Here is a 72,089-nt window from a genome sequence, read left to right on the forward strand (position 1 = left end):
GGGGGAATATTTATGGGTGAGTGACAAGAACTCGTAGTCTGACTTTGCGGACCCCTGGACAGAATTTGAACTGACGAATCCACCCTGAAAATTTGATGGATGAAAGGGTATATCTAACTTATCCAGGTTAGTGAAGCTGAAACACCTCATTTCTCCCAGCTATTTTACAGAATTTTTTTGAAATTTGATTTTTAACACACATCCCTATGGGGGAATATTTATGGGTGTGAGCCCTCTAGGCTCGCATTCCTACAACGCCATCAACGACGAAATATCGGAATGCTCTGTCCTGTAATGGAAAGCAGGCAATGTCAGAACTAGGCATATAGGCCCGAATTCACGAAGGTGGTACAAATGAAACCATGGTTTAAACCATGGACAAAAACCATGGAATGCCAAGTGTCGCATGGGATATTTCGCTACGAAATCAGTAATTTCGTCGATGAAATGATTATTTTGTAAAGAAATGACAACATTTTGTAACTAAATGAACATTTCGTCCACGAAATGATAATTTCGTTAATGAAACAGTCATTTTGTCGACGAAATGACCAATTTCGTAACGAAATATTCTGTGTGACACTTGGCGCTCCATGGTTTTTGTCCTTGGTTTAGACCATGGTTTCATTTGTACCACCTTCGTGAATTCGGGCCATAGTGTATAGCTGTGTAATTTCATAGCTGAAACATCAGACGAATCCAGGCAGTGAATTAGAAGAGAGCAGAAGTCACGTGTATCAGGTCGTGGCGTAATCTGCGAATGTATCTATTGTTAGTGGAAAGCCTAGCAAACCTGTGTACCACTGCTGAATAAAGTCAGCTGTAGTTTGTTAAAGGTAGGGGATACCTTTAACAGACCTCCCAAAATGCAGCAAAACATTAAATATGAACCTCAGGGGACTTGTTTAGGCCACTGCTGAGAAATTTGGAAGTCAACAGTTATCTACAATTTGAATAATGCACAAAACTCAACTACTCAGTAGTTCTGTGTGTCAGCCACACTTAAGCCTTTTTGTTTCAGTCTTCTGTATTTTTTATCTATAAACACAAATCTAAAAGTATAAGAGCTGATGTAATAACATATAGAGTGTGTGGCAAGAATGTATAGAAATGTTTGTAAGTTTTGATGAACTTTCTTCACAAAACATACATGATGGACACACATGCAGTGCATGGGTCTGCAAAGGTAGCCTAGTAAAGTACTGGAATTTACGGTGAGCCCCGAAAAAAAAAATCAATTCAAGATCTAACGGTCAATAAAAATGTACTAAATGTTACCTTCCACTTTCAATACTATATGGGAGTTCTAAAATGATACTCTCTTCAACATACCACTGTATTTATACAACTCTTCATTTGAGGCATTCAAATGGGATTCCCTACCTTTAACATCATAAAAGATATTGGTATCAGTGGCGTATCTATGGAAAACGGCTCCCGGGGCAAGCGCGAAAATTGCGCCCCTAATTTCTGAAAAAGTGTTCAACCCCAACCCCATCTCGGTAGGGACTTTTAAAAAAATCGACATGATATGCTTTCTCAAGCACTTAAAAGGGGTCTTTTGAGGGTGATTTAAATGTAATAATTTTTGATAAATCTTGGCGAGCGAGCGCAGCGAGCGAGCCCAAAAGTTCTGCATTTCAGCTTACAAAACATGGAATTCTTGTCATTTTTGGGGGGTTATTTAATCTTAAAATTCTAATCAAGATATAGTGACGGCCTCATGGATAACGATTTATACCAACAAACTGAGGACTTGAAAAAATACTCTAAATTAGTACGAGCAAGTTAGTCGAAATTTGTATATTTCCGCGTCATCATCACGTTTTGTTCTTATCTTTTTTATATACACTTTGGCGAGCGAGCGCAGCGAGCGAGCCGAAGATTTTTGCATTTCATCTTACAAAACATGGAATTCTTGTCAGTTTTTGGTTATCTTATCTTCTTTTTTTATATCTTATCTTCATTTTTATATAAATTTTAGCGAGCGAGAGCAGCGAGCGAGCCGAAAAGTTTTGCATTTCAGCTTACAAAACATGGAATTATTGTCATTTTTTGGTTACTAAATCTTACAATTCTAATTAAGATATAGTAACGGCCTTATAGATAACGATTTATACCAACAAACTGAGGGCTTGAAAAAATACTCTAAATTAGTACGAGCAAGTGAGCCGAAATTTAGCCGAAATTTGTATATTTCCGCGTCATCATTACATTTTGTTCTTACGTTGTTTGATTTCTTGGTGTGTTTTTTTTTTTTGCGCCCCCTCCTCTTTTGATCCAATCAAAGAAATTGCAGCCGCTGCTCCGTGTAACATTTTGCCTACTGAATATAAAATGACATGACTTTGTGTGAACACAATAGACATTGTCATTTTGTCCGCGTCATCATTACGTTTTGTTCTTGTCTTATATATATATATATATATTGGCGAGCGAGCGCAGCGAGCGAGCAGAAAATTTTTGTATTTCAGCTTACAAAACATGGTGTTCTTCTCGTCACACATATATATATATATATATATATATATATATATATCTTCCAACTGGTATATCTAAAACAAATGCATAAAATATTTTACAGGTTATTATTCTTAAAGATATAATGTTTCCTCTCCTCCCCATGGCAGAAATTGAAGAGAAAAACTTACGAAAATAATATCGCTGTCTCATAATTCTGACAAAAAAAAAAAAAAAAAAAAAAATCTGAATTTAATAATGATTAAACTCACAGGATGCTGAACCAAGACATCTATTTGCTTCTTTGCCCTCTATTTTCTTTAAACATTATTTTCTCTTTTCCATTCAAATGCTCTCAGTAAAAGAAAAGAAAAAAAAAAAACCAAGAGAGTAAGAGGCATGATGGCTAGCTGGTCTACACGAGAGGATTACAACCACAAAATTGGGTGACATTGATGTAATGCTGCACCAATTGATTTATTACAATCATAAAGACATGAACATGATATTGAAAATGCATAAAAGGAGAAACAAGACGAAAAAACAATGGTTTATCTTACATGTATGCAACTTATAAATGTTCCGAAAAAGATCATGATAATTTCATGATACAGATGATAAAATATCATAAAAATAGACAAATGAATAGGGTTTTGTTTGAATTCACAGTCAATTTAGTATTCAAAATATATTTTTTTTTCTCATTAAGCTTTGTCTCCATATCAACTTCTCTTTTCCTCTAGAAATTCGCATGAAGACTGACTTAGGTAAGGTCGCACGATCAATCTTTGTGTACTATGCTGGTACGAGTATATTTTTAAACCTTGCTTTAAAAGTTGCCGATTTTTACAAACGTCAGTAGCTTCTAAAATGCTCAAAATGTGTGAGGAACTGTTTGGTTATGAATGCTGCAGGCCTACATCATGAGAATTGCCCTTTACCATGATACATTTCATTTTGTGAGAGTTAACCCATGAGGACTGTTATATCACTCCTTTAAATCTAAATGTTTTAGTTTAGTAATATTTTATTATTTGTTTTCTTTTTGTTTTCAAAGAATTTTTGAAAATACACAACGTGACTGTAGGCCCTGGATATTACAAAGGACACATGCATACAGTCAACCTGTGTAGATAAAAGTCTGTTACAGTTGCCCCTAAGTTTTAAGGCATTTGTCGCTAGTCAATTCACGGCATGTAGGTATAATACTTTGCCAGCACAGGGGATCCATCTGCCATGTAGTATATAGCGTATTGATGCTTCTGAGGTTTGAATGTTTAAGAGTCCAAATCTCTATGTGATATTATCCTCATTTGGGATTTGTATAGGTTGATTTCTTAACCAATGATATACATAATGAAAATTGGCTCTAATATGGTCACGTGAATTCGTGATTGTAAAAATATGCAAATATTTCATCAGTCAAGTGCGCTGCAAAATAAAACAGGGGGCAGTCATGAGCAGACGGCGTGTATATATCTTTTTAATATTAAATGGGTTAGTCAAATACCAAAGAGATTTTTCTCCTCCCCACCACTAGAGGGCGGACTCTACAATGGAGTCAGTGGGGAGGAGAAAAATCTCTTTGGTGATTTCATGGGGGCCGCCATTGTTCCACTCAACAATGGCGGACTTTGCGTACTATGTATTTTCTACAGCGCGTATTACGCGAACTTCTGAACTTCTTTTGGCTGCTCCTCGGTTGCTCGTTTGCTAGCGTGTTAGCACGAGGGGTGAGCCGCGCCTACCGTTGTACCGCCTCGTTGTCATCCAATGCTCCCCTTGCGCTCACAAAACAATAGTACAGGACGAAGACTCCGCACTCTAGCAGTCACTGGGGAAAATCTCTTTGTCAAATACCGGTTAGTGATTGGCTAAACACAGTCACGTGATGGAGGTATATTCGTTATGTTCACCCATGGGCGAACATTCTTGTTATGTTCGCCCATGGGCGATTCTTGTTATGTTCTCCCATGAGAAAACATTTTCACATACAGTAACAAATACCCGCGCGCACTGGTGAATTTGGCTCTGCGCGAGCTAGCGCGATCGAGTGCGTTGTGCGCGTGCTGGACCTTTACGCTAAGCGTACAATGATATCAATACCGTAAGGTACGGTGTACGGTTTGATGCGCCACTTTCAGAGCGTGAAATCAATTGATAATGATGGTATTTAACTAACCTATATAATATAACAGATGATGACTTTTGTTGTCGGGAACATACCAAACGTTAGACCCTCGGGGTTTGAAATGCTATTTCGGGAGGCTATAAGTCCCTCGACTTCGTCTCGGGACTTATAACCTCCCTCAATAGCATTTCAAACCCTTCGGGTGGAACATTCGGTATAAGTTCCCTTCCCCGCCAGTCATCATCTATATAATGATATCAGGTGGTACATTATCAGGAGTCAAGAACGCATTTCTTTTTTTCTTTTCTTTTTTTTTTTAGTTGCGATTACAAGAAACTAAAACAAATCGTGAATTAATCGTGAATTAAATCTACCAGGTCTAAAACAACAACAACAATTATCCGCTGTAACTAACACGTTGCAAAAGAATCACCCAAGCCATTTGTGAATGTTGACAGAATGATGACCAACGTACGTGACATAATTGTTTCTTGGACACAGTTGGATGACTGCCAGTTTGTTTGTTTGTTAATTTCCATCTGCGAAGATGGCTGGATAGCCCATATTCAGCTACGTTAAGCTGGTCTTCGCATGGGGTCCAGTTGGATGTGAGGTGGGACCACTTCACCAGGTTAGACACCCTATAGACACCTAGAACATGCCCTTTGGTCTCTTCTCCAACCACGCGGCTATCTTCGGTTCCTTCTTCATGCGCGCCACGAAGTCCTTGATGAGGGGATACTTATCTAACAGCTGGGGCATCATTTCCTCAAGGAACTCAAATACGGCGAAAACGTACAGATCCGCGGCAGTCATCTATCAAAAGACAACGCACAAATGAAAGTTCGACAGTCCTTGGCCGGGAATGCGAGCAATTTAATCACAATTTTACCCATTTTGAAAACAGATTTCTACAGACATCTTAATTTCTCCAGCTTCTCTTTTGATATCAAACATTTCACTTTCCCTTTTCCGACAAAAATGCCCATTGCTGAATTACAATAAATAAATAAATAAATAGATAAATAAGAATAAATAAATAAATTAATATATATATATATATGTATATATATATATATATATATATATATATATGTATATATATATATATATATATATATATATATATATATATATATAAAACAAAGCATTGCAAAGAATACTTGTATAACCGTTGTCGTGATACATGCATGGCATAAGTAGTAACATTACCAATTAAATTTCATTTGTTATATTTGAAGAGGTTGTTGGCAAAAACCGATAAGTCCATTTTTGAAGATTTTGAAGAACGGTCTCTGTCATAAAGTACAAAATGAAACCTTTTAAATGATATATTGGTCACTACAAATAAAGGTACATTTTTGAAGTTATGGTCAACAGAAGCCAAAAAATCTTATTATTCTCTTTATTTCTCTTGACCTTTAATCGCAAATATCTCCATTTGGCAAATATGGACTTATCGGTTTTTGCGAACAAACCCTTCATTTCGTCTATCGTTAACGGCTAGAAAGATCCGTCACTACAATGTATGTACAGTGAAAGCCATTACATGAAATAAGCATATACTAGTAGTAAGTTCACGAAAGTAACTATCCATTCAGGGCCGTTCTTTATTATAATACTCCTGAATCCTCATTGCATTTGAAGAAAAACTGAAGTCTCTTAAACACTACTCCACAGGGATGATAGCATTGGTTGATATGGGCTTCAGGTTTCCATTTTTTGTGAGATTATGACAAACCTCTTATGAAACAGACAGAGCATACAATTCTATAAGAGGAATGCAAAGTTTATACTTAACGATAATTGGTTTTGAAATTGCAGAGATATCAAGCACAAAGCGATCCTAATAAAAGGCTGGAACCACCTTTTTAGGATCCATTTTGTTTCACTTTGTTTTTGGGATATCTCACCCACTTCAAAACCAAATTTCATCAAATAAACTTTGAATTCCTCGAAGAATTTGTTTCTTTATTATTTTACTTACTGGTTTCTAATCATCTGAAAATAGTTAATAGCTGAATTTCCATCTCAACCAAAACAATACCATTCCTTTAAGACTTTAAAGAATTCAATAATGTTGAGAGATCGAATCTCACCGTTTCTCCAACAAAGTATCCCTTGCCCTCATTATTCTTCCCAAGATGCTTTTCGACCGGGGTGATGAATGGAACTGAAGTCTTTTCCACGTACTCCTCGATCATCTGGGCCTGAACCATTCATACCAACATTAAATGAGTCAATCAAAATCTAATCGGCGAAAGTCCGGACAAATACATGTGACTATTGCAAATTCTAAAAGTTTGGACGACGTCACAAGATGAACCACATCTCTTTAAAGAAATTCATCCTTGAAGTAATAATTTTAGTTCATTTGCTATGAATACTTTCTATTTTTGCAAGGGGATTGATGTTTTCGGGGAGGACTTGCTATTACTATGTTTCACACTTTAGAAATACCTAATGTTTCATTACAGAAACATTAGTGTATGTTTACACAATCTTTAACCGAGTGATTTCCGGCAAGACAAATTCCAAGCCAGCTGCATTGATCTCAGGTTGATGGACATGATAATATGTCCTTGATGAGTTCTGAATACAGTAGTTATTATCCAGAACTATTATGTTTGATACTTTCACGTGATTTTCTACCTCAATTTTGCACACTACATGAAAGAAACGTCATTGAAATTGTACGACATGAAGATTTTTCGATATGATAATTAAAATCCACATCCGTTAGTGGGTACCCCGTGCCCAAATATGCAGCGTACTTTTCCTGTCTTGAAAAGCATGACCGAAGAATCCAGTGAAACATTAGACGTATAGTATGGGGTTAGTGTCTTTCCACAACAGTCACCACTACCATTAGTTACGTTCAGGCCGTGATCCTTAACTTCGAGGATGAGCTAAGTATGGAGCGCCAAGTATCACATGGGCTCCGTCGTCACGAAATGACAAAAGAGACCATGCGACACTTAGCGGCCCATACTTAACGACGAGCTCATCCTCGAAAATTCAAATTCATTCCTGTGGCTTTTGATTGTGGACTCATCTCATCGCGACCATTGCCATGGCAACCTATCACAGACCTTTTTCTCTGCATCCTTCTCCATATACATAGGAAAGACCGGCTTAGCAATCTCTTCCATCGTCTCAGCCACCAGATCGATCATTGTGGATTCATAGTTGCTCTTGCCGTACATTCCTGTATTTGAAATTGAGCATAGACTGAGCTGTATGAGCATAACACGATGTTGGGAAATAGCTTAGATGGTTGATCACTAACAGGAAAGAAGAAATAATGACGAATTCATTTGCATTACATGATCAGATGAGGGTACCGTCAGGCCAAGACTTTTTTTTTTAAAATCTATAAAACACATAGTAATCAATGGTTTGCATCTAAAAGATTTCTTTAACTGCAGAAAAGAATATTTTGTGCATTTCTTTTTTTACCGAGTTGGCGCTGTGTAACCATACGCTACTCGATACAATAGAATAATGTAACAAAATTGACGGACGCAAACGCCGCGCGTGCAAGCGCGATACTTGCTTAAGTCGATCGCGACCAAGTTCGAACAATCGCCTCAGTCGAGGAGGCTTCTCTTTATATAAATGATTTTAATCTCCCAAAAGTCGAATTTTCCGCAAGCTATTCTTTAGTCCACATAGATTAAGATGCAACCTAGGCAATGTTGTACTGCATGACCAGTCTATACATGCTGTACCCTCACCTGTTGAAATGTACAAAAGACGGATCGAAATTCCAAGTGTCGCCAGAAGTATGTGACTTAAAAGGCCTCATATTCATTCACATTATACTGTCGCAACTCCGGGCGACGACAGGCCGATCTGTACCCTGCCAGCTACGGCGCCGCAGAAATTCAGGTATTTTTTTTTTCCTCTTGTAATCATAACCATACTGTAGATTTCACATTTTGCATGTGTACTATATATACGTCTTTAATCTTTATGTAAAATACGAGCTGTTCATAGGCTAGATGAATTTGAGCCACCGTGACGGACCGACCCACAGTCGAGCAAGTCCATGCAAGGTCTCTGGTTTGAGTGAACTGGCAAGCTCAGTACCCGGGCTCAGTTTACTTGCGCTCTAAGCTGATCAGAGATATGCCCTTTAACCTGAATGACAGGCAGAAAATGATCGAGGTGACTCTACAGCCCCAGGTCCTTTGTTTGCTTGCACGCATTCGGTGTTTTGTTAGTGCTTACGTAAAACAAATGTATGCCTACTCCAATATCCAATTCCATTCAAATTAATCCACTGTTATCTGCACGAAGTGCACGTTTCAATACTCTTTATTCATTTGCTACCACCACCCAAATGATCTATACGAAAGGTCCACATGTTAGACAATATGTTTAAAACAATAATCACCAACTATCTTTTGGCAATAATATAAGCGCTCGCATTTTGCAGGATAGTGATTACAAAGTAATGAGCAGAAAGAGTTAAAGGAGAATGAGTCTAAATCTTCACCTGTGTGAACAAATTTAATTCATCTTTTTCTCACGTAATGAAATTCCCTGTGTGATTTAGAAAGTCAAAATACTGTATCACAAAAACTGAAGACTCGTTGTTTAGTTGATCACACGTTCACTCTTGTGACTGCGTAAAGTTATAGTTTTGTGTGTTCATTCGCCATCAGAAATACATCTAGATATTTTCAGATCCATTTGCATTTTAATTGTGCGAGATTAGAAGCGTATAAGAGCCTGTGCTTGAAACTGGTGTTTAATTCCTCCTATGGGGTACACTTTCATCCCGTTAGTCACTGACACTCCCGAGACAGGGCCCGTCTTATTACTCCCCAAAACTTCCGAAACTACCCGTCCCCTTTTCTTTTTTCTTTTTTTTTTTCTTTTTTATAATTGTATGCTTCACCTCTTTTTTTATTCCATATTATTATAGTGAATATATATATATATTATACAATTATGTAAAGGTCAACAAAAGTATATGTCAGACTTCTGTGACATACCATTCTCTTGGCAGAGTTTTAATAGGCTCTTAAATAAACATTGTATTATAAAATTTTTAATGATACTAGACAAAAATAAACATGCAGTGTACTATTTCATATCATGATAAAAAAAAGATGTCGAAATGAAGCAATATTGCTGTCCTTTCAGAGATCGAACCAAGGGTCATTATTTACAGAATCTTCAGTTGCTTAAAAGTTGATTCTTACCGAATTCTCGTGCCAGGTACCTCTCGATGGCGTGACTCTGTGGGAGGGGTGGGTGTGAGTCAACTATCAGAACCGGAAGCTGGCCGAACGGAAGCTCTGATAAAAGATGAGAAAAATATTACTTCCTGTAAGTTTAAATAAGGCCTCTATCTTTAGTGATGTATATGGAAATATAATCAGATTGTATGCAACGTTATTTCTTTTCTCAAAACTCACCTAACGCATGAAAAGACCCGAGTCTTCTTTTCTGCGCATCACAAAGTTATAGTACCTCAGTCTTCATTGGGAAAGAAGAGGAATCAAAAATTGCCTGCAATGTAGAATTGTTAATGCGTTTGTTTGTGTTGTTGTACAACATGAGTATACAGTGTATTTGGGAAATGGTTCACTATATGCGATCTCCTGCACACTAAAATCCGTCTACTTGATAATGTTCTGCATCCGCACGGATAAACGTGTCTCATTTCCCAAACCAAATTAGTTTTATGATAAGCAAGAGTACTAGACTTTCTTTTTAGTCTTTGGTTATTGTGTCTGTCCGTCGAAACGTAATCATTTTATGATAACATAATTCAAATGGATTTAGTCCTTTATCACACCGTATGCCCGTCTGGTGTCACTTGACACATATTAATGCGACCTTCGAAAGGTAACAATGTTGCTCAAGCGTAACCCTTATCACGTAAATCAAAATCCTAACTCACAGGAGCCAAACGAAGATACATTTTTCCCTTTGGTTATCAACCACCTGCAAGAAAATTCGAAGATCTCATAAAACCTCCGCACCCCATCCAAAACAAAACAAAACAACGAACAGAACTATAAAATGCATGGTCCACCATGACACAGTTGACAAAGAGTAAGTGAATCTGTTTAGAGTAAAAATGCGTTAAAATTGCATTCGTTTCCGCTGTTGTGTACACTTATCAATACAAACTATTAAAGGACAAGTCCACCTTCAGTGGATTGAGTGAATGCAGCAATATTAGTGGAACACATCAGTGAAAGTTTGGGGAAAATTTGACAATCCATTCAAAAGTTATGAATTTTTAAAGTATCTGCGTAGTCACTGCTGGATGAGAAGACTACTATCAGACTATAGTGTATGATGTCATATGCGTACCATATAAAGAAAATAAAAAGAGAATTTCACAAAACTTTACTTTTTTAATTAAGTGCACATTTCTTCGACTTGTTACTGACATATGTTAAGGGTAATATTATTCCCCCTGCCTTCTGAAAGAGAGAAGTCAAGTGTTCTTTTGTTATGCGAGAAAAGTAAGAATATGTTGAATTTTCTTTATTCTTTCTTTATATCGTTGTACTCATGTGACATCACAAGCTATAGCAGTCTTCTCATCCAGCCTTGAGTGAGCAGAAACTTTAAGAATTCACAACTTTTGAACTGATTGTCCGATTTTCCTCAAACTCTCAATGATGTGCTCTACTAATATTGCTGCATTCACTCAACCCATGTCTATGAAGGTGAACTTGTCCTTTAAACTGCGATTGCACTTTAGACTTGATAAACTTAAGCAGTTGATGGGGGCGTGGCAGACTATATATATTCTGTAAGTTCAAGGTACTTTATGACCTGTACTGTACTACGTTAGGCAACAACGGACATTGTAATATTAGTTAGCCTGCTAAAGGTATCACATTAAAACTTGTGTATTCACTGTGGTTCCAATACCAGGCAATCGTTGTATCCTTTGATAGCGTCTCGACTATGAACAATAAAACAGGCAGTGGCATACATAATCATACCGTACTTTTGGGGGCGTTTACATAATATAGGGTGCTCAAAGCATAATTCATATTTTGAATCTTGATTCTCGATTCGACTGAGAGTTGTGCTTGCAATTTGTAACAACATTTGGAAAATGACTTTGTAATTATAGTGTGCATGCTGATGATATGATACGAAATACCTTTCTCTCTCCCTCAGGAAATATATGAAGAATGTATGCTTTATACATGTTCACAAAACAAGAGAAAAGACACACAAAATGTTACTTGTTAACGATCAATGTGTTATTATCATAATATTGGATATTCTTCGTGATAAAGCTTGCAGTCTTTGCTTCAAATTCCTTAACATTGAACCCCTTGGACGCGATACCCTTACAGGTAATAATGATATTCCCTTCGAAATTATTGAATCATGTTAAGGATTGGTAATCGCAATGTCATACCTTGATTCCAACAAATTTTAGTTGATTTTAGCAATGCATAATTTGCAAATATTTGCGAACACACTCGCTGCAAGATGCAAATGGAGAAAGGTAAAAAAAAAAAAAAAAAAGATGGTTTAAAGAATTCTCTGTGCGAGCGAGACGTATAGTGACACGATAGTGATAAGCTTACTTGATTTGTCTTCTTTCATTGCGGCAAACTCCTCCTGTGTGACGCGGCTGTCCTCGTATTCGACGCCGGCCTGGGCGAAGAGTAGACGGGACACCTCGGCACGACCACGGCCGTTAAAGTACACGAGCTTGTAGGAAGGCATGATGATAATGATGATTTCGGATGACCAAGGACGAGAAGAAAATTAATATAAGATGGGGAAAAATCCTGATGAGACTAGCCGGGAGAGGTCGGAGCCTGCTGAATGACGAGTTCCCTTGAAAATCACTGCCTACCACGTAGGCCTACACACCTACCACGTACGCACCTATGATTGCATAATGTGCAAACTGAAATTTGTTTGCAGAGGGCTTTTGTTCTCTCTCTCTCCAACGGCAAAGACCCCTAGCTGAATGAGATAGAGACCAAAGTGTGTTGACGCAGCCCGAATGAAGCATAAAGAAGAATCGAGTTTACATAGGGGAGGAAAACATATGTCATGCAAATACATGTACGTGTATTGACAACACGAGAGACAAAGTGGGCCGGTGGCCGTGATAACACTGTTATAGAAGTGTATTCTTTTAATTCCGTGATTATGAACGACAACCTCAAATCAACGGTCAAAAGTGTCATTTAATTTCTAACCTGTATATGAGTTCGCACACAGGTTGAAATAGAAAATGAATTCAAAATAAATAGTGTTGGGGATCACTTCGGACGGGACGAGACATATTTTTTTAGTCTTAGTTTTCATTGCAGAGCCTACGTGTTACAATAATTGTAAGTGCTTATGTATATATATTATATTTGTCAATACGTGATAATTTTTATGGACTATATATCTTATCTCCCTCTCCCTCTCTCTCTCTCTCTCTCTTTCTATATATATATATATATATATATATATATATATATGTTGCGAATTCACGTATTGGCTCCAATATAGCGAAGAATCAAAAAATAAACTAGTAATGCATTATTTCGCCAATAAGAATGAGTTTATTGAACAACTCAAATTTTCGGTGGCCTCCACCTTCTTCAGGAGTCTCGACGCGGAATGTCAATACCAAAACATAAATTGAACATGAAGAGCGCGCACCCATATACACAGAATTGGTTGCTATGAGAGTGCGTACCCTTTACAATGATGTTGCCATGTAGACGCAATGTAGTCAAGGTACCCCACGCATAAGGAGGAGGACATTGACATGTTTATTACGTAACAATGGTGTTCAATTACTTTGTATTATCACATGTTAAGATATCGACATATGTACTCATCAACGTACCATAAGTTACAAAATTAGGTTAAAGAGCGCTCCAACAATCAAATTGTTTCATGACTTAAAATACAAAAATCATCGGTAGGAAGAAGTTGGTATAATAATTCCTGTTAAGAAACTGATGAAATAGTCAATTACAAAAGCCACAGTTTGGTGGTGTCTCGCTGAAAGCTAAACAGATTTGAACATGCAAGTGTGAAATTGATTGACTCATACAACTGAGTAATAGGATGACAGTGTGAATCCATCTACAGAAAATAATACAAAATAAGAGTAAATTGATTATTAAGATGGAGACATGAAATCATAATATTCGCTATAATTCGTCATAATCTCAGACAGAATAACCAACTAATTTCTCTATCACAACACCAGTGGTAGTGAAATAGTTATCAATTAGAAAGATATTTTGAAAAAAATATCTTATAATCCTCATCATGACTTATTCTTCTCTTTAACGGAAGAATGAGTAACCGTTTAGAATGGATAAATCCCTGTTCAACCCTTCACCTTGAAAGCTCTTACTCTTCACGATTACTCGTAACTCGGCGAGTTTTCTTTCCTCTGCTGATGGTATTGACATTCCGCGTCGAGACTCCTGAAGAAGGTGGAGGCCACCGAAAATTTGAGTTGTTCAATAAACTCATTCTTATTGGCGAAATAATGCATTACTAGTTTATTTTTTGATTCTTCGCTATATATATATATATATATATATATATATATATATATATACATTGTCATATACATATATACGTATATATTACATCAATTGTATTTTTCGATATAGGCGTATACAAGCATTTGCGCTGGTTTGTAATGTGAGTCTGTATCTCCCTCATTCTCTCTCTCTGGAGAATTACGTGACTATGCTATGGGTGTTGACACAAGGGTAGATTTCAAACTATGCGGGCGGTCTACCAATAGCTGGATTAAAAATCAGTTCTCATGTATTGTGGGGGGTTGTTGAAAAAAAAAAAAGGTCACATTTTTACAAAATAAACATCTTCCAGTTTTTCGGTGATGGTGTGGCCAAGGGGCTGAAAAGTTGACCAAAAATAGAGTAAGATCAGCTGAAAGAGAAACGTCAGGCATAAACGGGAAAATATTAGATAGGATTTCAAATACATTATAATAATGCATTTATATAAGATTTATATCAAGTGGTAGAGCGCGCCTACCTCGCTTCTATTGAAAGAAAACCTAAACTTCATGACAGTCATGATCTTGAATTCAAAGTGATGATTTGGAATTACTGCAACTTGAACTGAAATGAATAAATAATGAATAAATAAATATCATTTAAAAAGCGCTTATTACAATGTTTCTAAGCGCTGAACATCTCAAAGAAACAATTAGAAAAAACAAATTCAGTCATGGAGTAGATACAAATAGTAGTACGATGAAACGCAATACAAAATACACAGAATACACATTGTAAATTATAACTTATAGAACGAACGTAACATAAATATATAGTAAATCCATACAAATTACATGTCATGCGAGAACAGATGAATTTTCAGTAATGTTTTGAAGGAGTCTACTGTAGGAGCTTCACGGACTTGAACCAAAAGAAAAAAAAAGCACATTCTTTCCTCCAAACAGTACTTCAAATTTCTTGTATTATATAGAACTTATATTGGATGTATATTAAACGAGAATTTTGATTGCGTATTTTCTAGTTCTTATCAGACGTATTAGCTGTTCTCGTGTATATGATATGAATTGTAACATACTTTACCCTCTTGTAACCAAAGTTACTTCACATGATTTGTGTAATGCCCATGGTATATCCAAACTTATTCAACTTCCCACGCGTGTGACCCTCTCAAGTGCATACTACTTAATCTAATTTGGTTCTCTTCAGTGTCTTAGGTGGTTTAGATTCTCAAATACACGATCACGAACGGTGGGTTTAAGCACCTACTCCTTCAATTGGTATACAGGTGTTATAAAATCCCGTCGGTAAAGTCCACGCCCCAAAACCCCTGGCCAAAATCTCTCGCCCTCGTTCTTTCGTATAGGAATTTCGACGAAAACAAATTCTTGGACGACTTAGCTGGCGTGGATTTGCATTCATTGTACACCAACAATAATGACGTTGACCAAATGATGTTGAAGCTTCCAATAGTAACATGCATGCCCCGTATGTAAACTGAAAGTGCTCCATGGGTAGGCCGTAAATGAGGAATACTTAGCTCTTACTCGAGAACGTGATTTCCACTATAAAACAAAAATTTGATCACGTTAGAATTCTCAATAAAGCGAACATTTTCGAAATAATTATGATTGGCGTGCGGATTTGAATGATTAAAGACTTGTGGAGGATATGTTCACGTTTTCGAAATAAGACCATTAATTTGACTGAAAAAAAAAAAAACACCTAATAAGTTGTATTACTGAAATAGATTTTCTGAGTTGACTACTGATATGAAGACAGAGTGGAAAGTCATGAATGATCTTCTTCTTTAATGTAAAAGTCAAGAAAATTAAATTGTTGTATATAAATATAAAATGGCGAATCGATTGTGATAGCGCTGCTATTGCACAACAACAACAACAACAACAACAACAACAAATAAAGAAAAAAATCGATGAAATGTACAGTGATTGAAGTTGGTAAAGATAAAGATTCAGCTCTTGGGCTGACCTCGGTCACTCGAAATATCAACACTTTGCAAACAATGGTAAAAAGAGCGTTATCATATACATCTAGGTCTACATTAAGCAACATTACAAGAGATTTTGTCAAGAGGAAATTAAGGTCAGCAGACTGCTGCATCAAAGGGATCGTATAGTTTTGTTTGAGACCTAATTTCAGGTTTCTAACATTTTTTGACGAGATAATGAGAAACCTCCTATAAAATTTGAACGAACATGTAATTCCATGAGAGATTCAACGCTTATTTGACGAAAATTGGTTTTGAAATGGCTGAGATATCCAAAACAGAGCGATTCTAATGAAGTGTCGGACCCATATTTTATTACGATCGCTTTGTTTTACTTTGTTTTTGGATGTTTCAGTCATTCCAAACCCGATTTTCATCAAATAAAATTTTGAATTCCTCTTAAAATAACGTATGCTCTGTACTATGTTGTATTTCATAAGTGTTTTCTTGGAATCTCGCAAAAAGTTAAAAGCCCAATTCTCATCTCCACCAATACTGTACCATCCCTTTAAAACTACTGGATTATGAATGACCACCACCCACACCTTTTAGAGCTTTTTATCTTGCTGGCTGACCTGTATTTGTACTTCGTTAGACATCGGTCACTTTCCGTACAAATGGAATTTTAAAACATAATCCCAAATTAAAAAAAAAGGAAAGTATTAAAGCGACCTGGTAAATTACTGCCACATTTCGAGTATTGTGGCGTTATTCCGAAGGATTGTTATTCGTAAAATTCGGTGATCAGAAATTTGATAGGAATATTCGTTGTTTTAATGAATGTTCCTTACTCGGAGCATGAAATAAGGTATGTTCGCAAAGATCATAAAGTACACTAACAAAACCTCGGAAATAGGAAGCTTATATCGTCTTCCGATAAAATAAAGCGTTTAAAGAACAATCCTTACTTCATTTTAGGATTAATCAACGAACCTTCGGAACAAAGAACCTTATTATTTCACTAACAAACCACCGACATCACACATACTTTATCTCGTCCCTTCTAGAATTATTACAACTTTCGGCATAACGAATATTAGGGAGAACAAAGCTCAAGAATAACTAATACTGTATACAAGTGTATTTCATTTTGTGGATTTACTTCAGCGCCACAAATCCTGGGAATGGCAAAACTTGGGAACAATGAACCATCGTAATAACGACCTAATTCGGTATAACGAAATAATTTGGTATTAGCGAACCCTTGGAAAAACGAACCGTTACTGAATCCAACCATAAATTTATAACATCACATGTCTTTTCAAACAAGGCACGAAGGTAGAAACAATCGTATGCTTTCTTATATATATATATATATATATATATATATATATATATATATATATATATATATATATATATATATATATATCGAAGAATAAACCGGTAATGCAATATTTCGCCAATATAGAGTTTATTGAGCAACTCAAAATAAACTCTATATTGGCAAAATATGGCATTAGCGGTTTATTCTTCGTTACATTGGAGCCAATACGTGAATTCGCAACATATATATATATATATATATATATATATATATATATCATTGTTAGGGTCTACATTCAAACGAAATTAATGAGGTACAGCAACCCATTTTCCATAGATTTCCAGCTTTATGAGGAATATTCAATAACAGCAAACAATTATCATTCGCATAGTTTGCGTGTCTTCCGCATCAGTGTATTTGTTCGATTACAACGAAATTTCGGTATAACATAAGGAGTAAACTGCCGGTCCCGAGAATTTCGTTCAAGACAGGAGTGCACTTATAATCACATCCATACATTGCAGGGGGACCGGGTGTAATAATGAGGGGTGATTTCCCTTCCTATACACGAGGGAATTTTCAAATTCTTTGAATTGAAATTCAACGACGTGGTGCACATTTTAAAGGACTGCATTTATTTGAATATTTGCCAATCCCAAACATTTGCTAATTTGTGGAGGGGGAACCGAGTTAAAGGGTGGGGGGTGGAAAGGGTATCCCACACGGGGGAGATTTCACACCTTTATAACTGAGTTAAATGAGCTGGTGCACATTTTTAGTGAAACACTTGTAATTTTGTTGCCCCCCCCCCCCCCCCCCCCCGGCATTGTGGCGCGGGAAGAGGAAAGATGCATGGAGAGGATGAGAGAAGGGTAACCATGCCCCCCTCCAAGAGAATAAAGGAGCTTCTCTAATTTTAGAATAGAAATTCAACGATATAGCGCACAATATAGTTACACAATACCTGAAAGTAACATTGTGCATGCAGTTTGTGTAGACGCAGCCAATCAAAACAATTGAATTTTAAAGGGACTGTACAGTACTGGTTGAGATGAGGAGTCAGGTTTATAATATTCCTAAGTGAGATGAGAAACCTCTTATGAAATATGGAAGAGCATGTAATTTTACGAAGGATTCAACGTTTATTTGATGAAAATTGGTTTTCAAATGGCCGAGATATCCAAAAAGTGAAAATAATAAAAGGCGACAGGCCACGCCTTTTATTAGGACCTCTTTCTTTCACCTTGTTTTTGGATATCTCAGACATTTCAAAACCGATTTTCATCAAATACACTTTTGATTCCCCGTAGAATTGCATGCTTAAGCTTTGACATTCCATAGAGTGGTTTCTGAATATCTCGTAAAACATTGAAAAGCTAAATCCTCACCTCAACCAGAACTGTACAGTCCCTGTAAACTACACAGTGTATATATGATTATTTTTCATGTGAAGTGTTAATTTATTTCTTTTGGGCAAATCAGCCACCGAGGCAGAAATCCATTTCATCGTAACAACAAGGACAACAACGTGAAAGAAAATTTGTGTTGCATTTATTAATTCACTCAAATCTACAGAATATGAGTTATTCGATGTTCTGAAAAAAAAAAAAAAACATGTAAGGGCACATACTGAAATGTAAAATCTACAAATATATTGTCAGGCACAATACATCACAGCCCTGTGCATAATTCACCTACAGTAAAACATGGAATACATGGATATGCCTGTACACTGTATGACCATAATTTTGTAATATAGATACAAATGTACATGATAACATCTAGTCAGCTACCAGCAAAAACTAACCTGTTAATTATCAAACGGAAATCAATTTCATCTGTACTCTGTCTAAAAAAAAAACAAAAAAAAAAACTGTCGGACCTTTATAAACTACACTGCACTATTTCAAGGTGTCAACATAAGTTACTTTAGGAACTGAGTTAATTGCCATGTACTGTGATCACGTTTTGTTTTGTTTTGTTTTGTTTTGTTCTAGACGGGACTGCGCAAGCATTTCAATACATGTATTTTAATGAATCAGGAGGGTTTATAACATGTCTTTTTTTTTCTCCCCTCAAACCTAAAACTTGTTGCCATCTGTGGCAACAGTACTAAATGCATAGACAAATTAAAAAAGCACACAACGACAAATAGTAAACAAATGTTATTGAATTAATGAATACATTTATAAATAATCTGAACTGAAAAAGCAAAAAAAAAAAAAGATGCCAGCGACTGAAACTCGCCAAGGATTTCAGTCTGTCAAATGCAACAATATTAAATGACTGGTGTACAAATTTCCTTCACATAATATCCTCTAGTTTTTATAAAGTGAAAATTTGGAGTGTGGTACAGTCGGCCAAGAGTTGATAATACAAAAATGTAGTATAGTTCTGATTTTGCAGCCTATGTTTTTTGTTAGGCTACACCTTGGTCATCAAGGATGGAATGTTGCTTGTTTGCGTTTGTCTGCCAGGGGACTTTGAATATTCAAGATAATTTACATGCATTTCTGCTATCTTTTTCCAGGATCTACGTGGTATGTACAATGTACTCCTGTTATAACGAAGTCCTCAGGTTTTCTTTCATTATAACAGAACAGTATCCTGTATTAGAATATATCTTGATGATAATTTTGGGACTTGAAGTCTGCTTTCACTGTAATGAGAATTTGTTATAACCGAGTTCATTGTAACGGGAGTGCACTGTATACTGTATTGGACTCTCCTGACTGATAAAGAATACAGTGGAAACTCAGTACAACAAACTCCCTGGGTCAGGGACCAAGAAAACTTGTACTTTATGTCAGATATTTTGTTATACAAAACAAAAGATAAATTCATTGGACTGGAGAAATTAGTTTGTCATAATATATCAGGTATTTTGTTATATGTATCGGATCTGTTTATACAGTGTATCAAGTTTCCACTTTACTGGCAGCTAAGCCCTGTGAGAGGGCAGCCAATTAACATTCACACACTCGTACTAGGGAGATTCCACGGGGGGTTTAGGGGGATAATTCTCCATTACAATGGCATTTAATGGAGCAAAAATAATCTCCAAATCAAGAGATTTTGGATATTCTCTGATCCAGATGTAAAGAGATGGTGTCATTCTTTGGAAGTCTCCTGGTAGAATCAGTGAGACTTGGCTGCTCAGGGTCCCATTTCATAAAACTTGTTATCAGTTAACAACTGCCTCATTTCTATGACAAATTTCCTCTCAGCCAATCAGAAGCCCGGATTTCAGTAGCTTATAACAAATATTGTAAGTTGTTATTGATAACAAGTTTTATGAAAGTTTCCTAGCCCCAAAGTTCAAAGCTAAAAGCTCCTCTGTAATTCATGGTTTCCGAAGCCCTGATATAACACTTTAACACAATGATTTCATTGGGTACAAGAAGATTATTGCAATGAAAGTTTACATAACTTTGAAAAAAGTAAATAGAAAGAAAATCCAATGACACTAATCTTATACACAAACAAAACACAAAAACAGTTTAATCATTCTAGATCAATGAAATGAACTACATGTATAAAGTCTCTGTGAGAAGTTTGTATCTTATGAACCCTTTCTGTGCCATGGACTTTAGACAGATAGAACCTTGTGGTGTTTTCTGTGCTAATCTGCATTCAAAGCACACAAATTAATGGTTAAACTATGTGAGTGAACCTGTTGAGTATCATCCATTTTAATCCAACTTTTAAACTCTTCTCAACCCTGTATACTTCCTGTAACAAAATGTTATGGTTAAAATAGATATACACTGTATATATGCACTGTACTGCCTTTCAATAATAGAGATGTTACATGCCAGAGCATATAGGTAGTGCATGTTATGATGAAAATCTTTTCACATTGATAATGGTTCAAATCTATTCTCAAGTTGTAAAATTTCTTTTTGAATATACATGTTTGTATTTAAAAGTACACGTAGCTATCCGAAACAGTGTTACGTTAATGTGACATGCACAAGGAATATTCATGGAAAATTATTCTGCACAATATAAATCACAGTTATCATTATCATAACAATTGTCATAACATGTATTTTTAAAACATATATTACAAAATGTATGTTCTCTTAATCTCAGGAGCCCGCATGTCGAGCATTCATAATTAGCCAACCGCACTTGCATCCGGTCACAAGTTTGTGTAGGGATATAATCAACTTTCAGGCAAGCTTTGAAGGAAGATACACTCGATTTCTCAGAACGACACACCAGGGAGGTGCAGTCATATGTCTTACACTTCCTGGAACAAACCCCAAGGTAAAAGAAAATAACCCACACTGAAATCGTTTGTCTCACATGGTTTGCGGTGTTTCACCTTGCACTGTTGAGAGGTCAAGGTGTGTCACAGTGAAACCTCACTATAACAAGGACCTAGAATCCAAGACAATTCCCCTGTTATAGTGTTTCACTATGTCAGGGTACACAAGCAAATAAATAAATGGCAATGGAGCCTGCAAAATCACTTTGTAATAGGAATTTTGTTTTATTTTGTTTTTTTGTGTTTTTTTTTTCCACATCCCACCACGTTATAAGAAGAACATAAAATCCATGGCAGTTGCCTTGTTATATCAAGTGTTTTGTTCTATCAGGCTGCAAAAACAGAAAAATAGAAAGGGTTAGAACCTGAGAAAATTACCTTTTATAGGAGGATTACATATCCGACCTCTTTACATCAAGGTTTCACTGTATAATGTGAAATGGTACAGTTGTAGATGTTTGATTCACAGCATCAAACTTGAAAGTCTCGGTACTGCACAACCCTGAGAAAGAATCCAATTGGTAGGAGCATGAGGTAGACTGTAGTAAGTTACCACAAGGGCACAGTGAGAGTCTGAACACAGTTCTGAAAAAAAAAAAAAAATTCCACTGAAACTACAGTAATTTCCCTTTATAATACCCCCACAAATCTCCTCGAAGTTTGTGTAGTCAGAATGCACACAGGTGAAAGTTTGCAGAGGTTGTCACACGACCAGTCCCAAGTACTCACTGCATATGTTGGTCAGCTGTCAAACCACACAAACCGTCCTGATCCAAACATAGACAACTTACTGAGAGCTGAAACTTTGAGATGTTTGGCTGTCAGTGTCAACAGAAAAGCAAAAAGAAGGAAACTTTGTGAAGAGTCTCAAAGTTTTGCCAGTTTGATCGGGTAGAGTAACGATCCTTCCAACGCCTCTAAGCATCTCTCTTTCTCTCTGTTTGTCCAGATTCAGTGTATTCAATCAGTTCCACTTTCTCCAACATGAAATGTGACCGCCCAGCTCAAACCATACAAAGTTGCATATTAGGCTTCTCTGCATGGGACCTAAATACAATTGTATGTCACTTGGGTTGACCACGTGAAATCTTTAAAGTGTGTCTCACCTATAAAGAGAGTTAACTTCTTCTCTGCTTAATGTCAAAATTTGGCAGCTGGAAGCAAACCTGAAATTGAAATATTAGCATTTTTTTTTTCCCTCGACCACATTTTTTTTTTCTTTGATACTTCTGCACAACACACCTGAGTGACCCTAATCTTTAAATCCTCTTTTCTCCCTTTTCTATGAAACCGGACCTTCTAACTCTCTCTGATTTTCATCACTTTTGAATGGTTCAGGATGGCTAATCTCAATAAATCATATATCATTATACCAAAGCTTAGAATTTTAACAAAGCTTTCAGTTTACTCTTTGAAACTATGTAGAGGAGTGGAATTCCATCATGGCCTACTGTTTTTGAGGGGGTTTGAGCTGGGCAATCAAAATTTGTGACCCTGCATCACAAAACAAACAAAAAGTCGCCAGACATGGATTTTTAGTTGAGGGCAGATTCTTAAAGAGCAGACTCTAAGCTTTAAAATGATGTATTACTCAATTCAAATGGACTCCCCTAACCTATCTAAATACTAGAAAGAAAGCACACACTCTGGAAATATGTGAACTGAGAAAAAGAGGCTCTGAAGTACAGGGTCTATTTAAGCGTTAAATCTTTACCAAGCCATGCTAGCTGTGCAATGAAAGGGACAAAGCACAGGATGTAAACCACGGGAGCAACAACAATGAAGGGATTATCTGATTACGCTGAAATTGAGCATGTTTTATTAACACATTCTGTCCATGATCAATGCCAACTTTCAAAGCAGTAGAGTTATTTTTGCAAAAGTTATTAGACTTGAAAGTGAAGAGTGTGTAAAGGATTTCAAGAAATGAAAAAGGGACTCTAAGATATACCTGATCATTCTATTTTTCCCCCAAAAAAGGGTTGTAGAAAAACTGCTGAAAACACATTTTCCCATTTATGTTATAATCTCAAACTAAAGAATAATGTAGAAGGATAGCTCTTTCAGAAAATATGAAAAACTCAAATTGACTCGGTTGCCCCATTTCATCTTTTTTGAGTCCTCACGTAAAATCAAGTTGTGCAACTTTTTGTTCGTTTTGTGATGCACGGTCACATATAGTACGCAGTAAAATTTGGAGGTGCCCAAGTTGATGATGAAAAGACGATAAAATCTACAGTAAAATTCCCCTAGAATTTGATGGGTTAGCAGAGCCTACAGAGCCTACACAAAACTGCTTCGGTCAATCACTGTAAATGACTGATGAGTTTAAGACACTCTTCTGAATGCACACGATGCATTGCTGTTTGGTGGCATCACGAGTCGCCTTCGACGATGTCAATGACGTCCATAGACGACGTGGCAGAGTTGACACTGTTTGTGTTGTATCCACTGTCCGCTTGACCCTTGTGGTTTGGGGGGATGAGGTTGAGCAGAAACGGTCTCAGTGGAGTTAGCTCCTCCTTGAGGACTTTGAACGCACTACCATCTGGCTGCTTTGACGGGCCATGTGAATCCGACTTCATGCCAGATATGTGATATTCCCTGGCAATCCCTGGTTCCCCACGCTGGGAGGGTTTGTGGTCTCCTGTGAAGAAATGTCCGTGTGATGCGTAACCTTCTGGCAAGCCCTTCGGCAGGGACTTGCGCTGATCTGCATGTGAAGAGTGGACGCAGTGTTCCCACTCAGCAGGATGTAGGTTCAGCTGATTGGTCACGTCTCGCAAACTACGGTCGCTGGACGTGCTACAGCAATGCAGGTCGGCCTCTGACAGCGACAACATAAGCCAGTCTTCACTCTCCCGCTCATCGTCCGTCGCCTCGGCAACCTCGCGCAGCGAGTCATAGCTGCGGCTCGTTGAGAGTCTTCCCGCAGCACATTGTGTCCGCGAGTGCCCCTGATCTCTATCGTCGCCTCTTGCTTGTGCCAGCCCATGAAAGCTGCGAAGTGCCAAGGACTCTGCACCATCATCAATCACGCAAGCCCTCTCGTTGCCCTCGGTGACCGCATCCTCTTCATGGTCCTCACCGACGTGGATTACAGACACAGAGCTTACGTCCATCTCGGCCCCATCCTCTCCGGGTTTATCTGGGAATTCAAGTGAGCATCCAAGAAACGGTGTCCCATAGCGCATGGTCGACGTGAGGCGCTTGGCTGCATTGGCAGTGCTGTGTAAGAGCTGCCACTTCCCTCCTTCGTGCTGCATGGAGTCCGACTTAGTATCACTTACCCAGCATCCGCTACCATGGTTACAAGTCATGTTGACACCAGGAGCGCCTTCTATGGAGGACGTTATAGCCCTGGTCCCAGTAGTGGAAGTATCCTGAATGTGACCGACATGTAACCTTGAATCCAGGCTGCTCACCATTTCCGACTTTACCTGGACATTTTGTCTCATGGAAAACGCTCTTTGATCACAACACCTGTCTTGGTCTTTACCTTCATCCTCAGAGATGCTACTAGCATCTGCTATAGGCCTATTGTCGTCACCCTCCATTGTCATGCCCACCACTAAACCCCGCCCTTGCCCATGATGACCCTGTTGTCTACAAATCGGACTCGTCTCAAATTCAGTCTCCTGGTGTATCAGACTGGAGTGGGTTGCGCGCTTATCGCTGACGGAGAAGAGACTGGTGTCCATCATGCCCTCAGCATTGCTATCATGCACTCTGGATGAGGTGACAGGCACTGTTTGGCACAAACTGCGGTCACCAGTCTGTGAGCTGCGTATGGGGCTGAACTCGGTGTCGATGTGGAAGGAAACCATTTTCTGCTGTTTGAGTCTGGTAGAGTTGGCAATGCTGGTGGTGGTGGAGGAAGAGGACTGGTGCCTATCCATATCTCTGGGCTTCTCTGGCTTGTCAGTGCTAGGTGATGTGGGGACTTCTTGGTGGTGGGGTGGAGAGTCACGAGTCTTTGGGATGGGACTGAGACTGGTGCTCGTTCCCAATGAGAAGTGGCCATGTGTGTTTGCCTTGATAGGACTGGATGGTAATACTTGTGAAGAGTCTCGGACGTTATCTAGAAGGATAAGAAAAAAATAATTGACAGAGCTGAGATTAACACGCAGATAGGGCATATCTCTGTTCAGAGGATTCTTTAACCCTTTAGCACCTGCACTGAGTGCGTCCCCTCCGTAAATCAGTGAACAGTTTGTTGCTCTTATGCTTTACTGTGTGTGTCTGTATCTACGCATCTGTTTGTCTAGGCATGTCTGTGGGAATACAGGTGTGTGTGTGTGGTGTAGATTGTGTGAAAATATGTATGTGTTCCTTTTAATACCTGGTCCACCTTCAACCACATCGCCACTACTTCACCGCATTCTGCAATATTCACTCTCTGTACATATCTCCACCATGTGGGACTCTTCAAACGGGCTGAAACAAATCTAATTTGCACTTGTTGCGTTTATGAATGTTTGTACTTCAGATGACATTGTACTGCCCAGGGTAGGATCCTTAGTGTTAGCACTGCTCTGACAGAGGCCCAGTTATGACTGCATTTGGGTCCTCATTTAAATTCACCAGAGAGGAGAGGGCTGTTGTGGATAAAACAACTTGTAACAGGGATGTATGTAGGATTTGAACTTTGAACCTCCTTGCTGAAACCTAACCACAGACTGCGCCACACTGCTTACAAATACAATATGCTAATATGATGAATATCATCAATATTCTCAACATAGGATACATTAGATGAGCATGCTGAAACATTGGGATGGTAGAGTATTATCATGAATACTCACCTCCATGTGAAAAGAGACTGGTGTCCATCACGCTCTCTTCCTGTGGACCCTGCAGTCTGGATGAGCACACTGGCACTCGGCAGGGTGAGATCTGGTCACCAGTCTTATGGATGGGGCTTAATTCACCTTCCAAGCCGAGGGTGAAGTTCTTTCGCCACTCTTTTCCATCCTTCCCCGCTTCAACGTCTCCATCGCCGATTTCCGACTCTTCCCAACTGCAATTCAGGGGACCTCCTCGCACGAGACTGGTTTCCATCATGTTCTCGGGGGCACCAGAGAGCCGTTCAGCTGGGCTGCCAGGAGAGCGGTGTGGTGAAAAATGATCATCACTCTCAGTCGAACCCTGAAGATTGTCTGGTGATTTTTCTGGATGGCACAAAGGGAGAAAGATGTTTCAACAAATAAAAAAAATAGGAATTGTTTCTTGGAACTGTGATGCATCAGAAAAAAAAAAAAAAAAAAATGATGCACCTATACATTATGATGTCATTTCTTTGATAAAAGAAAGACAGAGACTTTGATTTGCAAATTTGAAAAATATTCATAACATCACAACACCCCAAGTTAAGCTGCCAGTGCATGACTTTAACAGCTGCCAGAAGCAAAAATGTCCAGAAAAGTTTGGGCTCAAACCTGAAGCGGATAAAAGACACTGACAGTTACATGTATGCAGGATATGTGCCCACTCCCCGCCCCCCCCCCAAAAAAAAGAACAAATGGAAATCCGTGTCAAGGGTATGATCATCTAGTTGCTTTTGCATGCATGAAAGTTATAATGACTATCCTGATGACAATAAATACTATATTTATCATTCTTATGTTACCATCATCATATTTCCGATTATTACTGCCCTTTTTCCTTCATCGTCATTATCAATATTAATCCTTATCATCATTATCAATACTACCAATGAACTAGAAATTGATTATAAACACGTAAACACAACAATTTGAGATAACATACAGCAACTGAAATGAATCTATGATATGAAGGTAAACAGAGAGAAGAAAGTTGGTTTCCCGCACCAGAGCGTTGAGAGGAGGGTAAATCCTTGATCGGGGATATTGAGGGTGATTCCATTGTACCACAGAGGGGTGACGCCTGGTGGGGAACGTGAGGGGATCGACCGAGCGGAGTTCGTCGGTGCGGGGTGATGGGACTGGATGAAAACTGGCTCTGTGAGGATGTGAAGAGAAGAGTGGAGTTTGTTGTATATCCATATCAAGATCACTTCATTCAAGATCACTTCATTCAAGATCACTATGACTACAGTACAGTATGCCTTGCTTAGCACTGAATGGACTACATTGTACTTCACCAAGCAAGAGCGTTGTGAGAACTCAAACCACCCCTTGCTACTTTTCTCAACTGTCATGCAGATACTAAATGGAATTACTGGTGAAATGTAAGAACACTTAAAGGGTGTGTACAGTTCTGGTCGAGGTGAGGATTTAGCTTTTAACGTTTTGCGAGATATTCAGAAACCACTCTATGAGATGTCAAAGAGCATGCAGTTCTAAGGGGTATCAAAAGTTTATTCGATGAAAATCGGTTTTGAAATGGCTGAGATATCAAAAAACAAGGTGAAACAAAGAGATCCTAATAAAGTTGTGGCATGTCGCCTTTCATTATTAGCACTTTTTTGGATATCTCAGCCATTTGAAAACCAATTTTCATTATATAAACGTTGAATCCTTCTTAAAATTACATGCTCTTTCATATTTCATAAGAGGCTTTTCATTATCTCACTTAGGAATGTTCAAAACATGAATCCCCACCTCAACCAGTACTGTACAGTCCATTTAATATAATATTATCCAGTTCAAGATGATTCAATGTTGACTACTCCATGGCGTCAACACGATTATTTGCAACATTTATCTGAATTAAATCATTCTGTCTACATTTTGCTAACGTTCCAATATCACTGCAGGCATCTAATACTCTACTTGTTTTTCTGCATATGGTGTGCATGATGATAAGTGTGATAGCAATCATAATAATTTCTCATTTAGGATTTAAAGCAAAACACACTATTCTTCTACTCATTCCATCAATGCTGTGCAGAACCTCGACTGAGTAATCCCCCACAACTGATGAAAGGCTGTCATTAGTGCAAGCAGTCTTGGCATTAAAAATAAGGAATGCTTGAAGGTGCCTCGCTACAATTCTATAGCAGACAGTTGCTCGATTGATGTACTAGTTGCCAAAGTGGGCCACTCCTGTTTTCTCTTGAAAAATGCTGACTGAAAAGGAGCTGATGGTGTCTGTGAAAAATGTCCTCAGCAATGATGTGCGGGCCTACAGAATAATGAATCAGCTGTCACCATGCATTTCTGTTTTTTTTAAGTGGAAATGAAATAAAAAAATATATCAAACATATACAGGCAAACCAAGAAATGATAACATTTCAAGCATCTACAAATGAGCCTTTCATCCTCTGTGTGCGTTGAGTACTGATTGGCAGAAAAAAAAAAAACCCATTCCATTGTACACACTGTCCAGAATCCCTGGGAGGAAAAGGTTTAAACAAGTTCATCTATAAACGTTACCTCCACTGAGCTAGGTGTGAGTGGTACCTGACCCTTTCTCCTCTCCCCGGCTCCACTCTCCTGGCTGGAGCGGATGGGGGACAGCGAGGGAGAGAAGGGCCCACTCTCCCTGGCAGACTCTGGGCTGGCACTGGGCACCGAGCTCGACTCGCTCTGGGTGAAGAGCTTGCGTCGGAGGGGGGCCAACGGGAAGGACTCCACGCTGGACTTGGTGTACAGGAATCGCCCCTTGCCTGCCGAATGTGTAGGGGGAATGTAGGCAGCGGAAATAAAATATGGAAGAATTATTAATATCAAGTCTCCTGCTGATCCCATGCCATTCAGTTCACGGTATCGCCAATGCGCAGAATACTTCTGCGCAAGCTGAAGAGCTCTGTCACAGACGCACTGTGGGATTCCTCGGTGCCATTGTCGCTTACGGTTGTCTCGTTCATGTCCCAGTTCCCATACGATTCAATGGAGTTATTTGTCTGTTTTTTTCTTGGCTATAATTCAGCTTTACAAAGAGTTGAAAGTTTTATAAATCTTACTGATTTGCAGTCACCAGAGTCATGGTTCACAACTGCAAGACTTCAATGTGCTGGTCACATGATGGAAAGCAAAGAAATCTTCAACAACAACAACAACAACAAAAAACTGGATAAAGACAGAATGTGACCCGAGTGCAGGCATGCAGCCAAAACTGGGGCAAGTTTGTCCCCTGCGCTATCCCATAATGCATCAAAAACGCTGCTCTGCACACGGCACAAAGGTATTGGCGATACCGAGAATTAAATTTCATTTCTGATTATCATTTGAATTTCTACCATTGAATATCTACACTGTATTGTGACTCACATTCAATTCACCTGAATAAAGTCAAAATTTGAATTATTGAAAAGAAAGAGTTACTTAGCAGTTGAGGAATCCATAAGAGACGTATGAAAGCAAATAAGGGATTCATTTATGACATGACCATCACTTGCCCTTTAATTACCATATTCCCCCAAAGTGGGCACATTCAAATCGCAAAAATGTGATTCATATATCCAGGGATGATATTGAGGTTTGTTGAAAAAATCAGATATCAAAATTTTCAGGTGAATTTGATATATGGAAAAAGCAAAACATGTATAGACTTGAGACAAAAAAAAAAACTGAAATCATATTTAAATCTACAGAATATCATGCCTGTATATCGCGATGCTGCAAACATGCAAATCTTTAGAATGTATTACGATGAAAACACTCAAAGTGCAACGTTATGATCATTTCACACTCAACTCACCAAGTAAGCCTTCCAGGTCGAAATCAAGAGGCAGTGTGAGAGATGTTTGGCAGCTTGCTGTGAACAAGAATAAAACAACAAGACAGTAGAGAGAGAAAAAAAAAAGGAAAAGAAAATAAATATATAGAGAGAAACACGAAAAAAAAAAGATATGTACAGAGGGAAAAGACAAATATATACTCGGTATATAAATGAGTCATATCAGGACAATTACCCCCAGCTAAATACTGATCAGTGATAAAGTAAGAGTAAAGATCAGGATTAGAGTTAGGTGTAGGATAAGAGTTTGGATAACGGTTAGGATTAGGTTCAGGATTAGGATTAGGGTTAGGTTCAGGGGAGGGTCTGGGGTAACTGCCCAAGGGGAAATTGCCCTAGACCCAAATTATTGTTTTCTTCCCATAAAATGAAAATCTTAGGTGGTCGCCATACTAACTGGCAGGGCTGCCTTTAAGAATGTGAAACACACCATATTTTGACCACAATCAATTTGCTGTCCAGTTTACAATACCACAAACACATAGAATCTGTACATGGTGAGCGAGAGTGAGAGGAAATCAACAATGTGTACTTACCATCCACTCTTCCTGTGAGACTGTTGAGGAAAGAACTGTTGGGAGGTGAGTTCACCGAGTTTTCTGCTGAGTGCTCACTGAGTACTAGGGGGAGAAAAGAACATAAGCACAGAGCTGACTGTACACGCATTTCATAAAATCGAAAACATATAGCTATACGACACCATCCACAAGATGAAAAATGGGCCAAGATTGATCACAAATTACTGCATACGATGATATTTCACATTTTTATGCCTCCGCCACAAAGTGACGCCAGAGGCAATATGTTTTTTAAGTTGTCCGTCCTTCCGTCCGTCCGTCTGTAATCAATTTTGTGGACAGCATAACTAAAATACTGTTTGAGACATTTCAAGCTGTTTTTATTTTTCACAAAATATCAAATCCAATATTCCGCAAAGAAACTCTAGAAAATATTGCCTCTTGTAACAAAAAAAAGTGTGTTGTATTTAATATGGGAAATTGGAAAGTAGATAATACTACAACGCATTTCTTCACTGTGGTTCTTGATAGGGAAGTAAACCATTAGTAAAATTGGTTTACAACAGGTTCAAAGAAAATGAATGAAGTCTCAGAAAAAGAAGGGTACAGAGATAGATAACATTTTGACACCACTTCTCAAACCCAACCTGAACATGGCTCGAATTGGTCTTTCAAAAATTTGGAGATACAAACCTGATACAGAGGGAGGGTTTGGTGAAAAGGTCACATGTTTCATAGGCCTGGATTCGGACCATGGCGAGGGAACAACCGTCTTCTGGTTGAAGAACTGACAGAAGGATGAGAGAAGAAAATACTGCCACTTAATCCAAAGACAAGATTCAACAACTTGAGAGCTACAAAACTGGGAATGATTAATTCCTACCACAGATGCTGTCAGGCGCTATGCTTGTTGGTTTGTTTTGCTAGCCACAAAAGATACAAATTTCATGACATCTGCGTAAGGTGTCTTACATGGAGAACATTTCGTGAACAAATATCACTTCCCCTGCAGTAGCAGTAACAATAAAGGGTAAAGTTTATACTACTGCCCCCTCCCCCTTTATCATGACAATTTATTCTGCCAAATGATGAGTCACAAGGTACAGTGTAGATTGCAATCCTTGTGGTTTTACATTGTACTTGAGTGCCTTCGAAGTACGATAGTCTGTCGCTGGAGTAAACCATTACAACTGATTTTCCCAACCCATTCCCATTTCCAAATTTTCCATTACAATCTGTTAGAAGTTTCTCCATCGTGCTAAATTTAATACTGAATAAAAATTGCAAACATTTAGTTAAAGTTTAGGATCTTTTTTCAAATGAGCATATGCAAAGTTGTTAATTTCCTTTTTATGTTGCGCATATTTGTTGAAGAACTTAACTACATGTATCTCTATAGAATCTTTCTCCAATATATAAGATTTAAAGTGAAATTCAATGAATTGCTATTTTGAAGATGACAAGATGAAACTGTCTGCAGCAAAATTCCTCCAGGACTTGATGGGTTAAACGCTTCTCATTATAGGACCTGACTCCTGATGATCAGCACCTTGGTACTGGATGATAATTCAGGGAGCACATCATTATTGAGTGATGTATTCAAACATGCTTTACGACGGAGTCAAAGGGGGCCTGAGCTTTTGATCCTTGCAGAATCTATGACAGAGGCAAAATGACAAACATCAGGGTATGCACACACACAGTGCATATGTGACCATGCACCTCAAAACGAACATAAAGTCGCACACACTGATTTTGCGTGAGGACTGAAAATAAGTGAAATGGGTCAACCGAGCCGAACTTGACTTTTTCATATTTTCTGAAAGAGCGGGTCTTCTTTTACATTATGCTTAAATTTGGTATCATAAAACGGGCAGGAAAGTGTGTATTTTAGCAGTTTGTCTCGAGCATTTTTGGTAGAATAGTGTGATTGGGTGTGTCTTTAGAATCCCTTTTTCATTTCTGAAAAACCTTGTTCACACTCTTCACTTTCAACTCTAATAACTTTTGAAAGATAGTGCTACTGCCTTGAAAGTTGGCATTAATTATGGACAGAATGTGTTAATGAGGCATGCTTAATTTCAATTTAATCTGATAATGCCTTCATTGTTGTTACTCTGGTGGTTTACTTCCTGTTTTTTGTCCCATTCATCGCACACCCAGCACGGTTTGGTAAAGATTAAGCGCTTGAATAGACACAGTACTTCAGAGCCTCTTTTCTCAGTTCACATTTTTCCTGAGTTTGTGCTTTCTTTCCAATATTTAGATAGGTTGAATCCATTTGATTTGAGTTATACATCATTTTAAAGCTTAAAGTCTGCTCTTTCAGAATATGGTCTTAACTAAAAATTCATGTCTGGCAACTTTTTGTTTGTTTTGAGGTGCAGGGTCACATATGGACTACACACAATAAGCACTGTCTACGAGAGGCTAGGGACATACAATGAAGAACAAAGAAACTAAAGGGGTAGGTTAGGAGTCAAAGGCAGGGAGCCATACTGGCACTGAGGGGGATTAATAGCACAGGGTGGAACAAACAAAGGGGGAGAGGTTGGGCCAGTGATGATCCCAGATCATAGGGGGCAACCTGTGGAGAAAAATAGGGAGGCAAGATCAGACAGGATCAGGAACAACACAAAGGCAAAGGATAGGGACAGGGTGAAATAACAATAGCATGAGTGTGTGTGTGTGTGTGTGTGGGGGGGGGGGGGGGGGGGGGGGGAGGTCCAAGCAGAAAGCCTGAATTGAACTGATGCAAAATTGAAAGCATGGTAAAAATGAATAGAGGTAACATAATATATTCATCTGTCTATTTTGTAATGGATGTATACGGGGATGTCACGTAACCCGTTGAGGATGGACTGATTTTGCTACAACACGCATTTCCAATACTACACACCTGCCCGAGTATACTCAGGACTAGTCTTTAACGAGTATACATGTACTCAGGACTGGTCTTCAATGAGTATACTCGGGACTAGTCTTCAACGAGTATACTCAGGACTAGTCTTCAACGAGTATACTCGGGACTAGTCTTCAACGAGTATACTCGGGACTAGTCTTCAACGAGTATACTCGGGACTAGTCTTCAACGAGTATACTCAGGACTAGTCTTCAACGAGTATACTCGGGACTAGTCTTCAACGAGTATACTCGGGACTAGTCTTCAACGAGTATAATCGGGACTAGTCTTCATGGAGTATACTCGGGACTGGTCTTCAACAGGTTAAGAGAAGCATGGGATGACAGCACACCTGTGTGATAGCTTCCTGCACTTGTTGTTCCTTCTCCTTGGTGAGGATGGACGTCTCTTGCTGCAGCGGGCGCTCGTCGATGTCTGCCGGGAAGAGCAGCGACATCTGATCTATCGACCACCGAAAGTCATTGTCCTGTGGGCATGGGGGGGGGGGGGGGAGAAAAGCAATAAGCTCCATGATGTTTCCTTACATTTGTAACAACATTGGCAGTGATGAAAAGGAATAATTGTTTCCCCAAAATGTTGGCAAAGGACTAGAGTTACATTTACTACATACTAGAAAGAAACCTTCGTTCGAAAGGCATAATTTGTGAATTTGTTATTCCGAATGGAAGAACTAAATTTTATGGTGAGCCAACATTTGTATAAAATAGTGTCTTTACTTTATGGAATTGTCTATTTCAGAATCTAAAGAGAATTACCAACATTAATAATTTAGAATCTGCCTTGAAAGTGCATTCTTTACTGGTTTTTTTTTTTCTCATATTCCTGGACGATTAAATCTTTCCTCTTTTTGACAAAAAATTAAAGACACGCAATTGAATAGGGGCCTATTGACTCTGATCTTGAAATGAATGGCAAAAAAAAAAGAAGAAGAAAAAAAAAAGAAGACAAAGAACAAGAAGAAGATGATTCTGGAAAATTATGAAAGTCTTACCTTCTTGCTCTTTGTGCGGGGTGTATCCTGGCTGGGTTTGAAGACTGAGGGGCTGAAGGCTGGTAGGTGCATGCTGTCTAGGCTCTCAGTCTCAAAAGGATTCACTGTCAGGTTGGCGACAGACAGAGAGTTGGACGATGGTGGAGAGGCGTTTGTTGAAGGGTCACCTCCTTCGGCCATGTTGACCGGTACACACCTACAATTTGTGCATGTATTTATGATGAAAGTCAATTAACCTTGCCATTTCAGTAAGGAGGAAAAAAAATTGAAAAAAAAAAGTACTTGTAAGGCTTTGGCTTAACATACTTCAGAATCTCTGTACTGTGGTGAACATATTTTGGTGTATACAAGTATACAGACATGGTATTAGCGGACAGCATGGCATTTCCGGACGCATACATACATTTCTACATGTATCGCTGAGTAAATAACTAATAATGACATTCAAAAGCATGGGACTTTGTAGACTAGCCGTACTGAGAGTTGTATGCTGATGGGCCGAAATGGCCAAATATATGACACAAAAATATGGAAATGCACTCCTTTTCAAATGCAAAGACTATCATTTGGCAAAGTGTTCGGACTGGTCGCAGCTAGGAACTTAGGGTCTAGTATTAGACTCTACCATGGCATTGTTTTCAGAATCCACTTCAAATTGTCAATAGGCCCTAATGTTAGTTATTAAAATTTTACAGAAAAAAAAAAATGTGTAACAATGTTAGGCCAAGAATAGATCTAACAATATGTTAGTCTTTATACTATTGACCGGTTCTGTGACGCGCTATGTGTATTTTTGGCATGGGCAGCGCCATTACTGCGGTGTCTCAGCCGACCCCCCCTCCTCTCTCCCCACCCCTCTCACGCGCGCAGAATGAAAAACTGATGCATGGTTGTTTTAGCCAATGGGCATCTCGTACTGAGTGCGCGAATGCTTGCTTAGTGCGCGAACCTTTGTTACAGTTGCGCGATAAACATGTTGCCCGTGGGGTGGGGGAGAGCAGGGGGGGGGGGGTCGGCTGAGACACCGCAATTTGAGCTCATGGCTGCGCCCAGTGCCATAAAATGTCTGCTGCCCTCAACGAACCCGAATCGGTCAATAGGCCCCAGCCCAGATAGCCTATCACATTGCATTGTCTACTTCATTTTGTTAATCGATGAATGTATGAAAAAGTCACCAAAATTCTCATTCCCGCATTCTTACACTTTGTATGTATATGGCTATCATAATACAATGTTTATGAAAGTTTGAATATGGGTAAATATTGAATCTGAAGTCACACATACATGTAGCACAGCCTACCATAAATCTAACCTGTTAGACTCTATTTAAATTCATTCTTTGAATTTTAGAATAACCTTCATCAGTTCAAACAGGCTACTCAGTTAACGAGAGCCTCGCAACCACACTCCTATCAGGTACCATATTCGAGAACTGATTCGCATCGCCATTCGTTCTTCCCAAGAACTGTAAGGAACTGGAATTCCCTGTCGTCAGAAATTGTTTCAGCGCCATCTGTGGGATCATTTCAAAACCGTCCAACGGTTGATCACAGGGAGCAGTGGCTAGTTTTTTCGTCAAATTTTCTATGTGCTTGTAAATATCTGTAAATAGATTGTATTATAATGTAAATAACACCAGTCTGCAAGAATCTTCAGTCTATTGAAGGAGGCAGACTTACAGAAGAAGAAGAAGACATGACATGCCTGGTAAATGCGTATAACACGTTAAATCCATCATGTATGATCCTAACTATACACAGCCCAGTCGCCGCTGTACATACGTAACGCGACGCGTAACAGCGTCTGGTCGGGCTAGTATGATCCATAGTGATACTGACCAAAGAAGTCATAATCTAGCCTCTAGGGTTAATCTATCTCACGGAGGTACAATACACTACGATAGCTAAAAGATGTCCATAATTTTATCATTGAACTGGAATAGATACTACTCCATTCTAAATCAAGCCACAGCCTACAGCTCTTCTGCTGTGCTTCTCAATTAAATTCTCATATCTCAGCTCCGCATCCAATCGGATCCGTCACGCACGTCGAGCCGCTAGCCGCCTATTTTGCTAGCTAGCGCAAGCCATCAGGGCGTACCGTTGAGATCTGACTGAGTGAGCCCAGCTCCAGCCAGGTAAGGTACGTTTGTATGCACGTTGTGGCAAAAGCCATGGACCAGCAGTTTTCGAGCGTTAGCTTACTACAAGGGAACCCAAGCTTGACCAGTGAATAAAAAAGTAAAGCGTAACGTTACATTCTCAGACTGAAAAAGAAAAGGCTGTAAATTTACCTGTGAGAAACAGCTACCCAACTCAGGAGTCAGATGCAGAGTGCTCACGTCACACACACATTACATGATATACACGTATACAGTGTACGTATTGTACGTAAGGCCTGTGCCAATACGTACACTGCACTCTGTACTAAGTGTATGTACCATTTCGAAACTCGCGGACGATCGTGTTTGTCAACAGAAACTTGAGGGCAGCAAACACAGTTTGCTTTGGTTGTTGTTGTTCTCAGCTCTAATTGAGTCTTTGGTTCTTTGGCCAGCGGAGTGAGTGTGCGGATGGGGGACGGTACAACTGCAAGAACTGCATTAAGGACTGTAATTTACCAGTGAACAGTAACCCGCTCGCCGCTGCTTATTCAGAAGCCCCCAGAGGATAAATCATGGATGAAAAGAACGGAGATACGCAAGTTTCCTCAGCTCGAGAAGTGCTTGACAGTAAGGCTAGTAGTAGCGTTCAGACCTAGGGGCCTACCGCCAGTATCGGCACTGCATTTCACTGTTTAGTCCCTGTCACTGTAAAATACGTTGGATGAAAGTTGGCGCGAATGCGCTTTCCCCGTTTGCATTCATTCGTGACCATCCATCCATGCCATGTTGTTTGTTGATGATGTTACAGGGATCTCAATTACCAGCACTCATTGTATTATGGTATCTACCCTCATTACTGAATTATCTCGCCAAAATCTCCCATTTTAACCAAAATTCAATTAAATCCCTGTAACAATAACATTGCTAAGGACGAGCGTGTAGCTGTAGGCACTCGAGAATCTACACTTAAAAAAATTGCTTAGTCTTACTAGTCTAACTTAGTTGTAGTTGAAAGAAATGAATACAAAATCAACAAGCGCAATGCCAGTGTGTCTAATGTAGTGTAACAAAGTCTAGTTAAATTACACTTTTTGAAAACGTAAAGTCATAACCGATGATTACATTAGAATATCTACATTGATTGTGCTGGGCAGATCTAGGAATTCTCTGTAAGCATGGTAAGGGGGGGGGGGGGCTTTACCATTTGGCTTTACAGATTGATTTAACAAGCAGGATTATCACTAACTGTTAGGCCTAGTTATTTCTTGTGTAATAATATTGCTGTCGATTGCATTATCACTGTTCATAACTGCACTGTCAATGTCATTTTATCATTTTCATACATCATGTGATGTATTTGTAGCCCTACAGCAGATTTCTGAGCTGCTGGAAACGGGACTCGACTCTGAGACGCTTTCAATCTGCGTCCATCTCTGCGAGCTAGGCGTCAACCCAGAGGCCTTGGCGTCTGTCGTGAAGGAACTACGGAGAGAGATGAATGCATACAAGGTACAAATATTGAAATGTGTGTAATCAGCCCTAATTATCAGTGGTGACAAATGAAAAGAAGTTTGAAAATCATAAGTTTTGTCATTTTTCAACTTGAATTAAGAGTTAAACACATATGAGTCTTCTTTTCTACTTACAAGAATGCAGATGGGTTTACTTATATTATAGTGATAAAGTATTAAATACCGTATATTTATGGAATCACACCTGTTAAATGTTCTAGTTTCTGTGCTTCAATGGCAAATTGCTCAAAGCCATTCTCAGGCAGAGAAGAATGTGCAGGAAAAACAAAAGTGCAACCAGCTAGACCAATAAGATGTTTGCCTTCATTTTTCTCTGGCCACATTACAGTGTATATTTAGATATGTGTAATGCTTTCCTAAGTGCTTTGTACCTCTTGCTGAAATGTATTATTTGGTTTGTCCTGGCTGCATATTTCACTAGAATAGATGTTGTAGGGGAGTTTTGAATTCAATATGCATGAAGTATGATATTTTTTTCTAATCTGTTACTTTCTCTTTTCCTCCCTCCATTGTGTATTACAGTGCACTCCCATTAAAATGAGGTCCTTGGGATCAGCAGTATTCTTTCGTTATATCAAAAGTTGGTTATAGCTCAACCAGTATAGTGTGCAAAGATGGATAGATCTACATACAGCTACTTGTATTATAATTTTTGGACCTGAATTTTTATTTCATTGTAACGAGAATTTTGTGATAACAGTGGTGGTTAGAACAGGAGTGCACTGATGACTGACGTGTAAAGCTTGCGCAGGTGTTTGCTTTGCTATCATTCTTGAACATTGCTACACATATTCTCATTTTATGTTTGGATCTGTTAAGTGCCTATACTTGTTATTGTTTTTTTCCTTTTCTTTGTCTAGTCTGCACAGGAGCCATGAATTGCATCAAACTTCTGAAACCGACCGTTCCATGTGGATAGCAAGAGGAAGGGGGCTTGTTGTGTCTGCACTTCTAGTGTGTGTAGATAAGGTTGACAAATTTGGCATTGGGCACCCTTGAATGCTGAGGGGATGATAGACAATGTGACAGGAATGGTGTGGATTGAACCACAGCTTTTCGTGGAGAGCTCCTATTGATGCCCAAGTGCGATGGAGTAGGAACTATTACCCTACCAAGGGATTTTGCATGTGATGCTTTATGAGTCCTCTCTCTGTTAAGCATGCCTGACATAATTCTTTATGTCAAGTGTATAAGATAGCCCAAGGTGTAATTCCATGGCATGTTTAAGATAGCTTCGATGAAATAAAACAAGTAGAGTTGTACAAGTCTCATTAGAATTATTTGTCTGTGTGTCCACGTACAAACCAGATATAAACACCCCAAATCTTGTTTACGAACATGATTAAAAAAAAAAGAAAAAGAAAAGAAAACTCTATGGTCAGTACTCACTATACAATCCCTAGTGTACAATGTACATTACATGGGTCAATCCACGTCAAATCAACCAATGCTGTTAACCCGACCCCCTTCAATTTTCTTTAAACTCGCACCAAATGTGCCCCCAAGTGTCTGACGGAAGATTCTGAAATATTTTACCCCAAGGTCAAACGGTTGCTAAGATACAGCCTTCCTTAGCAACCAATGCGTGGCCGAATAACTGAGTTTAAATAAAATTTGCTATATTTGATTGACTGCTGGAACCAGGTTAGATGAGATACATTGCTCATTTTCTGTAAATTGGAAGAATTTTATAACCTTAACATGCACAAGATATTATGGCGTGGATCTGACAATCCATTATTGCGCAAGAGGTCACCGAAAATGGTGTTAAGCGTCAAAGTTCATGTTTTCAGGTGCATGTTTGGAAGCTGATAACTTCAAAATTCAATCAGCTGAGACCCCAATATTATGCATATTTGGAGACTCTCACTTGCTCTACACACCTACCAAAAATCGGCCAAAAAGTATGCGTCGTTTTCTTGTAGGGCGCCCTCAAAGTTGGATTTTTTCAAAAAGCCGCCAAGTTCAAGGTCACAAATCACCCCTCGTCCCATCGAGGAGTGACACCAATTTTTGTGTATTGATAGACATTTACCTATATTTTCATTGGTTACCAAAAAACTTTTGTAACCGGAATGTTTAATAGCTGGTTTACGCATTCAAAAATGGTCGTAAACACCCCAAAATCAACGTAAAATGACACCTGGGGTTTTCAGCACATTTCAAATTATGAGAAATCAGAGATGAAGTGCCAAGACACAATGGTATCTTCTGTGATGATAGTCTGTAATTAGTACAAAAAGGATATACATCACAAATCGTTTTGTCTTATTGGCAATGACCTTGAAAATGTTGCTGAAAACTGCAAAAAACAATAAATTGGTCAATTTTCCGTAGCCATAATGGTGTTAAAGCGCGTTTACATTGACTTTCAGTTGTGTGCCATTTCAATACTCTTGGTGACTTTAAGCTGAAAACTGCTAATCATGTTCCATTTTTATTCTATTTTAAGCTACAAATAATATTTCAGGTCATCTTTAGATCTTTTGACCTTGACATTGTTCTGAAAATAGCTGTAAATTCCTTAATATCAGCATATTCCCAACACACAAGATTTAACCATATTTCAAAATTAATATTTCTCTCAGACAGAATGCCTGATCATATTTGAATGTACAGTACTTGTAGTCTGTAATGAGTATTTAGAGGATCTGGGATTAATTTATTTGTCTAATATGACAATGACCTTGAAAATACAGCTGAAAAATATAAAATCAACAATATTGTTCAAATTTCCAATTATTATAGGGTGTCTGCACCGACTTTGAATTGTACGTCATTTTAACATTACTGATGAGTTATAGCTGATAATTGCAAATTATGTTCCCTTTTTTTCCATTTTGAGCTACAAATAGTATCAAAAGTCACATCCATATCTTTTGACCTTGATGTTATTCTAAAAATAGCCATAATGCCTTAAAATGAGCATATTCACAACACACATGAGCATTACAGCATATATTTCAATATTGATTTTTTCACAGACAGAATGCCTGATCTTGTTGATATTTGCAGTATTGGTAGTCTGTAATGGATACTTTGAATCTGTACTGATCAATGCACACACGTGCAGTAGTTTCCAATTTATCCAGGTTGTAGGCCTACCCCCTTAGCCAGAAACCTACAATGATCAAAACACTAACAAATTTCAAGACTACTTCCATCCTATGAATGTCATTGACTTAGATTTTCTGGTTCTGAATTTCACACACTCAGCATTCTGTCTGTGAAAAAAAAAAATCAATTTTGAAAATGTGCTGTAAAGATCAAGTGTCGTGAATATGCTCATTTCAAGGCATTTATGGCTACTTTTAGAATTCTGTCAAGGTCAAATGATATGGATATGACTTTTGATACTATTTGTAGCTCAAAATGGAAAAAAAAAAGGGAACATGATTTGCAATTATCAGCTATAACTCATCATTAATATTAAAATGACGTACTATTCAAAGTCAGTGCAAACACCCTATACATTATTGGAAATTTGAACAATTATTGATTTTATGTTTTTCAGCTGTATTTTCAAGGTCATTGTCATGTTAGACAAATAAGTTAATCCCAGATCCTCTAAATACTGGTCACAGACTACAAGTACTGTAAGTATAAATATGATCAGGCATTCTGTCTGAGAGAAAAATCAGTTTTTAAATATGGCTAAATCTTGTGTGTTGGGAATATGCTAATATTAAGGAATTTACAGCTATTTTCAGAACAATGTCAAGGTCAAAAGATCTAAAGATGACCTGAAATATTATTTGTAGCTTAAAATAGAATAAAAATGGAACATGATTAGCAGTTTTCAGCTTAAAGTCATCAAGAGTACTGAAATGGCACACAACTGAAAGTCAATGTAAACACGCTTTAACACCATTATGGCTACAGAAAATTGACCGATTTATTGTTTTTTGTCAGTTTTCAGCTACATTTTCAAGGTCATTGCCAATAAGACAAAATGATTTGTGATGTATATCCTTTTGGTACTAATTACAGACTATCATCACAGATGATACCATTGTGTCTTGGCGCTTCATCTCTGATTTCTCACAATTTGAAATGTGCTGAAAACCCCAGGTGTCATTTTACGTTGATTTTGGGGTGTTTACGACCATTTTTGAATGCGTAAACCAGCTATTAAACATTCCGGTTACAAAAGTTTTTTGGTAACCAATGAAAATATAGGTAAATGTCTATCAATACAAAAAAATTGGTGTCACTCCTCGATGGGACGAGGGGTGATTTGTGACCTTGAACTTGGCGACTTTTTGAAAAAATCCAACTTTGAGGGCGCCCTACAAGAAAACGACGCATACTTTTTGGCCGATTTTTGGTAGGTGTGTAGAGCAAGTGAGAGTCTCTAAATATGCATAATATTGGGATCTCAGCTAATTGAATTTTGAAGTTATCAGCTTCCAAACATGCACCCGAAAACATTAACTTTGATGCTTAACACCATTTTCGGTGACCTCTTGCGCAATAACGGATTGTCAGATCCGCGCCATAATATATTGTGCATGTTAATGTCATAAAGTTCTTCCAATTTACAGAAAATGAGCAATGTATCTCATCGAACCTGGTTGCAGCAGTCAATCAAAAATAGCAAATTTTATTTAAACTCAGTTATTCGGCCACGCATTGGTTGCTAAGGGAGGCCGTATCTTAGCAACCGTTTGACCTTGGGGCAAAATATTTCAGAATCTTCCGTCAGACACTTGGGGGCACATTTGGTACAAGTTAAAAAAAAATTGAAGGGGGTCGGGTTACAAATTGTCTGAAATTTGGTTGATTTGACGTGGATTGACCCACATATGTTCACAAAAATTTAATTTTTGACAAACTTCTCCGATATAAAAGGTCAAATGTCATCAAACTCTAAAGTGTAATTCTCTAGCCAGGGACAATTAGCAAGATTGTCCACTGGTAATAAAGTGTGGTACAATATGCAGGATTGAGTGAAAACATTAAATCTTCTTATTCAAATGATAGTTTTTTAAGTTGAAGGTCACTGAAAATCTGCCAGAATTGTCCACTTTCAGCCAAATTGTCAGTAAGGAAAGTCAAGTAAAATAAGAGGAATAAAAGGACAGCTCCATGTATAGATTTGTGAAATTTGTTGTGGTTTTTCAAGCAGAGAAAACCAATGCACCGTACTCTGAAAATACCCCCAAATTACACTGAACAGGGATGATGACAAAAGAGGCTCACATATTTCAGAAATGTTTGCAATGTAATTCTATTACAATACCATTCAACGTGCTTGACAAGTTCACCTATGCATGCTTTCTTCTTTTGTTCTCCTACCTTGAACCCCTACTCATGCATGCTTTAAAGGGTGAAGCTGCTATGTCATAACCCCTGTTCATTGTGATTTGTTGTCAATTTTGACAGTATCATGTATTATTAAGTGTCTCAGTCACTATAAATTCTGAAACTCTGTACGCAGTAGGACCCTACATGTATAGCCAATTTATACAAATGTAGTTCAAATGTATAAGTCTGAAAATCATCGGGAGTTTTTCTTTGATTTCTTTTGAAAGTCCTTTACTTACATGTATGTTGTGAAATGTGGTCCAACAGATTGGGAAGAATTTTGCAGCTTTTATTTTATAATATACATGTAGCTGTGTAAAAGTACAGTTGTGTATGTGCATTATATGTACTGACATCATTGTATATAGTGTACATGTATAAATTGTAAAGTGCAGAAATACATGAACTGTACATGTACATTACTCTGTATTTCCATTTTGAATAAAAATCCAGCGCAACAACAGCGTTTGCCAAATTTCCTCTATTTTCATTATGTATTCAAAGGACATGAACCTTTTCTGTAAAAACATTGTGAATAGTGCATCACATGTAAATTTGACAGTTCATCAACATAATAAACCTACTGTAGTGTACGGAGTAAATCAACTCTGTCACAGGCATGCAGTAGTTTTCACTGTAATACAGTGGAAACTTGGTATAATGAGATCTGATATAACAAAATGTCTGATATAACAAACTAATTTCTCCAGTATCAGTGAAAGTATTTCCTTTGTTTGTACAATGTATTAATTATTGTCTACTCCAAAAAAAAATATCTCATACAGAAAAACAAATTTTCTTGGTCCCATGGATCTCGTTATACTGAATTTCCACTGTATTACATAATTTTTAATGTATTTCTGTTGAATGCTGTATGCCTGAAAATTACTTGTGAAAACGTTGATTTACACTGTATAAAAGGTTGTGGCAGAAATGGTTATCACAGATCCATCTGATTCAAGATACTGTTTACACCATATATTTCGCGAGTCTAAATTTTCGCAAATCGGGAATTCCCGACGATTTCGCGAGTGGTTAAATTTGCGATAGTGGGGTCATGTACTGAACGGAGAAAGAATGTACATGTGTACGTCTCATCCACATCGGGATCAGAGTCAATATTTTCGCGTATCTTTAATTTCGCGAAACAGCACCCGACTTGCGAAATTCGAGATCATTCAAATAAAAACCTTGCGAAATACTCGGCGTATACAGTATGAAGAAACAATGGCACATTGAAAGGAGCACACTATCAGTATACATTGTGTACACACACATTGTACATGCACATCAAGAATGTTACCACATGTACACATACACACAGTGCCTACAGTATCCTGATTTAGAAAACAATACATGTACACTGAATTATGCAAATCGAAGTGACAGTTTTTATTCACAACATACAGAGTACGCCTTCACCGAGTTGCTATCTTATACCATACAGATCATGTGCATTATGATTGCATACAGGGGACCGGCAGTTTTCTTGTGTTATATCAACATTTCTTGTAACTGAAAAACAAACAATAGAAGGATATATACCGGTAGATGATTTTATGACCTGAATTTTTACTTCCTTGTAATTGAAATACGTATTGTTATAATCATGTTCGTTACAACAGGAGTGCACTGCCGTACATATTGATAATGTGATGTTTGGGGTCAAGTTTCGACATCGGAGAAAGTAATATAGACTCGGCATATGAGCAAAACACAGCCAACATTTGGAGCAGAGTGGTAGCAAAGTTTAATGTTGTTGATACATACATGTATTCTTTTATATTTCAGAAATCACATGAAAATGATTAGTACATGCATTCTCACTTTAAGCAGTAAATTCATATGAACCCTTTGTATGCCACTGGATTTCCTGTCCAATGGTTTGTGTGTGAAATTTATACACATTTGACTCTGGCATAGAAAGGGTTCATTATGAATGTCATTGCACTGTAAAGTCTCTAATGCAAGTAGATATGTATCCGTATGTGTCAACCTTTAACCCCCTTCAAAAAAGCCCCCCAAAAAAGGGTAAAACTCAAGTAAAGAGAAGGGCCTAAAATCTCCAAGGCAACCCCTGTGAAGTTATTATGTGTAATACATTTACCTAAAACTTGGTACATGTACACTCATTAGCAACATGCTACAGCTGTATAATTCATTACCATGATTACGCCAAAGCGTCAAAGCTATAGCTGACTGTAGAATATTCTTGAATATTCCTCACTGGTAGAAAATGGACCAAACCAATCAATAATATCAAGAGAGATCTGCCCCAAATAGAGATTTTCATGCTCTATGTGATGCAGGGTCACATACACGTATGTCTTTTTGGCAGGCAATCTTATGTCCCTCTATGCCCACAGCTGACTGTTTTCAAGCATGTGTCTGCATCTTGGACAATGCCTCAGCACATCTGGTCATCTCAGAAATGGGAAGCTTCTTCATGACTAGAGAATGTGTTTAATAGTCATGTGACAAGGTATTAGTCCAAACGCTTGGTCATGTGACGGCAGGTTCAGGCCTCAGGTGACTTCCGTCCTTCTCCCACAGTTCAATGGCTTCACACACCAGCACCTCTGAATTATCCCAGGGCACCTTCAGTTCAAAACAGAGGCAGGTAAAAGTAAAACACAAATGACAATTAAATACAATTTAAAGGGGCATGTGGATCACTTGTTAAAAGTTGTTAAAAATCAGAAAACTGCTCAAACGTTAAGATTTTCTTGTTCAATTCAACCAAGGAACTCGCTATATCGGACATCATTACAAGGAGGCCCTATTGAACTGGTTGCGACCACCTTTCTCTAAATTACTAGGTAGCTGTAGTGATCAATACTGCCACCAACTCTCAAATCTCGAGCTAGTTTGGGTGCAAAATTACAGCATCAGTAGAAGTTTGGTCAATAAATTTTCAGCTGTGATCCACCAGTGCTTGACAACAAAGTTCAACTTTTAAAGTACTGTATTGCCAATTTGTGGATGAATTATAAATTATTACAACTGTACATGTATCACCACCACAAACTTTTGAAACTAAAACTGAAGCAAAGACTTGTCTGTGAAGAACAGATGTGACTATTTTACACCAACGTATTCAACACTTGTATGTTGAATGTACAGTTGAACCTCTATTATCCGGCCTCCCTTTATCCCGATCTCTCTATTATCCGGACGCAATCTTGCCGTGATTTTGCCCAACTCCTTGAGAACTCCTACACAAACACACATGAATTACATATTACTTCCAACATGATTAACATACATTACATCAAATTTCCTTCCAAATTGCTTACCCTCAGACATTTTAACATCCCCAAACATCCCCAAATGTAACAATGAAAAGGTTGCAGTATACACATTACTACATGTGGTACTACGATGGGCTACATCAGTACATGTGTATGTATGTACATGTATAAAGCATTGAGTCTCCCGTATCCGGCCAAATCCCTTATCCGGATGAGCCCCGGTCCCGACTTGTCCGGATACGAGAGGTTCAACTGTATGCAATAAAATTGTGATACATATTTATGTCATTGAACACAAGCAATGTTGATTCTAGGTCTTGATGGGATAGAACACACCTGCCGCAGGAACTGCAAGATCTGGTCCGTCTGGCCCAGGGTCAGGAGCTTGGTCCTGTGTGTCATCACGTACATGACTGCAACGAAGACCAGGACCCGACTAGCCCCTCCTATTACTCGGTCCCAGATCCTAGCACCAGCAACAGACAAGGATATAGATAAACGGCAAGATTTCGAGATAACTACTTGATAGACAAATACACATACACATTATAGAGTCAAACTTCCTCAAGTTAAGTATAATATACAGTATAAATCAAATAATCATCTATAAAAGTCAAAGGTCTTTTCAAGTCCTCTTTTTATATTCAATCAAATTTGATCCCTCAAAAGTCAAATTTTCTCTAAGTCGAAGCTATTTCTTCAGTCCAGATAGATTTGACTTAGGCAAGTTAGATATAGATTTATACAGTAAATGGTGTACTTCTTACACGAATGGTGATTGGCCAAATTGACACCACGTGACCTTGCTTGAGCAGGAGCTTACTAAATCTATTTGTGACATTTCATAATGCAGATGGGTATTGCACTACATGTATGAGTGCAGAATCTGACATGGTCTTAGCTGCAGCCGTAACTTGCCTCGACAAATCAATGTTGTACATTGTAAATACACTTGATTCGCTATATACATGCTATGGTAAAAATGCTCTTTCATACCCAGTGCTGACCAACACATACAGTACATTCCACAAGGCATAATTAGACCTTGCTCATTTCTATTTCACCTCGGGCTTTTGACCTCGGTGAAATAGGATTGCACTTGGGATAATCATGCATTTGTCGTGCATAATTAAAATCCTGTAGGGCCCATAGTGCATTACATTTCTTGTTGTGTGTGTGTTGGGGGCCAGTGATTATGATTTACAGACACTTATTTTCAACCTGTTGAGGACAGTTTGATTTTGCTAGGACAAGCATTTCCCATAGACACCTGCCCGAGTATACCGAGGACTTGTCCTCAAGGGGTTAACATCATGTCTATTCCTATTTTCACCATTATTATGATTTATATTATCATTGTTTTTTTGTTGGTTTTTTTTTCATTTCAAGTCTTTATAAAGTAATTTTTGTTAGTCTTTGCCTTTATTTTCTTAAAATTTTATTTTATCTTAATTTTATTTTCAAAAAGATCTGGGCCCCATTTCAAAAAAGTTGATATGATAGCAACTCTTGCTGGAATGGCAATTGTCATGGTAACGACAAGAATCCAGCTTCCTGACTGGCTGTTGCTATTGGAAGTTGTCATTCCAGCAAGAGTTGCTATCCTAACATCTTTTATGAAATGGGGCCCTGGAGGTAATGTCTGTCATCACTAACTCCTTGTATCACTAACTACATGTACATGTAGGCCAATGTTGACAAAGTTTAAACACTTGAGCAAACAACCTTCATGTGTACCTTTCCAGTGTAATGGTAGGAAGGACCCCTGCAAAGAGTGCGTTGAACCAGGAAGTGAACGGCAGGCGGTCCAGGGCCTTCGCATGGGCAAGGTGATTGAAGAGGGATGGGTCGGCTTTCCTGAGGCTGGCCTTGAATGTGCTTGGCTGGCGGAAGACAAAATTATCAGACGACAACATTATAAATCAAGAGTTTTGAGGGTTTCCAAAAAGAATAATGGATCAATGGTGTAAACTTTGTATTGACTCAAACACAGAAATAAACAATGATTAGCTTTTTGCAGATGTTTTTGTTTATTCTATTTTTTTTAAGAGGAAGTGGTTTGAAAGTCAGACCTCGTGAATGTTAAACATGATGGGTTGCACATACACATGTATTCCCACAAAAAAAAAAGAAAAAACATGACCAAACTATCCTAGGCTGCGTTTATCATCTTTCCCCTGTTTGAAACGGCTTTCAAAAGCCGTTTCCAAAGCCCTTTAGAAACGGCTTCTAAAATAGTTGGGTTTATCAACTCGTCGCGAACACGAAAACTGGCCTTGTCACTGCGCAGCTGCATTGCGTATTTCGATTTGTAACCGCAGTACAAAGCCATTTCAAACATCAAAACAGCTTTGCGTTTATCTCGCTTCAAAGGGCTTCTAGAAACAGGGTTCTGGAAACCTGTTTCGGAAAGCACAAATTTGCAGTTTTCAAAAAGGCTTTCCGAATCCCATAATCAAAACAGCTTTGCCCTTATCATCTCGTAAAAATTCCCTGAAAGCCATTTGGAAAACCTGAAGAAAACCAAAGAGTTGATAAACGCACCCCTAAAGATGCACATCAGAGCATGTTTTATACTTTTATGCATTTTATGGTTGATTGCAACTTTTATTTTGTTATCACATCTTTGTAGTTTTTGCACATCAGGTAATAGGGCTTGCTGCTTGTTCACCCCACCCCCCCCCCCCCCCGTCATTCTTGCTGTTGCTATTTTACTCTCTTCCTATTATTTATCCTTCTGTTGTTCCTTATCTTGTTTGATGTTGCCTCCCTATTCATCTTTATCCTTCACAGGTTACCCCAGTAAATGATCCTTGGGATCATCACTGGCCCACCTCTGTCTTTTGTCTGTTTACCCCCTTGCTTTTAATCCTCCCTAAAACCTGTTAGGCTCTGTCCCTGCCTTTCACTTCTACCTGTCCCTTTTGTTTTCTCTGCCCCTAGCCCTCCCCAGGCGGATTGTGCTTGTTGTGTGTAGTCCTTATTATGTGATTGCTTTCCTTAGATGTCTGTCATTTTGCCTGTGATGAAGATTCCACTAGGAATGAATGCTCAGGCTCCTTCTGAATCCGTTTTCTGACTCCGTTTTACTCAATTGACTAGCCACTATTGGAGAAACAGTTTTCAGCAGGGTTGTTTTGGGGGGTTTTTTTTGGGGGGGGGGTTTATTTGGTTTTTTGCTACATAAGGAAACTGACAAAGATGATTTTTGTTTCATCTTCTTTGTTTTTTACAATATTCAGAAACAGAGAAGTGAAAAACGACAACAACAACAAACTGAGCTGAGGTTCACTAACCTTTGATATTTAGTGGACTACCTCCACTTTGAGTAACTCTGTATTAACCCTTCACCCTTAATCCACCCACATCCATCCTTGCACATGTGTATGGGAAGCCGAGTGTGGAAACATGATTTGTCTGCCTGGTTTACATTCATCTAATGCAGAACCAATTTGTCCATCCCTATGCAAAATTGTGTATACATTTCCCCTTTCCTGTAAGAAGAAAAGACAGACAGAACAAGAATGTTCTGCTTTTCACAGCTACTACTTGCACTATCTCAGGATTGTGCCTCCCATCTGCACACAAAGGAGTAAGGGCACGTTTACACCGAGTACGGTAAGGGCAATGGTCTGGGTCTTTGCTATGGTGCACCAAAAGGAACCATGTCTGGTTCTGCTAAAAAAAGAATCAGTAATTTGGTACAAAATCAACCAAAATGTTATTCTTATGTCAAAATCAAGAGCAACAAAATCAACAGTAGAAGATAGATTAATTTTGTAACAAAATTATTAGCAGGGAAGTGATATTGTAACAGAACTAGACATGGTTCCTTTTGGTGCACCATAGCAAAAACCCAGCCCATTGCCCTTACTGTACTCGGTGTAAACGCCTTTAGGGTCTCAAAGGTCCCATGGGGGGAGGAGGAGAATTTCTCCTTCATCCTCACCATGCTGCGGATCTGCTCCTGAATGCCCTGCAGGTGGCGGAAGATGGAGACGGCAGTCCAGAAGGCGTCCATCTCATCATCCTCGCTCATCTCCATGACAACCTTGGCGATACTCATAAACAGCTCCTCCTCCTCCGTTTCTGGCTATTTTATATTGGGAGCATGGGGAGGATTTGGGAGTTCAGATGAAAACAAATTGTACCAGTATTAGCATCATCATTCTTATTTCCATCACTACCTTTATTATCTTCACCAATTTCAGCACTTCGTCATCTTTACAGTCCAACCATCATATATACATAGCTATCATTTCTATTCAGAATGATAAAATCATTAACTTATCTTAAATTGTTTGGACAGTACTAAGAGAGATGTTTCATGCATCAGGGGAATATGCTTGGGTTCTATGAGAGCTAGCCTACACATGTATTCTCAATGAAACCCAGCTGCCATGTAGCACTGCCAAATTGAACTCAAACATTTGTTTGTTACTCTGTTATTTGGTGTCAAGCACAACACTTCCTGCTTCACTTCCACAACACAAGTGACTGCTCATCTCAAAAATGCCCCAACCACACCTGCCCAATTCAGGGCTAGTTTGACGGCACAAACCCTTGTCGGTTGTAAAAGAGTCTGTGCCAAAAAGACTACATGCACCACTGATAGTATCCCATACGCCATGTATTGCAGCTGCTCAGAAGCAGTTATGGTGGAGATATTAAATACATGCAAAGACCCGTAAAGAGACGCTTTGGCACAGATTCTCCTTTACAACCAAAAAGGGTTTGTGCTTACAAACTAAATCAGGGCTGCCAGCACAATTCAAATGTCACATCCGAATCAGGAAGGTTCCTGCACGTTATATGCATCTCGATAATTGAGAGTACATTCACTGTGTCAGGAGGGCATTTAAACCCTCTTACCAAGATAAGGAGAGCAGGGCTGAGAATATTTCACATGTATCAAATTCATGCAGACTCTAATAAGAAACCAGGTAGACTCTTTTATGTTACATGAATCTCAGTAGGCGAGAGTGATTTTTTAATCAGAGAGGACTTCCCATTGTTGTGATAGTTTGTGAAGAGATACCATTTTTTGTTTTTTGAGAGGAGAGAGAGGTCCTCCTCCAAAAGGGGTCATCCCACGAGATGGACATGGAAAAAAGGTCCATGAGTCATACAGCCAAAGATTCATACAGCCCATGAGTTCGACACTAGGCAAATAAGGCCCATACGTTCAACACTAGGTAACGACAGCCCACAAATTCGACATTATAACACGGGGCTGAATGCGTCATGTCTCTTGGGCTTTGTTTGCTTTATAGTGTTGAACTCATGGGCTGTATGACTTATGAGCTGAACAACTCATGGGCTGTATGATTCCTGGGTGCCGGTCTCATGATGTGCACCCCTCCAGAATTAGGATGATTAGGCAGCTCTGCCAACAGATGTTTCCCCAGAATGTTTGCCGACTCACCAGTTTCTCCTCTTCCAGTGGCAGTCTCCCCTCGTCCAGCAAATACATCTTGAGGAAGCACAGACTGGGGGGCGTGTCTGGACCGACGGCGGCCATGACCTCTAACCCATGCTTGAGGTCGTTGAACTGCTCCATTCGCTGCTGCAAAACAAACTGGTGGATGCTGGGGTGGGGTGGGAGGATGCCTGAAAGAAGGAAATCAATATCATAATGTAGGTGAAATGACAATCTTTATGACAATGTAGAGAACTAGTTTGACCTTGCTATAACATTCATGATGCAAAAACTGTTATTTTCGAGTATAGATATTTTCACAAATGAGGAGCTTACGTACTTTTTCAAGAGGTTAAATCTATGATCACATAGAGCCAAAGTGACAAAACATTTCTTCAGGTAATATCATTTCTATATCATGACCGAAATTTGGTAGCTGGGGGAAAAAAAAATGTGAAAGATAAAAACACCTGGAAATACATGCATATCATATTCCCATGTAAAATAAAAACAAGGACAGTCTTTACCCAAGACTAGCTTCCACACGAGAGGTCTGAACATGGCGGGGACTGGGAATCTGGTGCAGAATGTACTCAGCTTGGCAATATCTAGGGAAAGAAATCACACAGTACCATACACAGTGTAAACAACAACAACAACAAATATTCTGTAATTGAAAATTAGCTCAGCATGAATTCATCATACTTTGCCCTGTTCTCGTGAATCATTTCAAGTGGGGAGTATCCTTGAGAGTCATGTTTTATATGTGGACTTACTTAAGTAAACCAACAAAAGCAAGGAGGTGAAAGAAAGGATTAAAACTGTAAAAATAAACTCAACAATGCAATTGACTATACAATGTACATAGCCTCATAGTCTGTGTCATATTAACATGTCTAGCAGAGCACTCAGCAGCTGTCCTGCAAAAATATTTAGATATGATCATGCTTACCTTACATTTGCAATGAAAAAGTGTCTCAGAAAAAAAGGAGTGCACCTCAAATTACACTTTCCCTCCCAAAAAGTATGCTTTGACATTTATAATTTACACCTGTATATCATACAGTGTACTTTGAACAGGTTGTGAAAATGTAGGGGATAAATTTTATCTTTGTTGCCCTGTTGTAAATTTCCTGCTATTCTCAGATGTCAGACCAGTATCAATCTGTACAAAATTTTAGTATATAAACACTAAGGTGATGATGATAATGACGATGAAACAGCATTTTTATAGCGCCATTTATCTGCAGAAACATTCAAAGGCGCCCAACTCCCACAAAGTTTCACACACCATCCACAAAGTTGCTGGAAAAGATAAGTCTTTAGTTCAGACTTGAAGGTATTGAGGCTGTTGCAATTCCGAAGCTGGACTGGTAGAGAGTTCCACAGACGTGGTGCAACAGAAGAGAAGGTGAAGGATTTAAATCAAATATCTCACCAACTGGGTCCTCCTTGAGGAGAATTTCAAGTGATTTCTTTTCCTCCACACCTCTGAAGCCCATCTTCTCATAGTAGTAAGACCGGAAGTTCCTCCTTTCACTCATACTTAGTCTACTTCAGTACTTGCCAAGGTAGGTCAATACAATCCACGTTCCTACATGACACAGAGAAGACAACCTACTGTTTCAAACAGACAGAAAGATTTGTCTGTGGGGAGGAGTCTTTTTTGATGTTATTGCTCTCCTCCGGAGCGGAGACAGTCCGTGAACCCAGATGCAGTCTCCGCAGAATATATCTCCGACGACCAGATACAGACTAATCTTTTGGTCAACTGTTGCATATAAAATATGTACATAGTCCTACATGTATGTATTTCTTTGAAAATGACAGGCCCTCTCTTACTGTACATGAAATACATAACAAAAGTTGAAAGTTTACCAAACACGTCCAAAGTTGGAGGCTAAGCCTCAAATTTCAGGACAAGGAAGGGTATCACTGCAGGGATGCCAAGTTCAAAAAATTTTTGGGAATGAGATTTTCATGACTCGGCATCTCGGCACATGAATGTGCGCGCGAGCGAGGGTGTGGGAGGCGTTTTTCCCCCCTCCACGGTAGGGAGCTTTTTCAATTTTCAGCTCTTAATGGTGCGATCAGGTGCATACTTAAGTGACTACTTTTTTTTTTCTTATTTTGAAAGACAAAAGGGAAATATATACAATGTAATTGCAACATCAATTCAATCCTTTTTGAGCTATGCTCATTATAGGTCCAAGTTGCAGACTTCGCCCGATGCATGAGAAAAATGGGTACCATGCGTGTGATCATGAGATGGCCCCTAAATGCTCGAGTGTTACGCAGAATGCGTGAGACTTGGTAACTCTGTCGAGCTGTCAGTGTCACTGATCAGGAAATATTGACGGCTCATCATCACGATCATTTGCTTTTTCATGTGCGTGCAGAAAAGGAATTATAATTTATATTACAATGTACTGGTACCTTAATCAAGATTGTTAATTTACTCATCATTTGAAGAAAGCTGGAAAGAGTGTAACCCCAGGGCGCTCCTTGTATAATTTTTGTATACAGTTACCAGTATAGGCCTACTGTGTGAACGCTTCACGTTCGGGCTGCTGCCAGTGCTGGTAGCTGGTCGCAGTTTACGAGTGGGAAGAACGAAGTGGGAACACCAAGCAGACTCAATGAAAAGCCATCGAACAGCAGAATGATTTATCGGTCTAAGAATCTACAGAGTATCTCACTGTGTAGAATAGATCTATGAACTATACACTCTAGACCATCTTTGTCTCTAGTGTCTGTAGAATCTACTCTCATTGAGTTTGCCTGTGTGTGCCAGTGAGTGATACACAAGTTATCTTCAAACATAACAGCATAATCTACGAATGGGACTACAATGGGGACTACGAAAGCTTCTTCTTCGCTTCCAGTATTGTAGTCTGGTCCACGTCCCTCCTCCCTTTAACCATTACTTATTTATTTGTTGGGTTATCAAGTGGTAAACTTTTCACTTTCGCTTATCGAATATTGACAATACAGTGAAAACTAGTCCTGTCTGTTGCATAATCAACTTACGTAAACTGTGCCAAGATGCCCACTCCCAGTCTAGTCTAACGTTACAAATACGGACGGATGCACAATCAAAGTGCGCGAAGAGGGTCGCTCACTCTCGCGATTTAACACGTAGGTGGAGTAAGCCATGGAGCCAAACAGCGGCCATTTTAGGAAGCAAACCGCTGGATTATCGCGAGTGTCTGTAAGAGTGAATTCTCCATTTTATTATTATTATTTTTTTTTAGCTTTATCAGCAGTTTTCTATTATATTCTCTCTTTCAATTCAATTCTATTGCTTAGGCTTGCAATTTTATGAAGTTTGTCGTATTATTTTCATAGAAGTATTTTGATAATTTGGTTGTGTACCATTCAGTTTATTTCATCATGACATGATGAAATATTTGGACAATTTTCTATCAAAAAAAAAAAAAAAAAGAAAGAAGAAAATCTTCATCTCTCGGGAATTATGAGGAGGTAGGGTTTTTTTTTTTAGCTTCTTCATCAACAGTTTTCTATTCAATTCTCTTTTTCAATTAAATTTTCTAGCTTATATAGCCTTGTAATTTTATGAAGTTTCTCGTATTATTTTTATATTTTGATAATTTTGTTCAGATGATTCCCCAAGACATTAATTTGTATGATTTTGTGCTCACGAGACCGTGCTCACGTGATCTGTCATGGTCATTTTCTTTTCAAGCAGGATCGATGAGAGGTGGTTTTCTTTTCTCCCTGTTCCAGCTTTAGGCCCTATATTTTACACCAGTATGGCGCGCCTGCCGATTACTTCTAGTAATTAGGAGGTACGATACATTATGTAGGCCCAGGCCTATTGATAGCGAGTTCAACGTGCTAGAGTGAATCCGATCCATTAAAGGATACCTCCGGATAATTTTCAGATTTTTACATTTGAACAACTATAAATTAGTTATACAGAGGACAGAGTTTCAGAATTTGTGATGATTGGGATGAAAAATGAGAATATTTTCAAAATTTAGAACAAATTGCAATGAACAAGGATGATGACATGGCAGAGTCACCATAAGAATGCATGAGTTGGGGCTCAAGGAAGCAGAACAAAAGAAGAAGGCATGCATAGATTATACACAAGTGAACTCGCAAGCAAGCGGTATTGTAATGGAATTACACTGCTACATTTCTGAACTATGTGAACCTCCTATGTCATCATACTTGTTCAGTGTAATTTGTTTAAGGTTTTTCAAAGTATTGTTTCTCTGCTCAAGAACCACAGTAAATTCCACAAATCTATACATGGAGTTGTCGATTTATGTACTACATGATGTGAAATTATGAAAATCGTCTGGAATGTCCCTTTAAGTTTGATCGATTGAGATAGACGTGCTAATCAGTCACTTGCGATTGTATTGAAAACTTTGATAATAGGTAATCACGCAACAGTATCGATTTGATAATATGTAAAGAATTTTTGCTTTTAAATCAGCCATCCATACTATAAATTAGTCCGTTTCTATAGACAATCGTAAACAACAACTACTAAGAAAACGTCTGAATAAACAACAACTGATCAACAATTAAAGACCTCGTGTAGCCTGTCTCGTAAGGACCCCCCACCCCCGGGGGGGGGGGGGGGAGGGGGACACTAGACCCTGTTCTTTATAGCTTTTAACCAAAGAGCGTATAAGTGCGCCAAGAGGGTCTACTCAGGCGATTTTACAGATAAAGAGGTGTATACCAGTAGTACGCCATGGAGCCCAGCATCAGCGGCCATTTCAGAAAGCAAACCGCTGGATTATCGCGAGCGTATAATACGTGACCTCTCTTTAATTTTTTTTTTTTTTCCATTTTAAGGGGGCAAACAGCGGGAAAGCATTGTTTAAGACCTCAAAATTTTATTAAGCAGCATTGTTGTTCCCTAAAAACGATAAAAAGTGAAGAAATGTCCATTATTTTCGAATCTGTAATCCCTGAAAGTTCGATATATGATTATATATACTGAAGCGGCCTTCTCGATCTCTCCATCCCTCCCTTCCTATAGATCTCTTTCTCTCTTTTTCTCCTGCTCTGTTGGCCTTATATCACACCTTTGGGAATGGGGGAGGGGGACGTGTCCCACTGGATTTTTTCCGGGGATCATCCCCCTTTATTTTCAAACTTATAGTATTCTTATTTTTTCTATTTTTTTAGCACTATAGAGCATCTGCAGTGCTATGAATGTTTAAAAGAATTCAAATCTTTTATTGAATATTCTCAAATATTCCACCAAAGGCGTGTTTTACATCGCTGAATTTTAATTCTGAAAATGTATCGGCTCCCTCCCTGGCCCCTTCGATCCACCTCTCATAAACATACATTGAAGACCCGCATAATGCCGATCCTGGAAATAAAGAGGCAGACATGAAACAATGTCGAATTTAGCCATTCACGTTTTCCCTACATTTCCTCTTTTTATTGAAAATCGCACATATTCCAGCAAAGTGTGCACCAAGTCGTATGATATCAATTCTGAGAATATAATTTAGGCTCCCTCGTGTGGGAGAAAGACATCCTACCCCCCCCCCCTCCCGGGCCCCACTCGCGACATCAAATCGCAGAGTGCACTGAAGACCGACAACATGGATCAAGAGGTGACTGCTGATACCACGATTCAGCCAATTACATTGTCCCAGAATATTTTCTCTTTGATTATAAACATCTTATAATAAATTCCACCAAAGTGGGTGATGAGATTGTTGAATTTCTACATGAAAAAAAAAAAAAATCCAAAAGCTTCGACGGGGTGGAGGGGGGGGGGGCAGTGGTGTATAGACAAGTCCTCAAATTAGACCTGATGGAGGTATTAAAATTTGGGGCCAAAAGAGACGATCTGACATGGATTGTGTATTGCGGCCAAGAAACGATAATCAATGAACGTTCAACCCTCCCCTCCCCCCCCCCAAATACACACACATCACTACACATGGCCACTTTACTCAGGAATATTTTTCTATTAGGACAAGAATAATCAACATTTTGCTATCACTAACAAGAGACGGTGTTTTTAGGTGGGGATCAGTAATGTGAAAATATAAGGTGACGGCGACGCGAAGATCACGATTATGATAAAGAAAATAAAGAAAATAATAAAGAAAAGTTGATAACTTCAGGACGGCACATGATTCAGCCACTGAAGGAATGTTCTGCCCATGTCCGTGCATATCATATTAAGCAATACATTAATAAAAGTAATGCCACTCGTCCGTTTGGTCCAATATGTTCATTCAACTTCAAAGTCAAATTTTGTTTTCACTTTTTTTTTTTCAACAGAATGTACAAAAATATGTGGAATTTGACATGCGTGTCGTTGAAAGCATACACAGCGACCCAAGGAAAACAATATGTTCAGCACACACACAAAAATAGACATTACATATTCACAAATTTTAAAAGTACCCGGCAATACACTATGAAAATTTCACACATGATATATAGAGAGGTCTACTCCCATCCACGGTACCCCCGCTAAAAATAAATAGGGGGCCTAAAATAGAAAATACGACTGTAAAGATAACCCCCAAAAGAAACAAAAAATAGAGTTTAGCTTTTCTGTAAAATACTCTATAGAAAGGATAATCTCAATGGCCGCCTACAATGGTTTCTATTGGTTGTTTTAGGGAATTAGCCTTATATTGTTAACCGGGAGAAGAGTTGAGAGAGAGCTCTGAAGCTGTGGGCACTCTCATGCATCCATCAAACACCACTTAAGGTAGTTAGCTCGAATCTTGAGGAACTGCAGATTTGATAATACAGTTGTATATTGAATTTCTTCATTTATTTTTCGTTCTTAGGAGGAAATGATACTTCTAAATTTTGTAATGAGGGCCGAAATACTTCTTTTACCCTGTAGAGTATGCCTCCCTAAAAGGGAGAATTAATTATTGTTCTCATGTAATTTTTGTATTGTAGAAACTTTGAATAAACTTGAAACTGAAACTTGAAACTGAATTATGAAAGGAAGGGAGATGGTACGCCCGCTATCGCTCGCTTTGCTTCAAAGACGCTATTGCTTTGCTTCCTAGAGAGTACCCAGCAGCTGCTAGTACAGTGCCTAATGAGCTAGCTGCATCAATAGCGCACTAGCACTGCGTGTATTGTTGTCGCTAGAAGCTGGTTGTCTACGGATTCTTGAGAAAGGAAACGACGAGAAAGTTTTGTGGTAAGTTACGATTAAAGTACAAAAATGTTGGATCCCTTGGGCCTTATTCCTGTCTTCTTCAAATCTTTCACTTGGCGCCGCCACCCGGCCAGTGTTAGGGAGTATTGGCATTACAAATTCTATTTCCATTTTCGCGATCATCGGCCGCGGCAAGCAGCCAAGCCGAACTTTCCAGCCGCCGGCCGGCCGCGCCGCCGGCGCAGCAGCTAGCAGTGAGCTGGGTGGGGGCTGTACCATACCGTGTAAATAACGCACGCTGCAGCTGCATGCACACACCTAGAAGCTCGCAGCTGCAGTGCAGTGCAAGCTGTCTCTCTCTGTTGTAGATCCTCTACTTGTATGTAAAAGTGCTAGGCCCTATTCTTAAAGTTACTCCTACATCATCATGTACCTGAAGTCATTGATTAGGCCTAGTATTCGAGATGAAAGGGTGTAACGTTCGCTGGACTACTTACTGCCAGGCCGTTCGTCAAAAAGCAAACGGAACTCTCGGTCTCCTTCGACGAACACTATCCCCATACCATGTTCCAAAGCTGTCAAAAACAGGGCATATCAAATGCTTGTTCGTCCGCAACTAGCCTAGAGTATCAGAGTATGGATCAGAGGTATGGAATCCATACCACACCAACACAGTAACAGGCCTTGAAAGCCTCGGAAGGAGTCCAAAAAGCAGCTGCTCGCTTCGTGCACCATGATTATTTAATTTATAGATGGGGTAAATTACTTCCTCTACCATTCTACAATTAATACTATTACAAAGTTGTAGTTATCCCCTGCTTGTTCACGAAATACGGGCAAATATCTACGGTCTGGTGCCATATTCCATGAGGCCTTCGGCCTCATGGGATATGGCACCAGACCATAGATATTTCCCGTATTTCGTAAGAACAAGCAGGGGGTAACGATTTTATCTTTTAGTATAAGTGCTAACCTTCTTCTCGCTGATTTCCCCTCGTGAATGATGTTGAAATCGCCGGCTGTCAGCCATGACCATGTTGATTTACGCCTACGTTTTGCGAGCTGATTACTGCATGCGATGCGCGCATACAAATACGTACACGTACACGCCATAAGATATACTACAGTGCAGTAGCCAGATAGATATAAGTTGCTGTTGTTTATCAAGCGTCTAGTGGTCTCAGGTTATGTGCGCAATACGCTTGAGGACCGCGCGCTGTCCATTTGTTTTGTACAGGATTAGCGCGCACTTTCCTATAAGCGTCTTTGGTACACGCGCAGCTGGCTGTGTAATACAGTCAGTATCATGACGTCATATCCAGGTAATACAGGATATATTAAGTGGTTGATTGACCAATGAGATTACAGAATTCATGATCACTAAAAGATAAAGCCCTTGTATCCAAACTGGGATGGGACACACTGCACACACGACGCCTCACAGCACAATGCACCATGTTCTACAAAGTCCAATAGTACAACGGTGTCAACATATCACTTCCGCCCTCCATCTTTCCAGCCCCTTACATTGGCAGACATGACCACCAGCTCAAATACATGATACCAGATGCCTCAATTGACCCATACAAATATTCCTTCTATCCACGTACTGTATGGATCTGGAACCACCTACCAAGCAACGCTGTCACTGCACCTACTGTTGACACCTTCCAGAAGGCTGCCCTACCAATCATCAGAAGGTTGCAGCCTCCCGTAGGGTCCAAAATGCTGTAAGCCTGGCAGCCTGATTTTTATTTGCACGCACATGACATCTTATTGTAAATATCTGTATAGAATAGCACTTTCAAGCACCGTCGGACAATGTTGTCGTCGCACATCCCATCCCAGTTTAGCTTCAACGAGTTGCTACAGGGATTATCATTTCAAGGTTCAAGACCTGCTATACTTGAGAAAGTACTGTCCTATTTTAGGCCTATTAAAATTGAATTAATTTCGCACTTCCCACTTGGCGTAACAAAAAAATACCAAAAAGAAAAAAAGAAAAAAAAGAGCACTTGACTTGCCTGTTTAAGAAGGCAGGGGAATAACCCTTCATGTGTTCTATACTGTATACTTTGTACCGGGTACTAGAACCCTCCAGTGTGATAATGTGCTGATATTGCTGCATTCACTCAGTCCACGCTCGGTAGACAACAGTAAACCCAGGGGCGCTCCGTCCCACAGAAATGCTATACTGTGGGATATGCAACCGGTAACTACTGTACATGAACACCCACATAGACGGAGACCAGAAATTTAATACAAGAAAGCCTGTGGAGAAGAGAATTGACCACCTCTTGAAAGCGCTGGAGGGAAGATTGAACCCGGCTTCAGATTCAGCATGGATGGTCATCTAGATCTCTAACCCCGGGGCGCTGTACGTATTGGGTCGCTGCTAATGCAGTTAGGTCATCTCCTTCCGTGATGATCCCAAAACAGGGTACTGAATATCTGAATGCAATGATGACATCTGAATGTAGCATTGGCAAAGTTTGATGCAATGTGTTCTCAGTACCCACAGCTGATTAAATTCCATCTTGTGGTCACTGCATGGTGCAACATGGTCATCCATTCTCTCTATCCATGCAGGGAATATTCAAATGGCAGATGGGCATTGCGGCTCAGAGTGTTGACAAGTTGGCCTTCATTTGTGATCAGACCTTTTTTTTTTTTAATTCTTGGTCCTTTCGATCTTGTCAGTGGCACAGACAGTTTTCAAAGGCTAACTTAATGCCAAACAAAAATTTGTTTTGTACAAAGATAGACTATTTCTGCAAGTTTTGTGTAATTGTCACTTTAAGGATGTTATCATGCTTTACCTTACCTCTTAATGAAAAGTAGTGAGTTGCTACTGTTATGATATGTTGGTATCCTTTATGCTGATTGATTGAACTTAACCCGTTGAGGACGAGTCCCGAGTATACTCGGGCAGGGGTCTATGGGAAATGCATGTTGTAGCAAAATTAAACCGTCCTCAACGGGTTAAATACCAACCAAGTGCAGGTACTGGTACTTGCACTTTTTATGCAATACATTAAGAGTGACTTTTGCTTATTCAATTACTTTGGTATACATGGGCTGAGCAGATTCAACTATCTTACTGGAAAATGTCCTGGAAATTCCACTGGAATCCTCACAAGACTGCAAGTTAGCAAAGCACTAATCGGTAAGTTAGGGTTCATGGACCTACCTTATACTGTATACGTCAAATATTTCGTAAGGTTTTTATTTTCGCAAATTGCGCGAGTCAGCTGCTATTCGCAAAATTAAAAACATGCAAAAATATTGACTCTAGTGCCGATATGAATGTGATGTACGCGTATACATTTCTCCCTTCATTACAGGACTCCACGATCGCGAATTTAACCATTCGCGAAATTGTCGGGAAGTCCCGTTTTGCGAAAATTTAGACTCGCGAAATATATGGCGTATACAGTAGTTCAATTTAAAATGGAATTATTGTCCTTTGGAGTGAAGAGTGCCCTTCCCCCTGCTAATGCTGCAAATTTGTCAATGAATGACGAAACTAAGTTTCTAGACCATGTATGTATCATTATCATTGCACCTGCCCTTAAATGTTCTTAGTTTTATTTTATTTTATAATGATTGCTTTAATACTTAAAGCCCTGACTTTCGACTATCCATCCAGCTTCAATGTAATTTATATGATTTATTGAATGTGATCTATATTGACGTCTATTTGATTTTACTTTCAGACCATGCCAAAAGTGACTTATTCGGAGGCGTCCCTAAAGGATGCAATAAACAGGGTACGACTGGGTGAGTTGTCGCAAAGACAGGCGTCGATCCAATTCTCCATTCCCAGGAGCACCCTGCACGACAAGCTGTCTGGTCGCCGGCCCGAGGGTGTCAACAAGCCAGGCCCCTCACCTCGCCGAACAAAGCCCAAGGCTAAAGAGGCCCGTGTAGCCAAGAAATGGGCAGTGCAGCTGTCAGCAAAAAAGTATGTCTGCAACAAAGAGCCATCAAGAAAAGAGAATGACTGCAGCAAACGGCAGACTGTAAAGGTGAATAAGAATACCTCTGTATTCCCTGTTTTGAAAAATGGGCAAGAACATGAGTGCATTTTATATAACGACTGAAGAGATCCTTGTCATTTGATTAGTTGCTTGACGTTGATTACTCGGCCCATTTTACTATAAAGTCATCATCCGTGCAATCGTGGTTCCATTCACCGTGCAATTTTGGATCCATACGATTTGCTCCATTGCACGCTCACTGTGCTCACTGAGAGCCCGGCACACTATGCTTGCATACGTAGGTGTTGCAGTGTATGTATGCGACAGCGCGCTACCTGTAATAGCGTAAAGCACTCAGTGAGCACTCTCGCGATCTCAGATTCTCACTTATTTCTAAATTAGTAAAATATGAAAGGACAAGGATATCTTTCAGGCGATATATAAAACAAATAATAAATGTTTTTAATCCGTGCAATGGACAGAATATTTCATTCAGTGAAAGATGAAATGTTTGATCCATTCAGCTAGGCTGCGCCTCGTTGAATGGATCATTTCATCTTTCACCTCATGAAATTTTCTGTCCATTGCACTCGTAAACATTCATTATTTGTATAATGAATGTTCCATCTAAATATTGACACAGATTTAGAAAAGAAAACACAAAAAAACTTCTAGATCACATTTTGAAAAGAGAGAGACGTCCAAATATTAATTTCCAATGTATTGATATCTGCGTAAATCCATGGCAAGTGATTTATAGCAATTTCTGTTTTATTTCAGACTGTACCGAATATAACTTATTCAGAGGCGTCACTGGAGAATGCAATGAAGAAGGTGCGACAGGGTGAGATGTCGCAGAGACAGGCGTCGATCCAATTCTCGATTCCCAGAAGCACCCTGTATGACAAGCTGTCTGGTCGCCGTCCCGAGGGTGTCAACAAGCGAGGCCCCTTGCCTTTCCTCACCAAGGCTGAAGAGGCTCGCATCGCCAAATGGGCGGTTCAGATGTCAAGAATAGGGTACTGCCGCAACAAACAGCAGATTCTTAAGGTGCATACAATTATATCGATATGCTGCCTGTTTTGAACGATCTATGCATTTATCATAGTAAATAATGAATTGTGAAAGGAGATGAATATATACAATGTAGTTGAATTAAGTGAAGAGAAATAATAAGTTTTTGAGATTTACAATAGTTTGCATTTTGCTTCTTTTCAAGAGAGAATTTGTTTTTGTTACTTACATTATCTAAACATATTCTGTCCACTTTTAAGAATGAAAAAAAAGGGGGTTATAACTATGTTACAAGAACATCAATATTTTTCTGTTATTTTCACTACATTCTTTGCTTGTTTTTCTTTCTCAAGATGGTCCAGGACATCATCAGGAGTGAGGGACGAAAGACTCCCTTTAAGGATCATAAGCCAGGCAACAACTGGTACAAGAGGTTCATGGCCCGTAATCCGATGCTGTCCATGATAATGACAAAGGGCTGCGGTGTGAGAAGGGCTGTCTCAACATCCAATACACTTCATGATTGGTATCAGGGTCTTTATGTGTATCTGAAAAGCGAGAACAGCGCAAGCATTCTGGACTGTGCAGATCGCATCTGGAATGTGGGTGAGAGCAGCTTTCAGATCAGTCCAAGGAGTGACCGAGCGTCGAACTCGAAGGCGTCAGAGTCCGTCGACGCATTCACGAAAGGAACAAAGACCATGCTAACGATGCTGGAGGCAGCATCGGCCTCAGGCAAATACGTTCCTCCTTTCATCGTTTACCCAGGGCAGCGAATGTCCCGAAAGTGGAAACTTCCGGAGGAAGCACCGGACAGTTGGTTCTACGGTGTGAGCAAGACGGGAAGCATAAACAGCGAGCTGTTCTTCTCCTGGATGTGCAACCACTTCCATCCATTCCTGCGTAGCGTGGGAACCAACTTTCCGGTGCTCCTTCTCATCGATGGCCACTCAACCCACGTTGATCATCATGTGAGTGAGTTCTGTGCCGAGAACGGTATCATCCTGTACGGACTTCTGACTCACTCATCACACGTCAGGCATCCTCTTGATACAGTATTCGATCCCCTGAGGAAATTGTACAACAAAGCCAAGGCCGCATGGAAAGATAAACATCTGGGGAAGTGTCCCAACAGAGCGGTCTTTGCAAGTATCTTTGCTAAGGCCTGGGCGGAAATGAAGCCGGAGTATGCTCGGGCAGGATTCAGAGATGCAGGAATCTTTCCCTTCACCGGAGAGCGTGACCCAGATGATACTGCAGCATCCCAGCTCTTCAAAGCCACTCCTGCGGTTAGCACATCGTCTACTGCATCTGCAGCAGTCTTATCTTCTACCCCTCCTCGGACACCTTCACCCGCATCCAGTTCGGATCTTTCATCGTCAGATTCGGAGAGCACAGAGAGTTCTTCAGACTCCTCACCCAGCTCATCGCATGCCTCTCCCAACCCACGCAGACAGCCAGTTGGAGCGCCAAGGCTGGATGACCATGTTGGACCTCACCTCAACAAACACCAGGTGCACCCAAAGGGGACAAGGGTACAGAAGATCAGGAAGGCGGTGCCGCAAGCGATTTTGGGGGTGGGGAAGAGGGCATACCAGGAGAGGAAGAGAGAGGAGGAGGACGCCCGAGAGAAACGGAGGAAAAGGCGCATGAAAGAGAGGAGAGCGAGCAAAGCAGAGGAGAAGAAAAAGAGTGAAGAAAAGGCATCTGGAAAAAGAAAGGCGAAGCGAGCCCGCACTGACGTGATTCCTGAAGGCCAATGTGGCGAGGACAATGGAGACTTTGGTGAAGCTGATGCTGAATGGGAGGGGGACAGCCACAGCAGACCGTGGATCGACGTAGTCGGCTTCTCAGAACTTGCCGGCATGACGGTGAAGGAGATACAGGAAGTAGATTTTATGCCTCATTTCTGTAACAAATATGAAATGCCCCCTCCTTTTGATACCCACCTCCTTCCCTCATTGGCTCCCTGCCTTTGACTATTAACCTACCCCTACTACTGTATGCGTCATGTTTTGATAGCGAGTCAAATTTCTCGCAATTCAGGACTTTCAGGCAATTTTGCGAGTGGTTCAATTCCCGATTTTGGAGTCCAGTCCTGAACAGAGAAATATATGCGTGCACCTCATATTCATGTCCTGATCAGAGTTGATATTTTTGTGCTTTTAAACTCGCAAATAGCACCCGACCTGTGAAATTTGCGAAGTGAAAACCTGGCAAGATATTTAGCATACACAGTATTTAGTCCCTGCTTTGTTTTATGTTTCTGCTCTCTTCCTAGACTGTGCATGTTGTGCTTAGGCTGTGATGTGGGTTTACTTACCCTGCATGTTTGTCATTTTGCCTCTGAAAAAGAATCTGCTATGATCAAAAGCTCAGGTCCCATTTGACTCCATTTTCGCCAGTGGCTTGCCAATATTGGATTTTGTATGAAGCAGTGTTAAACAGCTTTTATTGACACTAAATATTAAATACTTCAAAAATATTATTTCACTCACTTAAGCCTCATTTGCTGTTTTGTTCTGTGTTGTTTTTGTTTTTGTTTTACCTATAAGTTTAAGTGATTTTGGTCATTTTTTTTTCAAGTTTCAAATGTATTTGTTCATATTTTTACGTAGCAATTTAATGTTTTAGAATGTTTCATCCAGAGGTTTAAGATTTTGTTTTGTTTTTCTTTTCTTTTTCTTTTTTGTTTTGAAGGTTGATTACTCCACAGGGTTGTAATTCTGCAAGGTTGTCAGGAACTTCACCTAGGTTCTTAATTTGAAACAAGTACACTTATGTTGCATTGCATTTTTCAAAACTGTGCACCCTGTGATAACATTCAGATTTTAAGAAAGAACCCTATTTCACTTTCAGAATTAAGACACTTTTGCATATCTTTAAGTGTCTGTATGGAATGACAAGCTCTCTGGATAGCGACTATGCAGATTAATGAACCATTACGTTTTTCATGCCAATGTACAATGTCTCAGTTATTTATTTTCTTTGTCTTACAGTGTTTTATTTCCTCTACTCAAAAAATGCATCCACCCAAGTGACACCCTCGTTACCGTACCTTTAATGTGCCATGCTATAAACACCCCACACGCAAACTTTTTACCTACAGGACCCATCAAAGCAGTGTCGTCACCATGTCCAGCCCGTCGAGTGCTGCAAAGTCATACAATGTTCTCAATCCGATCCAGTCTGCTCTTGAGCTAGCGGTCGACCTGCAGAAATATATTTTGAGGTTTGTTCTGAAGAGAAAATCCACCACTCTGAAATTAGAACTTTTCGCATGCATGAACTTCTAATGAGTTTTGCGAGGAGCCAGGATTCGTGAAATAAAAGTACTTTATGCAAAAGTTTTTGTCCATACACTTATAAAGTGAGTACAAGTGGCAATTCATGAAAATTTCACACTGCAAAAAAAAAAAAAAAAAAAAAGGCGGTCAGCTCCAGTACACAGAAATTTTGTGCCAAGAATATTTCTGGTTTACATTAGGTTTCTATAGATTGCTTTTACTGAAACTTGTGTGATGAACCCATTGACTGAATTTTTAAATTTTTGTGTATGTAGATATAGACCCAGAAGTGCTTTGTCATCCTGTCTTTATGATGTGTCATCTGGAAAAATAAATAGATCTAACTTTTAAGTTTGATAGAAACAAAAATGCTACACGTCATGACATGACCTCAAGGGACCTGTGTTCTCCAAAGTCATCCAAAAATGATGTAGGAATATCGTTTGATAGAGTGTTTCGTTTTTTCTTTTTTCAGCTATTATTATTTTCCAAATACCAGAGAGACTCTACACAAAAAGCATGATATACACGTACTTACTCCTTGTTCTTGTACGTCATTCTGTTGTAAACTCATACCTAAAAAATTGGCTGAAATTCACCACACACTTTGATACAGGAGCCCCCAGCCTCCTGTAGGCTACAGTAGTGATGACTGTTTAAAGGCAGCTTTTACACCAAAGTGATTCAAAGGGCTGTTGTTCTAACAAAGCTATCCTGGAAGATAGCATCATATGTGTAGCATACATTGCACAGAGCAGATGTCACCAAGATACACTGTAGTAGAACTGCCTTGCCAAGCTATAAAAATTCAGATATTGACCAGTTGAGAACGGAGCGAGTTTGCTACAACACGCATTTCCCGTAGACACCTGCCCGAGTATACTCCGGACTAGTCTTCAACGGGTTAATGTACATGATGTGTACATGATGTGTAACACCGATGTGTTGGCTCAGTGAGTAGAGCGGCTGCCCTCACAATCGGGAGGTCGTGGGTTCAAACCCCGGCCGCGTCATACCAAAAGACGTTAAAAGATGGGAGTTGCTGCTACCTTGTTTGCCGTTCAACAGTTGAAAAAGGTTAGAGCAACGTCGATCTGGCGCTGCTCAGTGGCTGCCGGGCCCACGATCAATTGGGCAAAAAGAATTTCCATTCTTGGACAATAAAATTTGGAGTTTATATCCAAAACAATCATTATGATGGATAGACATCCAGATAAACTACATCATATTATTTCAGCAAATGAAGGCATGATACACTGTAGTCTAAAAACATTCAAAGACAAAACACCTGCCTTACATTCCCTCTATCTTTCTTTCTTTCTCCACCATAGATTGAAGGCTATGTTTATGTCCGAAGATGGCTTGGAGGTGGATTACACCCGACTCAAGTACAGCGACCTCTTCACAAACTTCCAAGGCAAGACCAGAGAGCTTCAGGCCATTAACCTTCGACCCCTGACCTCTGACCAGAGAAAGGCATTCTTCATCAGTATCCTTGCATGCAACTCTACACCAAGAGAATGGAAATTGTAGAGGGGATTCAAACCTTTACCTTTCCAGGCACTGGCAGTCAGCATTGTATAACTTGTCAAGCTTATCATATAAAGCCATTCAGTAATCCATCCAATGTTGACCTGCAGGTATAAACCATTGTAGATGTTAAGTTAGCAAGCCCACTCAAGTGTACATTGTAGTTGTACAAACGTGTGTGTCTCAGTCCACTGGGAAGGCCATTCTGACCTCATAGGGATTAGGGATGTTTGTTAATCTGTACAGGCCAGGACTGGCGCTACGTTTTTAGCCCGTTGGAAGATGGGCTAATAGACACCTGCCCGATTATACTTGGGACTTGTCTTCAACGGGTTAAAATGAGGGCACACAGTTTTTGGGAACAGGGATATTGAGTCATTTTAAGGGTGGAAGGAGGGAGGGTAGACATTTTGGATGGCAGTTAATCGTGTCTCAAACTCGGCTGTAAAGCAAAATAAAATAAGGGTCTTTCTGGTGCCATTTCAAGGGTTAATTTCTATTCTACCTAGCATGTAATTGTTTTGCCGTAAGCATCAGGCTAATGCTCAGACTGAACAAAAAATTGCCATTTCAAAATTATAAAACAAGTAAATGTATTGTACATGGAATAAAAAACAGGGGCCGCAGAGCACTCCACACCCCCGTGCCCTGGCCCCTGCAAATGGGGTTCACAAAGCTGTGTATCCATTCTTGCCCAGTTTGTCACCTACATGTGTATTTTTGCTTTCATTTCATTTGAATGTTTAATTTCCAATTGTTGTCGACTGTTTTGCTTTATTGTTCTCCCTTCTTTTTTGCTATGATATGTTAGGCTTTGGTGTCCATTAGTGAAACTGTTTGGTATCCCAAACACAGTACTCTAGTACCCCACTTATATGTACTGTGAGCAGGTTTAATTACTACAGCCAAGGCTCCTTGAGACAGCTATAGCAGGCTCTGAATTAAACCAGCCCCTGTAGGTGGTTTCCAAACCTGACCAGGTCGGATCTCCTTTTTTTAATTCAGTCTGTTTATACTGAGCTGAAAGGCTGCTTGAGGCTGCTATAGGAAGCTTCAGAATCCCCTTTTTACTTCGTATAAATGGTGCATTAAAGGTTCTGTTTACCTTTGGGAGCAGTAACTCAAAAAATGTTCAAGATATCACATTTGATGCGTATATATGTGAAGGTCTGTTTGTATCACGAAACACCCTACCATGCAAATTTTCACAATAAAGTTTAAAATATAACTATGGAGATATCTGTATTTTTTCTCATTAAACCATAACTGCAGACGGTTTAGTCTGGAAAAAATTTTTGTTATAGCTATTGTTCACATTTTGTGTATTTCATAACATCAATTATATGGATTCATTTTTTTTTACAGCGGTTGTTTCTATCCCTAACTCGCATTTCAGAACTATGTTTAAAGCACTAATGCTGGATTTTTGTTTCATCTGCACATGGTAAATTATGCCTTTAATGTCAGTTATTGGCATTGAGCACTTGATAGAGGTGAATCCTTAGCTGAGAAACAACCCCCTCGCAGATGTGTACAATGCACTGACCGTCCATGCCCTGGCCGTCAGAGAAAAGCTTCCCTCCTCAGTCCTGGAGATAGAGAACTTCTGGCAGACCAGTGCTTACATCATCGCAGGCCATGCATATTCATTAGATGACATTGAGCACGGCATACTGAGGAGTAAGTCTATTCAGAGTTTCTTTTCTTATACTGTATACGCCATATATTTCACGAGTCTAGATTTTCGCGAATCGGGAATTCCCAACGATTTTGCAAGTGGTTAGATTTGCGATCAAGGAGTCCTGCAGGCCCTACTGAATGGAAAATGGTCATGCTTATGTCACATCCACATCTGGATCAGAGTCAATATTTTCACGTGTTTTTAATTTCGCGAATGGCACCTGATTCATGAAATTTGCGAAAATAAAAACCTGGCGAAATATTCGGCGTATACAGTATTTTGTGTTTGTCATTCTGAAGTAACAGTAGCCACTGATGTCCAGAATTAACAAGTTCGAAATTTCCGTTGCTAGACATTTGGAATTGGTGAAATTTCTTATACCCCCGCCACACGTAGTGTGAAAGGGGTATATAGGAATCACCGTGATGTTGGTCAGGCGGGCGGTCGGGTGGTCGGTTAGACGGTCTGTTGCAAGACACCAATGTGTTAGTTTAAGGAAAATTTGTTGCCATGGTAACCACTCATTTTTGTATCAAAATAAACTATTCAAGCTATGAAAGTCAAATTTGGTGTGTATGATGGTCTGTAAGTGTAGTTATGCAAAATGTCCCTTGTGTTTGTATCAGACAATGCATTGCCATGGTAACCACACTTTTTACCCAAACCTTGTGGAATTCGGTGTCAACTCAGTAATTGTACAGTAAACTAAAATTATTCTGTTTCCAATTCGACAAGTGCACAAACTTGGTATGAACGTCATTGCCCTCTTGACATCACATACTATAAAGCGACACTAGGGGCGGTAGTATTAATCACTTTCAGTGATAATTCTAGTTTCATCAAAGCAAACCTTAAATCACACCACAGACGGGTGGTATGAATACTGTATAATGGTATTTTCCATAGGATGAACTATTGGTACGCAATGGTAGATTTATAAACTTTTGCTGCACCCTTATACAGTTGTATACGTGTAGGTTGATTCATGGAAGGAATTTGAAGTCAGAATAAAATATCGTTATCATATTGGCTATTTTGTGCAGCCATGTGCACAGTGACTTTGAACACCAAATCTCTGTACTTCCTCTTGGAACGGCTGGCA

The 72,089-nt window shown here is 39.3% G+C and overlaps 4 protein-coding genes across 4 annotated transcripts in view; 1 reads left to right on the forward strand and 3 right to left on the reverse strand.

Moving 5' to 3' along the window:
• Positions 1–5,242: 5,242 nt before the first annotated feature.
• On the reverse strand, positions 5,243–12,316 carry LOC140226316 (S-crystallin SL11-like). Its single transcript, XM_072306810.1, has 5 exons — positions 12,172–12,316; positions 9,805–9,900; positions 7,684–7,799; positions 6,691–6,801; positions 5,243–5,407 (listed from the first exon to the last, which is right to left on the reverse strand). Exons 1-5 carry the CDS (start codon positions 12,311–12,313, stop codon positions 5,243–5,245), a joined length of 630 nt encoding a protein of 209 aa, XP_072162911.1. The 5' UTR covers positions 12,314–12,316.
• An 11,581-nt stretch (positions 12,317–23,897) lies between these two features.
• LOC140246737 (uncharacterized) lies at positions 23,898–34,924 on the reverse strand. Its single transcript, XM_072326076.1, has 9 exons — positions 34,745–34,924; positions 34,085–34,219; positions 31,524–31,617; positions 30,849–30,932; positions 30,274–30,330; positions 29,007–29,239; positions 27,480–27,630; positions 26,454–26,819; positions 23,898–25,729 (listed from the first exon to the last, which is right to left on the reverse strand). The coding sequence occupies exons 1-9, from the start codon at positions 34,922–34,924 to the stop codon at positions 24,024–24,026; spliced, it is 3,006 nt and encodes a 1,001-aa protein (XP_072182177.1). The 3' UTR covers positions 23,898–24,023.
• A 10,140-nt stretch (positions 34,925–45,064) lies between these two features.
• On the reverse strand, positions 45,065–55,433 carry LOC140226317 (TBC1 domain family member 7-like). The gene is made up of 8 exons (XM_072306811.1): positions 55,388–55,433; positions 53,796–53,951; positions 52,885–52,965; positions 52,364–52,548; positions 50,888–51,031; positions 48,676–48,821; positions 47,275–47,404; positions 45,065–46,285 (listed from the first exon to the last, which is right to left on the reverse strand). Exons 2-8 carry the CDS (start codon positions 53,899–53,901, stop codon positions 46,190–46,192), a joined length of 888 nt encoding a protein of 295 aa, XP_072162912.1. The 5' UTR covers positions 53,902–53,951; positions 55,388–55,433; the 3' UTR covers positions 45,065–46,189.
• A 7,781-nt stretch (positions 55,434–63,214) lies between these two features.
• The window catches only part of LOC140246738 (uncharacterized), a 14,736-nt gene continuing 5,861 nt past the window's right edge, over positions 63,215–72,089 (forward strand). Inside the window, exons 1-7 of the mRNA XM_072326077.1 lie at positions 63,215–63,523; positions 64,256–64,525; positions 64,843–66,378; positions 66,791–66,798; positions 67,599–67,721; positions 69,108–69,265; positions 70,834–70,986. Coding sequence (XP_072182178.1) covers positions 63,215–63,523; positions 64,256–64,525; positions 64,843–66,378; positions 66,791–66,798; positions 67,599–67,721; positions 69,108–69,265; positions 70,834–70,986 — 2,557 coding nt within the window. The remainder of the gene's footprint in view (positions 63,524–64,255; positions 64,526–64,842; positions 66,379–66,790; positions 66,799–67,598; positions 67,722–69,107; positions 69,266–70,833; positions 70,987–72,089) is intronic.

Source organism: Diadema setosum, chromosome 3 (assembly GCF_964275005.1).
Source record: "Diadema setosum chromosome 3, eeDiaSeto1, whole genome shotgun sequence".
Lineage (NCBI taxonomy): Eukaryota > Metazoa > Echinodermata > Echinoidea > Diadematoida > Diadematidae > Diadema > Diadema setosum.

What these genes read in the sequence shown, in the direction of transcription:
- LOC140246737 (XM_072326076.1), bottom strand. Translation starts at nt 34,924, where the DNA reads ATGGCCGAAGGAGGTGACCCTTCAACAAACGCCTCTCCACCATCGTCC. An exon ending in CCCGCACAAAGAGCAAGAAG is followed by an intron (nt 34,220 to 34,744) that starts GTAAGACTTTCA and finishes CCATGCCCACAG; the next exon opens with GACAATGACTTTCGGTGGTC. An exon ending in CGACCTGGAAGGCTTACTTG is followed by an intron (nt 29,240 to 30,273) that starts GTGAGTTGAGTG and finishes CACATTCGGCAG; the next exon opens with GCAAGGGGCGATTCCTGTAC.
- LOC140226316 (XM_072306810.1), bottom strand. Translation starts at nt 12,313, where the DNA reads ATGCCTTCCTACAAGCTCGTGTACTTTAACGGCCGTGGTCGTGCCGAG. An exon ending in AATGAAAGAAGACAAATCAA is followed by an intron (nt 9,901 to 12,171) that starts GTAAGCTTATCA and finishes ATCTTTTATCAG; the next exon opens with AGCTTCCGTTCGGCCAGCTT. An exon ending in AGAAGGATGCAGAGAAAAAG is followed by an intron (nt 6,802 to 7,683) that starts GTCTGTGATAGG and finishes TGAATGGTTCAG; the next exon opens with GCCCAGATGATCGAGGAGTA.
- LOC140226317 (XM_072306811.1), bottom strand. Translation starts at nt 53,901, where the DNA reads ATGAGTGAAAGGAGGAACTTCCGGTCTTACTACTATGAGAAGATGGGC. An exon ending in CACTGGAAGAGGAGAAACTG is followed by an intron (nt 51,032 to 52,363) that starts GTGAGTCGGCAA and finishes AATATAAAATAG; the next exon opens with CCAGAAACGGAGGAGGAGGA. An exon ending in AGGAGCAGATCCGCAGCATG is followed by an intron (nt 48,822 to 50,887) that starts GTGAGGATGAAG and finishes GTCTTCCGCCAG; the next exon opens with CCAAGCACATTCAAGGCCAG.